The following is a 72089-nucleotide window of genomic DNA, read 5'->3' as shown; positions in this document are numbered from 1 at the left end:
CCCTTAAATGGAATTCAAGAACCACGGCAAAAGCAAGAAGACGGGTTGATTGCGGCCTTAAAGAGAGAAGGTCAGACACTAGTTTAACAGCCTCCTCCATTCTGCCTGCCTGTAAGAGAACAGTCAAGCAAAGTACGGCCATTTGGTCAGACTGGAGTGAATCAACAAAACAACCTCGTCAGTCTCTCTAATTCGCTAAATTAATAATTATATAAAAATACATCGATAATCCTAATCACAGACTCGACTGAGCAAGATTGTGTCGAAACTACTCGTTCAATAATTTGTTTGTCAATATCTCTCAGTTCACATTTGTCTGACAACACAAAGTTGACTGCCTCACCCCACACACCAAGTTGGTCATCCACCAAACTCGCATTGAGTGCACCTACCATATCGACTTCATTAGATGGGTCAAATCTAAACTCTCACAACAAGTGCCAACCCCTCAGAAAACACTTGTCGATATACCTCAACTGCCTTATCCTCATCTCCCGTCAGCTGGAGGAGAAGAGCGTACTGCACTCTTTGAGAATCAGACACCAAAACCACCTCAACTTCCTATGGTCGCCTTTTAAAGATGTGTCCCCCACGAGTTGGCTGTCAATCAGAGCTGTCTTTGATATAAGGGGGATACCTAACGCCTTCCGACTGTACTCCAATGCCAACAGAAAGTCCCTGGTCTTGTAATAGAGCAAAGATAAATTAAAGTATGGCTCATATGACACGTGCTCGTCCCCGATATGAGTCTATATAAGGAAGGGAGGGTTACAAGACGACAATCCCCCCAATATTCACTGGCAATCACATTCGTCTGCCTCTCTATGCTTAACTCATCATCCTAAAATAGACAAATCCCACAACTTTGGATAGCTTGAGCGCATCAGAGGACTCCCTGAATCGTCCAAGCTTGTACAACTACTATTTATATCCAATTAAATCACAATTTGCGACTTTAGGTCGTTTCTACCCAACTGATTGGAAGGGATGTTGTCCACAAGTGAAAGGGCGGATATTTGGTCACCAATTTTGTGTTGAGCATATGCTCGGATCATGTTCACGTCGCCGGAAAGGTCTTTTAAGGATTCAAAAGCTTCTTTGGGGCGGTTTAAAAATATAAGAGAAAGAGCTTTTGATATAAAAACGGCTTCCGGAGGAGTGTTCTCACTTTTTATTACTTTTAATAATTTATATAACTAGTACTGCTATTAGATTTTGACAAAACATCGCTGTGATTCAAAGTTTTACATGAATTTTCCAAAGACAAATAAAGCTGTTGAGACATGATCACACAAAAATAACGTCTGACTATTCATAAAATAATTTACTTATATTAATAACTCAATTTTTTAAATAATATTTAATAAAATAATATTTATAAACACAATCAAGCGACCCAATAGTGGTCGTCAAATAAATGTGTAAATTTTCCTGAATCACGTGCAGCCTGCTTCCATACCCCACGAGTTAAAAGAACGCATTTAAACAAGTCGAGGGTTGCCAGAGCATCCTCAAAGGAACAGTGAGGACCATTCTGAATGTGTCGATTCAGTATATGCTTGGCCATCGACTTGAGGGACATTTTATTAATCCCCGCATTGTCCATCATTCTTCTCAAATCAGGAGACCACAAAGTGTCTCTTCTCATGTGTAAGGGCACAGAGAACCCCAGAGCCTGGAAATCGTTGTCTAATGCGTGTCCAACGACTACTTTCCCCTTTATGAGATTCCAGATTGTTTCTCTGGCATCTTTGTAGGGAATTGCCTCTTTCATGTGTATTTCTGAAATTCCACTGTAGGGAGTTCGATAGTCGGTTATTTGCTCTTCTGGTTTGATATATTGATCCAATAAAACGTTCCCTGAGAAATCTAGTACAGTACAGCGAGCTAAAATAAGATTAGAGCAATACCAAGTGCAGATTTGATGTGATTTACTTCAACAAACTCACAGTCCAGCGCCACGTGAGGAGGGAGGCACATGGTCATAATAAGCATTAATAGAATATTTAAAATAATTTATAAAATAATAAAAGGTAATAATATTAATAAATTTAATTTTCCTGACTACCAATTATGATACCATAGCTCTTACGGACTTACAAGACCGAAGTGTTGTCTGCAAAAGAAGCTTTTTGATTCTTCAGGCCGAAATGCTGGAAAAACTCATCTGGCCACTATTGAAGAATACTTGAATCATAAATATCTACTTGAAGAATCACTTTTATTTTTACTTAACAAAAAACTGTTGGTCGGTGCCCAGAACAAGTACCTTCTGGACCAGATTTTTTTAAAATTTTGTGAATGTCAAAAACTTTACTCACTAGCTGGCCAAATGGAATAACTCCCCACAAGGCTTATTCTGTCTCGTACAAGATATAAATTTATTCTTTGCAGAACATAACTCAATGTGTTCCCACTGCATGAGATGGAAGAAGACTGTCGATCACTGTGCCACTAGATGTGAGAAGATGTTACATGAGGATTATGTCAGGAGCCACGATGAAGTAGTGAGATGCATCCACTTTCATTTTTGTCAAGAATTTAGACTCAAGAATGATAAAAAACTCAAAACAGATTAAAAACTCAATCTGTATTGTCGAATGAGAATGTTGAAATCAGAGTTAACACATTTATAAAGACCTACATCGTCTTGAAACATAACAAACCAGATTTGTTTGTTTTCGACAATATAAGGAATCAAATTTTGTTGGTGGAAGTTAGGATGACATCTTTCAAAAACTGACAACAAGTGGAGATCGAAAAAATGAGAAAATATGATCGTCTATCTAAAGAGCTGGAATTAATCTATTAAGCGAAAGTGAAAATAGTACCTATTGTATTAACATGGGATGAACTGGTTACTCCAAAATTCCTACAATATGCATGTTCGCTTAACATCAGTGAGAAAACGCACGCATACATTCAATCACTCACTATAAAGAAAACCCTTGAGAACATGGTTGCTTGTCATAAAAACAGATTTGAACCTTAGGAAAGAATGCTCGAACTGGACAAAAAACTAAACGAGATTTATCACCAAATAAGTGTGTCTTCAACATCGCCCGTGCCTTCGATATCATCATAGGATCACGGGACCAAAATCTACTCACAGCAATCCAAAGACTTCAGGCAAATATTAACAACATATCTTCTTGGCTATGTACAAATCAGCTGAACTACTCTATTCACGACTAACAAAAAAAATCCAACTCCGAAATCAATGTTGTTTTGAACGTATTATTTTTATTAGACGAAATTTCGTGATTCCGCCAATCCAGATATTAGTCGTAAAAGTCTACAAAGAATGTTATGGTGACTTTCTACAGTAATCCATGGAAATTTGTCTGTTACCTCATCCTATTTTATTATCTACCTAAACCCTAAAAATTGGAAAACTACTCACAAGCATTTGTTTCCAAAGTTGATTATCTTTAATATTAGAACATACTTCGAATTAGAAAATGGCAATTTATTTTTTTAACTTCAAAATTTGTATTTTTGAGGATTTTTCTCTGATCGATCGTTTTTTCAGATAAGTTTATTAAATCATTCTGTCACTAAGGATATATCGCAAATTATAGTAATAACATCCATGACGTAGAGGGAACACAATCATATCAGAATATATGAAATAATACGCTATTTTCTTGGATTATAAAATATGTCAGCAGTAGACCAGAAAATACTCGATTTGGAGTCCAATTTCTTCAGTTTGTTCAAAAAAATGAAAGTTAAAATTGCAACTGAAGTTTAAGGGAATGTCCCCTTTTTGGGAAGAGTTTTCGGCCAAGTCAGCAAAGCTGTCATCTGCCATAAAGTATGGCCTATTTATGAGTTGTAGCTCAATTAAGCCTGCTCTTACTGCTTACATAAATACTCTGAAGGTAATCGGCTATTTTTTTTATGTGGCAAGCGGTATTTTCTGTTTGGAGTACTTTCAGATTGCAAAGACGTGGGAAACCTAATCCTCCAAATTACTTCTGACTTTAAAAAATTAGAAATGGAAATGACCCAAATTGCAAATGCTGTAAAAACTGACTCAGATGTCGTCTTCTCAGGTCTCTCCAACATGTGGAAAAACGACATCCTCGCGTCCGATCGTTGCTACAAACAACAGACGCGAAAAAAGATTTCAAATCTCAAAAAACTTTCTTCCACAGCCAGAAACTTGGAAAAAAAACTTACCTCGAGAAGTTCGTTTTTATTTTTATTTGAAAGAAAAACTTACAAATAACCATCACGTGTTGGAAATTGTCAAACGCGACCACATCGCGTGTCTCAAAAATGTGTACGATACTCAGGAAGCTTTCACGTTGTCATTGTGTCAGAAGCGCCGTCACATTGGGTGCATGTTTCTGGCCCACATGAGTCCTATTCTGGTAAAATGTGCTAACCAGAACTTCAGGCATCTAGCATTCGAATATTCTCGCCGAAAGTGGCCGAAGAAGTCGAAATTTTGGCTCACCAAAAGGAAGATTTGTCTGGCAAGTGGATTGACGTAGAAAAGCGCAGAATTAGAAAAAAGGTCCGATTTCAAACAAGTGCATTGAGTCTTGAAGTTATTTTTTCTAATTATGTTTATAGGATTTATCAGTAGCTGAAAGGAAGAGCCGAAAACAAGTTCTACATCATTTATAAACTTAGGGTCAACAAATAAGACCCATTTCTGTAGTCGATGCCGAAATTTTGAGAGAGAGTTTTGCGAAAGGCCGACCAAACAAAAAGTAATTAGTCACTCTAATGAAAGTAATTCCAAACAACTCATTCCCGAGTTCGAGTCCTCAAGGAAGTCATTAAATAGTAATTCTGTCGGTCAGTTCACGCCTGTTAAAAACAAAAATAAGGTTTTTTATTGTGGAATACTGCAGACTGATGGCATTTACGACATACTTCATCCAATCTCCAAAAACAGCAATTCAAAAATAAAAAAACACCAAGAATCCATCAAAAAAATAATTTCCGAAGAACCTCTTATTGCTGAACTAAACAAAACTTTGTGGAATGAGAAAGTTGGACTTCAATTAAATGATAACTAGTGGCATATAGGCATATATACTAAATAATCTTTTAAATGTTCTTTTTCTGATCAGTAGTATGCCACAATTGCATATATTACAACTAAAAAAACAAAAATAATTATTCAGTTGTAAAATCTTATAAATATTATATTGGGGGCGACCCTGGATCTCCAAGGCCAAAATCAAGGGGAAGCTCTCCTGGTGCACCCAAATTATATTTGTCTATCAATACGGCCACGTTCTTATCCTTAGAGGGAGACTTTTCGCGACAAATTCTGACAAAATCGGACTTCATTCCAAAGAACCCAAGTGCGAAGGAGATCCAAGTGTTTAGCAGGGGAATTCTGATTTCGAGATTATTCCGATTTATCTTAAAATTGAGTCAACAGTGTCAACTTTGGTATTTTTGAATCGCTCGATTTTTGTGGGACAAAACAAATCGGAATAGCCTATGAGGATCTCTCCATTAAGGGAACTAAACACAGTGACCAAACATTTCCACATAGTTTCCTGCACAGGTCCAAGAGAGGAAAAATGTGATTTGTACACACCTTCCATGTCTTGTGTATAAGGCGAGACTATCAGAGAGGCATCAAATGGGACGAATCTGGAGAGAAGGTCAGTCACGACTGTCTCAAGACGAGAAGGGACGAGTTCATCCACAACAATCTCAATGATAGCCCCTACAGGTCTATGGTGGTGAATGATTAAATACACCGATGGTCTGATGTGACCAGTTCTGCTCGGCCATAGTAGACGAGTCGACTTATCCTAGAAGGGTCAGAAACTATAATGATGGGAATAGAGGGGACAACTCTTCCACAACACACGATCAGTCCAAGCCGGCACTCTACACTTGTCGCTCGAGTCGTACTCTTCCACATACAAATCATATTTATATGTTGGAGGGAAGCAAACAGGCCCCTCGATAAAGTCTTTGAATACCTGCCGACTCAGCACAATTAAAGACCTGTCCTAAAGTCCTCTGCACATGCAACTGATCATGAGGCAACAGACTGGCCCAACTCTGAAGGGATATTTCTCGGAGAACAGTTTCCCTGTCAAGGTCGATTCGATAATTGAGGTCTCCACACCAAAAAATGTAGTCGTGGTCGGAGATGCTAATCTGGATATGACGGAAAAAAGACAACTCCGGAGAATGTCATTTTCCGCAATATTTCAAGTTGGTTGCCGTTTCGTTCACCGACGTTGGACTGTCCAGCAGCAAAATGTGAACAAACAAAGCAAATGGTTGTATTGTAGACCACCATTCGGATTCCCACCGCCCCCTTGTTGCCCGCAGTGCCCTCCATTCCCGTCATGACACTCGCAGTCATCACATCCCTGCCAGTCCGACCGGGAAATACCTGATGTGCCACAACAACGATTTTCGAGCAAAAATAAACAAGCACACTCCCACCAACTGGATACATGTCACCAAACAGTACTTCTCATTCACTGACAGTTTTTTCTCAATTTCATCAGCCCAGTAGAGACGTTTTGAGTTGCTTCATTTGAGGACATGCCACTAACCCTCCGCCGGTGATTATATTAGTTGCAGTCAAGTCCACCATCTCCTGAAAACCAATTCCATAAATGTCGTTTGGCGTGGAGATATCTCCCTGAGAGCAGTACCCCATTCCACTAGGATAATTCACAGCCAGTACGTCTTGCGAGTAATCTCAGGCCCATTCAGGAGCCACATGCCAATATTCCCCTTCCGGACTATGCTCTGGTAGTTTTTCATTCCATTAACGTTCCAAGTCCCTGCAAACACCCGCAGTGTCCGTTCATGACAAAACTGACGCCTTAGTCTGTACAAGGACTCGACAAAATTTGGAGGAGCTGCCGATCCAAACAAGTAGATAACCTTTCAGGATTTGTGCTCCCAGCAGAGCTCCAAGCCGACTGTCGTAGCCCCTGACAGTGGCCGTAGTGTTTTTGACCAGAAAAGAAATGGCAGTGTTTTTGCGAGAGTCGAACATGCTGCTTTGGATAGCTCGCTCGGCATTTCGGAAGACATTAGTATACTACCACTGACTTTGTGGTCATACTCGACTTTTGTTGAACTCCAAAGAGTCCGTCCCTGCATATATTCTGCTGATGGCGTGTCCATTGGCAACCCACATGGCAGTACAGGCCTCAGAAAATTTTGCAAACGTTGAATCGGTTGTGTTGACTCCGAGGGCGGTCAACTGCTGACGGAGTACTTGCAGAGATATCTCCCGCTGCATTGAGTTAGTCCGGTCAAGGCAGTCAATGCAGTTCACTCGCACAATCCCCGTCTGCTTTCTACGGATGTGACCGTGTTGATACTTCTCGACGACTCCGCGATCGTTCGTCACCAAATGACCAATCGCAGACACAAACGGCATCACTTGAGCCATCAGAGTTTGGGAGAGTCTATCTCGCTCAGTCGCACTCTTAGCGCCAGTCAGTGAATGATAGTCGAATGTCACGTACTTTGTGACTTTGCTTCCAATTATCTGCTGCTCCATGTTGTAGGAAAGGCAGAACTCTCCAGGTGATAATCCAAGCAGATTTAATATGAAAATATCTCCATAACTGTCTCGCATCTTATCCACGTGTCTATCAGATTAGTCCACCACTCACAACCTATGAAAAGCTGGACACGTCGCGTCAAAACCGCGAGAAAGTGTGACTTTGTGTGCCCCAACTTGAAGTCCCGACTGTTCCCAGAAAAGTGGGACTGACCCCCTCAAAATTAAAAAGGACGCTGTCATCGAATCCGAGTGGCAGATGAACTGTTCTGTCTCCACGTAGTTGGCCACACACCCGCTGTCGTCCACTCCTCGCACGGAAAACCGAGTCCCAGCACGTTCACGACTTTTTCGAGAGATGAGACAAACACGGGCACTGAGTGCTCCGAAATATATTTTTTTGGAACTAAAGAACCCCCCGATGACATCAACGGTCCAACTGGGCACATCAATTCCTGCAAAATAGAGGAGACCCATCATTTCTCCGTTCCTATAGTATGACTACTCTCTCAGCCAACCAGAGAAAGTTTGAATCCGTTGGGTCGTTCTGCGCAAAAGCTGCCTGGTTAAGTGTAATGTTGAATGTCCTCCGAGTATCGCTGGAGCAGAAATAGAACGACCCACAGCTAAAGAATTTCTGAAGTTCCCCAATTTCCGGACTTTCTGAACCTCCCTCATAGTTCAATGGGTGGAAGGTGACTCCTCCGAGGGTAAAAATATTGACTTGGTTGACAGTGCCTGCCAGGGAGGAGTTTTGAACAAAACAGAGATATCGGTCGTCTGTGGAGATGATTCCGTTTATTACTTGGTGAGTTGTGAACTCCAAGAAACCCTACGGAGTCGAGGATCCGGGTGAGAATCAGTTTTTCCATTTGAGATTTGGCTGCTAATAACGATGGGAATGTACTCGTGGATATTATTCTGTGCGGAGTGAAGTAAATCCCGTCCGAACGATTTCTCTGGGTGAGGACGTAGTGTCCAGGCCGAGAGTTAACTCCACTGAGTCTCAACAGATTTGGCATAATAGAATATTATTCTTAACTCAATTAGTATGTATTATTTAATTTTCAAAATTTTTAATAAATTTTTTAAATGTAATTTTATTTAAAAAAACTTTATAAAGATTGTTAATAAAATATTCATGCAAGCTTCGACATATATCACAACAAATAGCATTAAGTATTAGGAAATCATTTTTTTAGTAAATCCATCACCTCCACGTCACTAGTAGAATTAATTAACATATTAATTGCCCTATTCGATACACAAAATAACATTTAACAAATAGCCAACCCGCAGTCTACGTCATCCATTATTTCAGAACCATTTTACCGAGTGGATAATTTGCCTATTAATTAGCTGTTTCCCACTTCGACAATTGAGTAAATTTATTCCGAGAAAGCACAAATACTAACATATTCTCTCTAAAATTGTTAATAGTGTCTATTCCATTTTTATATTGGTCTGTGAATAACATCAACAGAAACTACAAAATATTCTTGTTTTCCCAACCTCAGGGAAATAAATTATTAGGCAATATCACATAAATAGGTAGACTTTAATTCTTCCAAACATGGCATAGGGCAATGCTTCCCAACACAAAACACAAATGACTCAACATCCTGTCTAATCTGTTCCCGCATTTTGTGCTCGTCACTCAATGTTCCCTCAGTTACACTCTCCCCTCTCAACTTCCGCAATGACCTTTCTGTGCGCTCAATGTCAACACCCACCCCCTCGACCCTCTTTCCATACAACTTGACAGTCGATACGAGTCTCTCCTCCAAAACAGCCATGGGAACATCTCCACTCTCCCCGACCACAAATAAATCCTCAAGTTGTTCCACTGCCTTCTTCATATAAGCCAACGGTACGACCGGACTCTCCAGATTAGCCAAAAATCTTACAGGTCGGTTGGTGTATTTGTATAGTCTTGGAATGTCACCAACCTGTCCCAACATCTCGTCAACTCGACACAAACTCGAATGAAACACAGTCTCATATACACGCCTCTCGATTCTCCTCAATGTGTCAAAAATAGTACGGAATGACGACCCTACCCCAAACTCACTTAACAGAGGCAGAACTGAGTGTTCGACTAGATCACCCATCTAGCATTGTTACTGGACAACTTACTAATCGTGACAACTGTGCCGTGTCCTTTGCCACCAAAATATCTTCCATCCTCGGCTCGACTGATTCCACAAACTTGGCTACGACTTGCCACGACAGTTTAAAAAATCGGTGAGCCAGTGAGAATATAAACACTGAGTCACTCCAACATGTTTTGAATGCAATCCAAGTAGCCTCAGAAATGGAGTAGACAAACTCCTTCCCCGGCGAAAAAGGGTCACATCTCTCCAAACCACCGCCTATTTCATGAAACCTGACTGACTATCCATATCCTTACCTTATCTGGAAATACACAGAGAGATTCCACAAGTCCATAAATTTCCTGAAAGACGCGGAATCACGGAATTTAAGTACATCTTTAACGAATCGGACCTGGAAGCGACACAAAAAATCCATTCCCTCCTCGTAGTTCTAAAAATGTCACCAAAATGGCCCACTCGGCGAAATATGTCGGGATTCCCGGCAGAGAAACTCGTTTTAAGAGACGACAAGTACTCCACAGAAGCAGACAGGAGTGAATTGGCAGGAAAATCAAATCCGTCATAAGATTCCACGACTTGTTCGAATGGCACAAAAATGGACTCCAATACTCCAAAAACGTGACCAAACAAGTCTCCGCGATGATCCACAAACAGTCTTTCGATTGTTAAGGTCCTCAGTTCATCCTCCACGACGGCCTGTTTCCCCGTCAAACGGGCCAGACGTAGAACTCCGCCCAAGTCTGTGCCACTGAGCAGAGATCGAATATTCCTCTCAAACTGTGCCTGGTGAACAGTAAATTGCTTCGAATATGAAATTTGTAAAAACTTGTCGGTATTTGACAGAAATGGCAGAGTCTGGCCAGCAGGAGAGGAAGGCAGCAGTTCTAAGGAGAGACAACCCAGACAATTGGATAAGAGACATCCTCTCACTCGAATATACAAATGTCAATACCTCGAAACAAATGTTTGTTCGAGTCGACAAAAATATGAATCCAGTCTTTGAAGATCACTTTCGACCACTCGACAGTCTCTGATAAACACCTGCCGATTAGAACAGCCAATACACGAATGGTAGCCAATTTTTGATGTTGTTGTTTTAATAATGTATATTTCCGAAGGATATTTCCCACATCATCGAACATAGTCTGATTATAGCATTAATATACTTGTGCAGTTTCCTTGATACTTATAAATTGGTTGTTTAAGTGCCCCGTTTTTTCCTTCAATTGTGACTATTTTTAATAATTTGAAAATTTTTGACCAAATTTGTTTTTATTGATAATATTGAAGGAAAATTGTTTGTCGTTATTTGAAAAATTTGTGAATTTAATGATTCTAGCTGCTGCTCTAGTTTTTGACATAATTTTTGGTTGATTGGAGTGTTAAATAGATATTGAATCACATCAAAGTCGTCCTAAATCGTTTTAAAATCCTACTTGAGGCACATAAGTGTGACAAATATCAGAACCACAGGCATCGGACATTAAATATAAAAGTCGTATCACTATGTCTTCAAAATAAACAATTAATTTATAAATTTATTTAGCTAGTTATTTAGATTTATTCAACAATTTTAAAAAGAAACTATCGGAGTCTTAGAGGCACTATTCTAATTCTTTAACGAACAGGTAGTCATTTTATTCGGTTTTTTTTCGTCATAAATATAGATAGTTGCAGGCTTTCTGATTCAGATGGTTTGCTTTGATCGTCATATTTTGATTGAACTCGCGGTTTTAGTTAGATGTTATTATTTATTACTACGTTGGCAGCTCGCTTCCTTTAGGCTCTGCTAGTCGTTTCCACCATCCCCTGTTTTGTGCAAGATTTCTCAGATCGTCCAGGTCATCTGCCGATTTCAGTTTTCTTCCGCAGCCGAAATAATCTAGTTGAATAATCTAATGTCTGAAAGCACGGCCAGCACTACTCCTGCATGAAAGGGGGTGTAATCCTTTGGTATCAACTTTACTAAAAATGTGGTGTAATCCTTTGGCATTGACCCCGAATAAACATTAAGTTCCAAACGCATTGTTACGCCAATTTTTACACAGTCATTATTGAGAGTGGGGGCAAAGGAGGGTATTAAGTCACGCACCACTTTCAGGCCTAGCAGGGGCACAGAAAGAAGCAAGGCGGTGCTGATCCAATGTAGGTCTGATTGCGTTCATTTTAGCTTTGCTGGAGTTAGATCCCATTCCCATAGGATGTTAGATGGAATGGCCAATCTGGATCCCTTCCAGAGTTCACAAGCTTCAGAGAAAACCCGGTCCTCTTCCAATCCCCAAATGTTACGTAGGATTTGGGTGATGAAGACGTGGGAGCTGGCGCGTGAGGAGAGAAAGTCAGGAAGGGCCATGTCCAGTGGCAAACGTGGTCCAAGTCCATTAAGGCGTAGAAATAATTTGCAACAAGTCCATCCAGCGTCATCAAATCAAATGTTTAGAATTTTTTCAGCGGCCAACTTCAGAGAAGTATCGAGCGATTGAAGTATGTCAGATTGTATTAAGCAGTTGATGTTAGAAGTCTTGACAGCATAAGATTTACTCTGAGCATAAAAATCCGTACTGATTATCAAGCAGCATGAATTTATTTGTAAAATCAGTGACCCATTTGGAGTTCTCAGATAGCGACTTCTTGAGTTGGCTTTGGCCCATGAGCACACCGAGGAAAAGAAATCATCAATTGGTATGGTTGTCAGCCCCGGCAGGCGATGCTGCAGTTTGTTTGATGCAAAACCGAATTTTTCGGGCGAACAAAAAATATTTATAAGCTCACACTTTCTGACGTTAATAACTTCCATATCCGAGAATAAAAGTCACCAGGCACACTATCGAGACATCCATCAACCTCTTGCCGTCTAATCCACCTCCCTTTCTTGTGGACACACTCACTTTTATTTTCAAATTTGTAGATATTCCATTGGTGAAAAAATAGTGGACTTTCTTCAATGACTAACCCTTTCCATTATCACATACTTGAATGAATTAAAGAAAAATAATCAATACCCCAAAATGAATGAGTTTTATTTACCGTATTTTCTCAATTTTCACGCGTACTTGAAAATAACACGCAGGTAAATTTTAGGTCAAACAAATCTGGAAAAGCGCAGTAATCGAATATAGTGCGCATGTAAAATTTCCCGCTGACAAAAATTGGAAATCTAATCCTTCAAATAGACAAAAGACAAGTCCTCCAAAAAAGTGACTTAGTCAGTCAAACGATTGAGAAGATAAAGTAAACTCGATTGGGGCTGGGAGTGAAACCAGTCTCACCTCTACGACCACTTTCTCTCGGAAATTGAGGGGACTGCGGGAGAATGAGAACTGGGAATAAGAAGGACCCTCACTTTGTATGACTTGGACACGTACTGTGTGTTGGTGGAAGTGATTTGAACATATCCAGTGGGTTCGATCGTGTTCTGCAAATTGAGTGAGCTCACGTACATTGCCATTCTTCCTGAAGATTATCTTTTCGTACAACTCTATCAGTTCTGGGAATAATTATAAAAAAATTAGTCTCAATCGATTAAACATGTTGGCTTAAGCACTACTCACACAGTAAGAGACACTTCGGTGCTTCGTTTTTTTATCTCGCCGTTAATAATTTTTCCTTGTTTTTTGGTTTTTTGGTTATTCTTGATAAAAACCCGATTACTTACGACTCTCAAGTTACACCTCCAGCCTGCAAATAAGGAGAGGTTGTATTTGGACCGCAAGACCCTTGGAAGAGAACTTGCCTCAATTTCGTTCAAAAGCGAATTAATACTCTTCCAGTTTCTTAAAAGTTTGGAAAAACAGTCGAATACCTGTCTGCGGAGGTCGGGTATTCTGCGAGTAATAAAAAGAAAAAAATGGCACTTAGCCACAATCGCAGAATTTCTTGTCTCCAAGTATGCAGTTGTCGGCAGGGAAAATCTGACCATTGAGTTACTGAAGGACGCACAAAGGAAACTCTTGCTTAACCGAATCAACCGTAAATCACTACACTCGGTGATGTTCAAATGTATGGAGGAATATCTACATATCTACTTCTTCGCAATGGCTATCGAAAGGGAACAATGGTCCACGAAGCGAAGCATTGTACTGTCTTTTGCAAGATAGGAATTTGTTCTTTGCATACACGGGATCACTATGCGTCCACTGCAAAAAAGCAGGCAGACTGTTGACCATCTAGCCACGCGGTGTGGTAGGATGCTAAACAGTGATTATCTCCGAAGACACAACGAAGTGGTAAAGTGTATTCATCTCCACTTTTGTCGAATGTATGGAATTAAACGAAGCAGGAAATTGAAAGGACATTCGGTTGTGTCAATAATGTCGACCCAAAATGTCGAAATCAGAGTTGACACGTCAATTATGACTGAAACGAAAGTTAAATTCAATAAACCTGATATTTTCGTTTATGACAAGAGGAAAAGAGAAATTCATTTAATCGAAGTGGAAGTTACCTCGCAAGACCGTTTAAAGCAAGTTGAAGTGGATAAATTTCACAAATACGACCTGCTTGCAAACAAACTGTCGGTTCTCTATGAAGCAAAAGTGAAGATTATTTCAATTGTCTTGACATGGGATGGAGTTGTCTCAAAGTTCTAAAAAGTCATATGGACAAGTTATCCATTGAAGAAGGAACGAGGACATACATCCAGTCTGTTGTGCTGAAGAGGACTCTAGAGAGTATGCTTATCGAGCACAGACATGGGATAAAGGTAGACAACGAGGAGTACGCCTCTGCCGCCAATCAACTTGCGGAGCTAGCATGTCGTGAGGATACTCAGCTAAACAATTACTTTGACGCAGAAATGAGAAATGATGAGAATTTTGTTGCAAACTCTTCTTCCAAGCGAAGAAGAGAAACCACTGACGATCTGGATTCTTAAATAATTTAAGATAGAATTTACATAATTATTATTAACTTTCATTGTTTGGTGTAAATAAACATAATGGTATACGTGTAATGTATACATTTGAGTGCAGGTTCGTCAAACTGGCTAACCACACAGAATGCCTTACGACATGCTAACGGGAATAGTAATGTCGATAGTCCTCTCGCTCATTGGGTCGTATATGCTTAATAAACTAATCTGCGAAATGAAGGAATATTTCATTTCTGCCCAACTATTCGGTTTGGACGTGCACAAACTAAACAGACCTAAGCTGTTGATTTCATAAAACAATCCAACTAGTCCTGAAGCTCAGGGAGTGCTCGTGGGAGCAGTCTATCTTATAGTCGTCCTTCTTCTGATTCCCTCCACCTTCTATCCTGTCGTTCTCACTGATCAGGTTTCTCAATTTCCCCTCATTGAGGTACACATTGGCCACCTATCAATAGTTCTCGGGCTTCATGGTTACTTTGTTGTGCACGTGTTGTATGATACTTCTGGGTTTTGTCGACGACGTGCTGAATATCAAATGGCGATATAAACTGGTGATTCCCACCCTGTCCTCTCTACCACTCCTCGTGATCTATTTCCTGACTTCCCACCATACTATCGTGGTGGTCCCCCGTCCTTTCTCCCCTCTGCTTGGACATTCTCTCGACTTGGGTAGTTCTGTCCACTAAGAGTAGGGGGACTGTACTACGTGTACATGGCACTACTCGCTGTGTTCTGCACGAATGCCATCAACATTTACGCCGGCATCAACGGATTGGAGGTCGGACAAAGCATCGTGATTGCCTCTTCCATCCTCCTGCACTGTCTTATCGGGTGGCTGACATGGCCAATAAGTGTTTGGTTTGGACACAGTACTTTTCGATCATAAATCTCGTCCCTTTTTTACTTCTGAGCGGGGTTCTTTTGAAGCACAATTGGTTTCCTGCCAAAGTCTTTGTGGGGGACTGCTATTTTGCAGGAATGTTTTTTTCCACAATTTCAATTCATGGACATTTTTCTAAGACCATGCTTCTGTTTTTTGGTCCGCAAATCATCAATTTTGTGTATTCCCCAACTGTTCTGGCTGATTCCATGCCCTCGTCATCAGATGCCTCTGTACCCCTAATCCTACACGTTCGTAGCTTTGATAAACAAACTGGCAACATCAAGACTATAGTGTTGTTACGTTTAAACCAGACAGTCTTTCTTGGACGGTTATTTGGTGGATTCTCTCTACTGGCAGACTTGTCAGTTATTCAATATCTGAAGACGGAGTCACTTGCAACAATTTGACATTGTTGAATGCCGTGTTGTGTGCCTGTGGCCCGATGAGTGAGCAGAAACTCACAGTTTTGTTGATTGGCTTCCAGGTGTGGTTATGTTTCATTCTGTAGATCGGTTGGTCTGCCATGTCCTTTATTATGCGGTACTATTTAATTCATCTTCTTTTTTAGTCAATAAAGTGGATTTTTATTTTGATTTAAGGTTATTATTTGGTTGGACAAAACTGGCACTTCTTAAAAAATGACTAAAAATCCCCGTCGTATTTTGGCATCTTCTTTGATTGGTTTGCGAGTCACCACCGAATTCGTGTCTGAATAGTTTTGGAAATAAAAGAGAATTTTACCGAATGCGAGAATTATTATTAATAGCACGTACACAGAACAAAGGAAATGTTAAATTAGCTAAGGTCCCGTTTGTGCCGCACGTTCAGAAATCTTGTTCACCAGGCGTCTTTATCGGGGTCTGCTTTGAGCATATACTCGTAGGTCTTCAAGGTCGTTAGCACAACCAAGTTTTCTTCCAATTCCATAGAGATCTTTGTTTAGTGCAACACGAAGAGCGACCCTGGGCCTTCCTCTGAACGGTGTTTTGTTGTTATTGTTAAAGTAATCATCCATTATCGTGTTTGCTGGTGTGTTTATGTCCGTGTCCAAACAGCCTCCACCTTGATTCTATAATATCGATGCTTATTGGCACCGATCGTGTCATAGCGTATAATTTTCTGTTAGGAATATTTTTTGGCCATCCTAGGCCCAGTCGATTGCGTAGTTGTTTTCTGTGAAACGTGTCAATTTTATGTAACTCTGTTTCCATGACACCCCAGGTACCCGAGTTGTACATGAGTACTGGTTTTATATATGCGTTGTACAGCTTTAGCTTGAGGTTTGTTTTTTGAAGTTTTTTATGATTCCATATCTTTTGCATTTTCTTGTACATTCCAGAGCCTAAAACTCTCCGGTACATCATGTCCTCACTATCACCAAGTAATGATCCCAATTTTTTTTTTCTTCCAACTTTCATATCAATATATTTCGATTCCCTTGCGATTCTTACGTGTTCAATCTTTTCTCGATTAACGTGCAAACACCATCTCTCAAATTCTTCCGGAATTTTCTCAAAAATAGATGCAAGTTCCTGATCATTTTCTGACACAAAGTTTATGTCGTCTGCATATATAATTTCATCGGCATCGATTTTTCGCACTTTGTTTTGAGATCTCTCAGTGCTGCCTCAATGCGAGAATACGAAAATAATATGTGATTTATAGAAACAAAGTTATTAAACACAGATTAAGATTGTTCTGGATTAGCACGGAAATGTTTGCCCGTTACAAATTATGCTATTAACTACGGCAATTGAAATTGAATAAATCTATAGATCTGCGTACGAATTAAAGAATGGCCACAGACAGAGGAGTAAAGAGGGGAATCAGTGATTTGGTTTTACTAGAGAAAATTACTGCGACAAACGTGATGAAGGCTCTCCAGTTGCGTTTCTCGAATGATGAAATATATGTACCAGTCTCTAGTCATATGGCCAGACTTATATCGGCCCTGTGCTCATTGCTATCAACCCATACAAGAAATTAAATATTTTTACGACGGCCAAAATGGAAACATATATGGGGGCTGTAGGGCAATTCAGTTCTATTTAGGCAATCTATGAAAACAGTCCCCACTTGTATGCCATTGCCGACTCAATGCTGACCAACATTTGCTCTTATCAGGAAAACCAGTGCTGCATAATCAGGTCATGTGTTCTTGAATATTATTTCAGTGGAGAGTCAGGAGCGGGAAAGACCTTCAGTTGTGTGTCCATCATGAACTATTTGATTAAATCTTCCGGAGGGGGACCCAATTCGGAAGTTTTTTAGTTTCCAGTATTCGTAGAAAACAAAAAACATAATTCTCCAGACCAACCCTCTTCTTGAATCCTTCGGAAACGCAAAAACATTGAGGAACAACAACTCGAGTCGATTTGTAAGAACATCCTGTTCTATGTGTAGGGCAAGTACGTGCAGATCTATTTCAGCGGAGGAGTCCCCGACGGAACCGTGATCTCAACCTTCTTGTTAGAGAAAGTAACCCCGACTAAAGTATGTAGTCACGTGTTGTCACGGCGTTCAAAGGCGAGAGAAGTTTTCATATTTTCTACCAAATTTTGTCTGGTTTTGACAACAGCAAACTGAGTGAATATTTTCCAAACTATTGCAGGATCATTGTGTTTGACAAAATGCGAGGACTACGCTTATATAAACAAAACAGGGACTTATGATAACGATGATATGGACGATAAAGAGGAATTCAGAAGTACCAAGGCAAGGAGAGAGGGTACTCATGTCCGTAGAATGCCATGGACGTGATTGGACTCGATTCGGAGACTCAAAACGAAGTTTTCTCTCTCGTTGCGGCGGTGCTGAATTTGGGAAATGTGACGTTCGCAGAAGATGGAAACAAATCAAAAATCACCAACCCCAATCGTTTCACGAATTAATGAGTGTTTCCAGTTGTGGAAGCCCCTGCGCGTTTGCTCCAAATTGAGAAGGACTTGCTTTTAAAGAATCTGATTTCGAGAACCATGGAGAGCAAGTGGGGCAAAACGAGCGAAGTCATTGATGTCTTGTTGAACACAGAACAAGCCAATTTTGTTCGCGATGCTCTTGCCAAAGCTCTTTACGCCAGAAACTTTGATTTTTTGATTGAGGGAAGCTGGTAGTTGCGATTTTAGAAAGTTAACAAAGTTTTGGAAATTAAGTCAAAACTCTGTTATGTGGGAATCTTGGACATTTACGGGTTCGAAGTTTTCGATAAAAATGGATTTGAACAATTCTGCATAAATTATGTAAACGAGAAACTCCAGCAAATATTCATCGAGTTGACACTCAAGTCTGAGCAGGTACGCATATGCCACTATCTCCAAACAGGAGGAATATAACCGGGAAGGTATCCAATGGACAGAAATAAAATATTTCAACAACAAAGTCATATGTGACCTCATTGAGAACAAATCACCTCCAGGGATTTTCTCAATTGCCGACGACATTTGCAAAACTGTGCACGCCTCTAGTGAAGGGGTGGATCAGAAATTAGTCGAGGTGGTTTCATCCGGTTATTAGGAAATAGAAACTGTCTTCACATTCCTCGAACCCCCGAATCAGGTTTGGCGGAAAGGGATTTAGCATTGAACATTACGCGGGAAACGTCAATTACAACGTCGACGGATTTTGCGAACGGAACCGGGACGTTCTCAATGCAGACATTGTTCAGGTTCTCCAAGGCAGTAAAAGGTTTTTTGCTTACTGTATTCTCGTCAGCAAATTCATAAAGGGATTATTTACTGACGACGTAACCGAGTTGAGACGCGGCAAAATCACCACTACGGGCTCAAAAATCAGGTCTCAGGCAGCAGAATTGATGACCAAGTTGATGGAGTGCAACCCTCATTACATTCGCTGCATCAAACCAAACGACCTCAAAAAACCATCAGAGTTTGACGAGTCGAGGTATTTCCAACTGGTTTCACCACAGAGTTCAACATCAAGTAAAGTACCTTGGACTAGAAGAAAACATTCGTGTCCGTAGAGCCGGATTTGCTTACAGAAGTACATTTGAAAATTTTCTCAGTCGGTATTACACTAACTGACATTCCGTAGGTACAGCGTCCTTTCTTCGAAAACGTGGCCAATGTATAAAGGAGACCCCAAGGAGGGCGTTTTGATAATTCTGGAGAATATGAGCATCCCGAGTGACGAATACGCTGTCGGCAAGACAAAAATCTTTATCAAAAAACCCGAAACTGTCATTCTACTAATTAATTTCTAGTTTTTTCTTATCGAAGATGGAATCGGAGTTAAGAGAAATATGGCAGGAAAAATACTGCAAAATTACTTAACGAAAATAGCGGGATGTTCACACGAATACACTCCCTGTATTGAGGGTAATACCCAGTTGGACTGACTTCTCAGCCTCGAAGCTTTTGATGCATAAAAAGGAGCGGAGAAAGAACAGTATCGTCAGGAAATACCGCGGTGACTATATCGGGCTTGGCAACATGCCGGAAAAGGCTGTCCTTATTCCAAAACGAGAAAAAGTACTATTTTCAGAGACCGTTATCAAGTACAGCAGAATTTTCAAGGTGATTTGCTTTTGATATATTCCCAAGGCGGTTTTTCGAGACCTCGTTGTCACAAATCGGAATACAGTCCGACCCCAAAATGGGGCAGACCCCAGGGGTGGGGCACCCTCGGATTTTGGGGCACCCCCGCAATTTGGGGCACTTTATTCCAAAAGTACATTTTGGCAGAAAAAAAATAAAAATCGATAAAAAATTATGGAATTTTTGGGGCACCATAAAATCATTTATAAGGAATTAAAAATAAAATAAAATTATAATAAATTAATTATTTTTTGTTTTATTTTCAATTTATATTTTTATTGTTGTGGTTATGGATTACGAAACTAAATTGAAGATTGCTAAAGAAATTTTGAAGAAAAATTTATCTGAGAGGCAACTAATGAAAAAGTACAACACAAGTAAAGGAACAATATCAAGAATAAAACGAAATATTGTACCTTTCTTGCAACACGGCAATACTATTTCTGAGGAATATGACACATTTAAAGCCGATAAAGATAAATTTGATGATCAAGTCTTTGAAATATTTCAAAGACTACGCGTAGATAAAATTCCGATTTCAGGCCCTATTTTGAAAAAAATTGCCTTAGTTACAGCTTCAAAAATTGGATTTACTTCTTTTAAAGCTTCCAATGGGTGGCTTGATAGATTTAAATTGCGGCATGAACTTCAATTCAAGTCAATATGTGGTGAAAAAGCTTCATGTGATTTATCTTATGTGAAAAATTATTTTGAAAAATATGACCAGAAAGTATTATCTTATGTGAAAACGATTTTACACATTCTATTGGTAAATTAAATTTGCGTCAGGTTATGATGCTAATTTCAAAAGGATGGGAGAAAATAGATGCTAAAAGTATTGTTAATTGTTGGAAGAAAATCGACAGGACCGTGATTCTTATGCAACAAAAAACTGTCTAACAGATGAACATTTAGATCAAGATGTTAACGAAACAATTGATGGAGAATGCGAAGACATGAACAATAATGTTTATGATACATATTCAGAAACCGAAAATAGTGAAAATGTCGTAGCAAAAACAAAAGATCTGCTTAACAATTTAGAAGAAAAAATTTCTAATGTTGCACCAAGTATGCTCCGAGATTTTTTGATTTTCGGCTGAAATTGACGAACAATATCAGACAAAACTCTACAAATAAAAAGAAAATAACTGAATATTTTAGTAAAAATGTTTTTTGATGTTTATTAATGGTTTAATTTTTAAAAAAATAACAAACCCCTGTTTTTGGGGCACCCCCGCATTTTGGGGCACTTGGTGCCCCATTTGGGGGTCGGACTGTATATATATAATTGGAGCAGAACAAGTTGCATTTGCCATTTGTTATGTCCAGGTAGCCAAAGGCCCCGACAAGGGCAAAATAAACCAAGTCATCATGCATAATGATGTCCACTCGACACTCACCAAAGTGTCCTTGAGGTAAGTCATATCTTGTCATCGTTAGTACTTGTCAGGACGACTTTCTCTGCCTCCATTTCACGTCAAGGTCATTTCTCATAAAGTGCCTTTTTAAAACAGAACTGCTGTATTTCCTCAATAAATGCCGCATCGAAACAGGAAACGAGCCCCTCAACATTGTTTATGTGGACAAGTAAAGCGTGTCTTTATCCTTAGATATACAATTGAAGTTCAGAAAAAGGGGTTCATGGGAGGCTCAAAGTCCACTGTACAAGTTAAGAAAGAAGGTCAAGCAGATATGGAAATTTTATCCACAAGTTTGAAGTCCTTGGTCATCAAAATTGGAGAAGGGTTATCCAATTCGACCAGTTCAGCTCATTAATTTTTTATTTTAGTTCCGAATGTTCCAAATACGAGAGTAAATCCCATCAGTAATCAAACTTTGATTAATTTTAGACACAAACAAAGCTGGGAGCTACGCCCGGGGGTATTTGCTATTTTATTTATAAAATAGTGCTCCACCAAGTCCCCCTTTACCCAGTATTAGAAACAAGTACAAGGGAATATACAAATTTGAGCCTCAGAGCGATAATGAGCTAAGCATGAATAAAAATGATCTGGTCGATTTGATTGAAAATTGTAATTTTCATGTTCGTGGTCACTATTGCAGGTGGTGACGGCTGGTCTAAAGTGATATTGAACGGGGTTGCAGGATTTGTTCCCACTAATTATCTGGAAAAATTATAAATTTTTTCGTAATTTAATAGGATTATTAACTGACAAAGTTGTTTAGAACTATTTCTTGAACTTGTTTAAAAACCAAAGTCTATAAAACTTATTTCAGTCATTCAAATCTAATAGTAAATAAGAATAACTGCAAAGACACAAATTAAGAAGCTTAAAATTTTCAGAGATAGAAAGCCTAAAATATTTATTAACAGAGTTAAAAAAAGTGACATTTAGTTTTTTAGCCTTCTCATTTTCACCAAGAAGGGAAGTATTATTAAGAGCCTTTACAGCCTGTTCTGCAGAGCCAAAATCTCTATAGGTAACGAAAGCAAATCCTCGATTGCTCTTTGAAGTTTTCACAATCTGGGAATAAAAAGTTCTGATACTAAAAAATGAGTAAGCATGAAAATTAAGCAACTTAAAAGTCTCATAGATATAGAAAGTCTATCATATTTATTAACAGAGTTTAAAAAAAGTGACATTTAGTTTTTTGGCACGTTCATTTTCTCCAAGAAAGGCAGTATTATTTAGAGCGTTCACAGCATGTTCTGCAGAATCAAAATCTCTAAAGGTAACGAAGGCAAATCCTCGATTGTTCTTTGGAGTTTTGTCAATCTGGGAATGAAATGTTGGGATAACCTTGTACTTGACGATCTCGCCAAAAGATTCAAAAAGATTAATGAAGGTACTTTCGGGGATTGTCAAATCAAAGTTTTTGACGACGAGTGTTGTGCCTTTGTCCACTTCAGTCGTCTTTTTCTCAGATTTAGATGTCAACAGTCGCGTTACAGTCAACACGGAGTCATTCTCCAGATACCCGTCCATCTTATCAATGGCCTGAAAGTAATGAAGGGAATCTCACTTTCTCTGCTAGTGCTCTCGTGTCGAATGAGACTAATCCATAAACTGGTTTGTCTTGTTCAACAACCTGCAAATATTTGTGTTAGACATACCATGCGAGTTTTGACTGCTCCGAATTTAGAAAACAGTTTCCACAACATTTTTTCGTTACATTTCTTGAAGCCTGTCACTTTGAGGTCGACATTTTCATTTCCCGAAAATGGGAAATAAAGATTGCACAGCCTGGCAATAGATCCCATAATTTACAGTTTTTTTCCGTCTGTGACAAACCCGTCGAGAGTTTCACAGCATTTGATTGCATCTTCCTCCTCATAAAACTCGGCGTAACACATCTGCTCATTATTCACCGAGGGAAATAGCTGTGGATACAAACATCAGAATTACGTCGAAAGTCGCGACTTTTCCTGAGTAATTGAGAATGAGCGTCACGTCATCGCGACTGTAATCGGAGGGAATTCCCTTGACACAAACATGTTTGCTTTTCTCCCTGCTCGCTCTCATCACTCGTAGAGGCAATCCTTTGAACAAACTATAGTCGAATTGTTCTATTGCCCTGACGGCTGATAGCATGTGATCAAATACTCAAACCTGCCCTGTCTGTCGAATAATCTGCAAAGGCCTGTTTCGAATCGAAACCAGTGGAATAGTCCGCCATTCTGACTGCCACGAGTCCCGGAACTGTGGAAAACAGTTCCGACAAATCTCGTTCTTCTGTATTAGGATGTATTCCAGAAATGTAAAGAGTTGTGGGCTCAACGTTTGCCATTTCCTTAATTTGACGCAAATCCTATTTAAAAGACTGGCATTGAAATCGAGTTTATCAACAGCAGACTACTCAATAATTCGCACGTAATTTATTTGTGGTTTTGACGTGTCCGACATAATTTAATCATATTGATAATTAGAGTCCGTACTGTAATAGCTACACAATGTAACCAATTTATTAAATTAAGAAAATTAGAATGTAAAGATGATAATGGGATTTTTAGATCTATTTCTAACTAACTGGACTTCAATTCCTCACAAAAACTGCTCCCCGCCCATCTCGCACTTGTGTTGGGTCCAGAGTCCAACATCGGGAAAAACTGAGAAAGATCTTGATGATTGCTGTAATCACCTAATTAATTACCTTAATTAACTGTTGGTGATTCTTGGGTTAAATAAAAAAATAAAAACTATCTGGACTAAAACGTGGGGACTAAACACTGAAACCACGAGTTCCTCGCCTGAGATGTTAAATCCACCGACACCTTTTCAAAATTTTCTCCGCCCGTCGGCAGGAACTGGTGATCAGACCTGTTTTCTAAACGAAGCTTGAAAAGATCGAAGTATGCCTCTTTGAACAGTGTGGAATTCATTCTACGAGACGGGTGGTAGCCTCGATGAGAAAGTAAAGGCACTTTTAAATGACCTCGGTAAAATAATTTTGATACCAATCTTTGGATTTCTCAGAGGATATTAGTGGCGATCCTGAAAAGGAATTACATGGAAATCCGAAGAACAACTAATTCTACACTTTCTGAGTTAAGAAATTTCATTCTAATAAATTATTAAACATGCAATCGATAACTTATTTTGGTACTTATGTTGTACTCCACAGCCACTTTTTAGCGAGTTTCAAAATAATAGTATTTTTTACAGTGATAATATATGTGTTTTATAATTAATTACTATAAAATAAAATAATAATCCAACGTGTTATAAATTTAAATGAGACGTGAACTCAACCTGTTCAATTTACCAAAAGACACTACCGAAGCCACAAAATTCCTGCAAACTAATGGAATAGTGCCTATCGTCAAGTTATGCAGCCGCGGCCACTCGATGTCCCTCAGAATGTGCAATTTACCGGTATGGTATTGTCACAAAAGAGAGTGCAGAACTAGTTCTGGATTGAAAGCCGGTATAAAATACGTTGTAAAAATGTACAGGAACTTGGCTAGAGGGAGCCAGAGTACCTTTGGAGGATATCATAAGATTTATTTTCTTGTGGGCCAATAACATATCATCGGTCAAAGTGTGTTCAGACAATTTGGGGTGGGCTGGGCATACGACTGTGGATTGGTCGATGTACCTTCGTGATATTTGCATACAATCACTCACAACTCGTCGAAGAAGGAAAATAGGTTAGTGTATATTTAAATAGTATTAGGAGGTGAAGGAATGGTAGTCGAGATAGATGAGAGTCATTTTTCAAAACGCAAATTTAACAAAGGCCGAGTATTGCCCCAGCAATGGGTATTTGGAGGGATATGTCGAGAGACAAAAAGCTGTCTCCTTGAGATGATCCCAGAAACTCGCTAAAAAGTGGCTGTAGACTACTACAAAAGTACCCTTATTTTTAATATATAGCTTATTGATTTTGAAAATTTGAAATTAGTTTAAAAATGTTTTTGTTTATAGACATTTGCAACAAATTTATAAAACACCTAAACAAGTATTTCACGAAATACACTTAAACCTCTCTATATTGCCACGAAAAAAACCAAATATTTCATGGCTATTTTGCAGGGTAGCATTATAATGCGACCCTACTAAAATTAATTAAACACAAAATATTCAATATTTATTAAAAACTCCATAATCGTTGACCGTCTATAACTATTTTTAGACAATCCCGATATTCCCTTTTAATATGTTTAATATATTGTAAGCTTTTTTCCGACATCCCTGAGTAAACTCGAACGCATTAGCCATATCATTTTTAGAAGGTCTTTTTTTAGTAAAGTCTTCTTTTATGTCTTCTTCATCACTGTCATTGATTCTTCGAAGTGTACACAATATTTGGTCTTTTTCAATATGACACTGTTTTTTAGCATTACTGTCCGCATTTCCATTATATTTGGCACAAATTTCGTTTGATTTTCAATCCCATCATAAACTGTTTTAGGATCCACGCTTGAACTCTCTCCTGACAATAAATGGATTCAAATATTATGTCTTTGCTTAAACCCCTGCATTCATCCATTTGAATATTTGAAATCCATGATTCCTAAATCATCATTCAAAACAATATTTTGAGACCTTTTGTTTACAAATTAAATCCAAAGAGCTTCCTTCAAATCCAAATGCTTCGTAGATTTAATGCGCCTAGCTTTTGAGTTAAAAGTTTTCTAATTTGACTCTGTGTCGTAGTATTTCACAAACAGTCCTTCTTTTGACAGATAGTCTCCGTATTCTGAGTTGGCAAATTCAAAGAACCAAAACATGACGTGGCAATAAGCGGGGTGGCATTATAAAGGGATGGCACTATAGAGAGGTTTAAGTGTACTTCTAAGTTACTTGAAAAACTGTTAAAATAAATTAAATGTATTCAAGATTCCAGAAAATTATCAGCTATCCTGAGAAAAATTTTGGAGAGAACCAGCTACTATAATTTCTTGATTGCAAAATTGGTTTTCCCAGTCGCAAAATTCATTTACTATTTGCAAAAATGATTTTCCTAACCGCAAACCGGATTTCTTACATGCAAAATTGCCATTCTTGACTGCAAATTTAATTTCCAGATTGCAAAAATGATGTCCTCAGCTGCAAAATTGACTTGTAAATGGTATAGAAGGCTCGATTAGTATTTCGCCCCTATACCCAACTTTGAAAATCGATTTTCATTGCATGTTAATCATCAAAAGGCTAATCCTTAGTACTCGCCAACAAACTGCTAGAATCATTACCATAACAATAAACAGGATACACAGTCATCAAAAGGGCACATTAAAACTAGAGACCAGTTAGAACAATCTTCTAGCTGCTTTGCGTGCTAAATGCAACGAAAAACATCAAGGCTCTATTTACGCACTTTAAACCATTTTCTCAAAGTTCTTTTTAACTTCTTTTCACGGTATTTGTTCCCAATCGAGCTCGTGCATTTATTTAGTCTTAGGTGAAGCTTTTCACCCACTTTAGCTAGAATTTCGAAACAAGCAAGTCGACTCTAACGATGTTTGCAGGAATACGTACACAGTTACTACAGACTTTTCACTTTCTCTGAAAGTCCCGTTTGATAGAACTTTGTACTGTATAGATTTCCTAATAACACCGCAAACGCCACAGTTCGTAGTTGAACTATGATTCAGCGATAAACTATTCCTAATTCATTCCCCATTACTACGTGAATCTCGGTCGGTTTTTTTCTTCCGCTTAACGATATGCTTAAGTTCAGCGTGTATTCAGCTTAACGACATTCTTAAGTTGAGCTGGTTTAAATTCACTACTCTTTTATTTCACGACCAAACACAACGAAATTGGCAGTCACTCCATAAATACCACTAACATTAGTGTAATGAATACAACCAGTCAATACACACACTAGTCATCTCTAAATACACAGCTCGGAACACAACACTTGTTATGCCACTATAGGTACACGCTCAACCAGACACAATCCACGTTACATAGACTGCAAGTTGCATTCAGGATTTTGATGTTTGAAGGTATCGCAATGGGACTACACCCGCTATCCTTCCGTCGTAGTGCTGGCCGTTTCCTTCGCTACTCTGGGCTTAATGATGAGCCGCGCCCTAGCATCTGCGGGATTCCATAATGTGCTCAAATTATTCGGGTTGGATTGCGGAGATGGAAAGCACCCAGATGGCATGAAAACATTTCCCTTCGATGACGGGAAATGCCTCATCTGGAACGCGACATGCTCCAAAACATTCTTTTCCCATATCTGATCTCGTTAGTTTCTGAGCTCGGCTCGACGGCAAGACACGCTGAGCTCGCAAAGACAAAGAAATACTCGTAGAAAACACATATTTGCACCAATAGTCGTTGAGACATCCGGGGTCATCTGCCCGGAATCGCCTTCTTTCCTTCGTCGGCTGAAAACAAAGATTGCAAAGCAAAATAAGGATCTTATGCGCCGGCAGTTAATCTTTTTTGAAACAATTAAAAAAAAAGAAACTTTCTTGAATATTGAGTTCTTATTTCCAAATAGAGATTTTGATCACAATTTGGTATTGTAAGATAATGATGGAAATTTCAAAGTTGTACTGTAATATAACATACAAAAGTTTCATTGTTTATTTATTCAAGGTATGATATTAAATGCTAAACCGCACATTAATTTCAGTTTCGGAATTTCGAAACAAATAAATTTTTATTTAATTTTTAAAATGAATAATTAGTTAATAAATAGGTTAGATGTTAGCTAGAATAGGTGGCTGGAAAAGTAGCCGAGATCCTAAGGGTCAGTTCACGGTAGCTTTCGCAGAACACGGCAACCGAGATTTTCTGAAAGAGCTAACTCGTCTTCCTTTGATTATAGAATTAAAAAATTTCCGGAAGGTTTTTATGACATGGATCGCTTAGCGCCATTCTTAAGATTCTTTAGATATATAATCAGGACGCGTTTCTTCAAGGACGGTCTCTATATATTGCAGTCATATCAAAATTCCCATCCCTATTTGATTGTAAAGGCACATTTTTATGGGTGTCGTAGATGTTTGAAATGCTATCATCAATTTATGAAAGTGTGGTTTATTAAATATATTATAGTCCTCTTGTATTGTAAAATAGTCCTCTCAATATATGCAACACGTATTTCCCTTCTACAAATCGTGAGATTAGTATAACCTGGGTGGCTCGTTTGTGGAGATATTTGGCAAGTTTCTGGCCAGGAAAGGTGGACACTTCATCAGTAATGAGCGAGTGGATCTCCACCAGACACGTTTCGGCATTGGATCTATCACTACAGAACTGAGTGAGTGCGATTACTCTGGATTGACTGAAAGCATAATGGAAAGCACGTGGTCTGAAGGGATTTTACATGTGAGAGTGGGGGACTGTGCGTAGAGGAGAGTGTAGAGAACAGCTCCGGCAGACCTGTGAGTAAAGAGAGAGGAGGACCAAATATCAGTGTTGTAGTGTGATTGTCGAACGGCGAGTTCTGGAGGAGAGAATTGGTGATCAGGGACAAAGTATGAGGGGAGAGTTGAGTGGTCTGTCATGTAGTGGAGTCCTCCAAGTTTGAGAAATGTGTGACTGCTCTTCCTGAGGACGTGGAGTGATTCAGGCTGAAGTGATTGGGAGGACTACTTTGATATTGCAGTGACGAATATTGTTTTTTTGTAGGAAGTGGATTGCCCGGATGAGTTGTGCAACAAAGAATATGACAGTGTGTTGAGGGTAGTCCTTGTTCCTGGACAAGTAGAGAAGTAGATTGTCGTCGAGCACACTAGATATGCATGTGGACTATATACTCCTCGTAAATGAGAGTGATAGTATTTTTGGGTGTTGTGAATATATCGAATATGGCCAGAATGTGTTCATTTCTGTATTTTTTTATTAATTCAAATGAGTAAGCGACCCCTGCCAATTCGTGGAGGTGCCGTGTCTCTGCCAAGTGTCTTTCGTGGTTACGTTCTACCCTCAATTGGACCAATCTGAATTTATGTTTTTGTGGAAATGTATAATATTGTAGTATATCCCATCGAGCAATGTAATTGGTGTTATACTGGTCGTGTTTAATGGGATGCAAGGGAGGAGTCTGTGCTGATGGAGGGTGACACACATAGTTCACCACTGGCACGATCCTGAAGGAGTAGGATTCTTCCGAGTTGAGCGCATTCACGTGGTAGGATGAGCACTCCAAGTTGAGAGCAATAGTAACCCACTCTCCACTGTCTACAATCACTTTGTCCAATACCTCCACACATTTCCAAATCATACAACACATTTATTTGTTTCTTTATATATGTGTCTGTCCAATCCACCGTGATTGTTCCCGCCCAAAGAGACTGCACTTTCGGAGTCTCCTGTGGAGTTAAATCCTCTAATCGTTTTTCCCCCAGTCCTCTACCTTTGCTCACTGTTACCACAGCACTCTCCTCCACTGTCCCATGCTGGTTCGTTACTTCCAACGTGTACTCCCCCTCGTCTTCCTCCACCAAACATAAGATCTAGGACTAGTCGACTCACCGCACCTCGAGGTATGTGCAGTAAGGAGTTATAGGACATGACTCCTCAAGGTCCTTTCCATCCTTTTTCCACTTTATTGTCGGATAAGGACGACCAAAAAACTCTGCCCGAAGCACCACGGGGTGGCCCACATACCCAATGACTGATTCGATCAGACTGATTGTGGGGGGATCACATGCGGTATTATGAGACATGAAGAAGGTCATGATCGGAGATCTCTCATATGTGGAGTACTGGACAGGGACTGTCTCCGTGGATGGGTCAGCCAATACTGCCAATCACGGGAGATTCTTACTACTCAAAAAATTGCATCGACGTAGGACCATCGACTCGATTTTGGCTAACCACTTCTCGAATGTGGAAGTTTCCTCGAATCTGAGAACAAATCGGTGATGGTTGGTGGTGTTGATAATCATAAATTGGTCCTCCTTCTCTCGTTCCGTTATTTTTATGTCCAACAAATTGATCTAGCCTTACAGAATGTGTGAAACCGGGACACTTGTCACATATTCATAGTTCGGAAGATCGAATCTCTTGGTGGGCAAAGACAGAGTGGTGATGAGCAGTCCCTGTTCAAAGAGAAAGGCCTGTCTGTTGACAAATTCTCCTCCATCCGACACATGGACTGCACTCTGGAGGAAAAGAGGACCCTGGGCGGTCAGTTTGCCCTGAAAGTAGTAAAATTTGGAGACAACAGGAAATTTTCGTATCCTGGTGACACTCATCATGTCATTGGCGTTGGCGGGGATGGCGGAAATGGATTTGATGGCCGCTTGGATGGAGGAGACGTCGAATTCGTCCTTGAGAAGTCCTTTTAGGACGATCTGGAGTAGGATTATGGGGCTACATCAAGCAGAAGTTGATATTTCATAATTCGTTGTACTGGGCGGATGATGAGGTCTTTGATGTGGAGAGTGATTCGAGGGTTGTTTTTCATCATAGTCTACAGTCACAGACCCCACACACCAGGAAATACTGCTCGTTCTCCCCCGCCACCAAATTGGCCCGATTGGAGTTCTCACAGTATCGCACGTACATGTGAAAGTCCCTCGCCTACATCAAACTCAGGACAGTACGTAATGAATGAATTTTTGGGCCACTTCGAAAGGGTCATCCGGACATTCCATCAGCTCTTTGTAGAAAACACTTGATAGTCAGAAGGCCATACTTGTCGTGCCATTCGTGGATTTGCACAATGTTGGCGAAGATAAGTCGTACCTTGTCCTCCGCAATCGGATGCTCCTTCATGTACGGAAGATATTCCTTCCACTCGTTAACCTCACGTGCACTTGCTTGACGACTCCTATTGTCCTGATGTAGTCTCCCTCAGTCTTGATCAGTTCTTCCAGTGTCAGTTTCACCTTCTCGTCGTACACCATACTATCGTGCGCTCTGTAGCGTACTATTATAATCTATCCAATCTCAATTCGTAGAAACCACAGCGCTCACTTCCGCCTTGAATGGCTAATTAGATATTCATCCTAATGACCTTATTTACTCTTCCTTGCACTAGATTAATAACCAAATTCCACGAATGTCTAATCAATATTGCCGGGAAGGCATCAAACTGGCAAAAACATTACACTCAACGTTAACCACAATACAAAAATTGAACAAACAAGTTCGAATCGAATTTAATTAAACATAGGATACAGAACTAACCCGTCACATTCAGCACAGTGAAGAGACCAACAGAGGCTAGTCTCAGCTGAAACATGTTCTCAAGGAGAATACTTAAGAACAAAAATGCCACTGGAAAATTAAAAAATTGGAAGGATTAACAAAAAATTAATTAGGTTCCTTGAGACTTTCTTTTTTTTAGTTTTAATTAATCCCCCGAAATGTGGTCCTTTGTTTGCTAGTCAATTCCGGAATTATTTTTTATATATAGTAAAGATGCAAATTCAGATTCAAAAAGCCATTTGTTGAAAATGAAACCAGAACTTTTTTAACCGCACTAAAAAGTTTAACCAGGTAATCAACTTGCAAGAAAATTATCAAATCGACTCAACTCTTTACTTCTCATAGTTGGAGACTTTCATTAAAGGCCGCATCCATAACAGCCATTTCCAGTTATGGCCCTTTATATCACGAATACCCATTTTCTTTAGATAAAACCCTAGCGCTTATTCTGCAAGTGGTACAAGATTATGCTCCTCTGGATTCAAAGTTGTTTCCCCCATTTCAACAACTCTACATTCTACATGAACTGTTATTACTCTAGGATCAAGAACTCTATATACAAACAACCTATTGGATCAAACCGATTGAGTTTAAGTTAGGATTCATCTTGGATGTAGAAACGGCGACATCTTTATTCACCTATCATCTGAACTTTAACCAGGAGGAATTCAAAAAAACTTTCAAATCGCTTCCTTTATTGATCCCTAAACTGTCACGTGCACTGTAAGCAACCAAACGCGTTTTAATCAATATCACAATAGTAGCGCAACACGCAACGCCGTAAAATCTATAGTATTTTCGGGATCAGTGTTGAAATTTTCAAGCTTATTTCTCCAACGAAACCCTACTCCATCCTAAACGTTAACAAGCCTTCGGTCATGAGCTTGAATTATCCATCTCTAAAAGCATTTTTTATATATTCCCCTATTGTGTTGTTGGAAGAGACTTTATGATACAGATTTTACCAAAAATTAAATTACATTAATGAAAATTTATAACATCAAAATTAATCTATTGGGTAAAAACAAATAGATTTTTTTTCTCCATTTTCCTCGGTAGTAAAACAAACCTAAAAATACCGGAATTATATAGCAAAAATCTGCGTGTTATAATTCAGAAAATACAGTATTTTACATATACTAACTTCTAAACAATTGTTTGATAATAAATTTGAAATTCCTACTTTATCGCTATATGGGCTCTCAATTTTGTCAAGCCTTAAAGAAGAATTAGTTCCATAGTTTTTTAAAACTTAGATCTACATTTAATTAAATAATGAAATCTTGTTTTATTGAAAAAGTGTATTTTCCATAATGCACATTCATCTTTTTATAATATGGTGAATTTAAATTAGGTTTAATGAAATTAAATTCAAGGTTTGGTTTTCTAGTTTTAAAAATTTGCAGATATTGCATTCTTTAACAACTTGCAAATAATCTGTCTTTTCACTATAAAAAATCTTCGCCTACATTTCGGCTTCCAAAGCATTATGTTTACAATGTTTCGCCTCATGAATCTCACGTGTGTTTGTAGTGCATTGTTGCTCACATTCCGGGTGACATAAACTGATTCAGATCGCGAGCAATTTTATTTGGAATCAAAAATTCATAAACGATTTGCTTTCTGGAGAAAGTCGTTTAGATTTTTAGAAAAATATCTGCATTGCCACGCTTGCTCAGTCTTTTCATTTACTAAAGTTTTACCAAGGTGTCAAAACTATCAACATGGGCCAGTGACAAAAGATCGCAACTTTGCTTCCAATAGCCCTCAGGTTTACAATGCTACCAAAGTCATAACTATCTCATTTTTCAAACCTGGCTGCAATTAGACAGAACCAACCAATCGCAAGCAAAGGAATTGGTTCAACATCACATGTCAATGAATCTGTAAAAAGGTGAACTTGTTAAATGAACAGTTTATCATTTGTATCTTCCTTAGCCTGATACACTATGCATATCGCGATGATCAAAGAATTACCATGATGAAAAAGTGACAACATCGGTTAATTATAAAATAGTACGACACTGCTTGTTCCCAGGCGGTCACCCAGCCAAGTACTAGAACAGCCTGTAATCGCTTAACTGCCGTGTTCGAATGGGAACGGGTATTTACGACTAAGTATGATCGTATTGCTTTTTTCTAAGGTCCTTCATATCGTTTTGAAGGTGAGTAGTTTTTAAAATTGTTCCAAAATCATCAAAAAGATGTCAATCATTGCTAAATTGTTCTAAGCACGATTAAAAGAGCAAGAAACAGTTTTCAGGCTATGCTCTAAAGAGGAAGCAAAATACTATATCTTGTAGTTTAATGAAATGCTCGAGAAATCAATGGGATTTAACAATTTTTCAAAATTTCGTCTCACAATTTAAAACCCACTATGGAAAACAGAAAATTAATATGCGAATTCTCAACGTGTGCACAACCAATCGATATTATTTTTTCATGAAAATCGTCCTCCGTGATTGTCGACTATATTAACTTGTTTTATTTCCACTAGACCCTTTTTTTATCTCATACTAAGGATTCAAAATACGTAGTCTCAAGATATGAAACGAGTTCTCCACGTGTTTCCAACCGTTCTCCTCAAGATTTGAAACGAGTTCTCCTCGAATAGACTTGATTTTCTTAAGGAAACCCGTCTTCAGTGATTGTAGACTATATCAACTTGTTCTACCTCCTCTAAACCCTTCCTGGCATTTCAAACTGAAGATTCTCAGGATTTGAAGAATTTTCAGCACATTACTAAGTAAAACAACTGAGATATCACTCTTTGTCAAAAACAAAAATCTATTTTGTTACAATATTTAAATACAAATCAAAAATAGATCAAAGAGAATCTTTCCCGGGAATGAACAAATATCAAGAAGGAAATAAAAATGTGCGTTTCCTCTATGTCAAGAAACGGGACTGAGATACAGATCTTAACAATGGAAATTCTGAAGCACCATAGTAGGTATTAGGCAATCAGAGCACTACGAGGACGTAAACACGAACAACGTCCAATCATAAAAGATGAAAATGGAAGACAAATCGCAGATTCTGTGAAAGCAGCCGAATTAATTGCCAGCCACTTCAAGAAACTTTACATCAGCAAACAAAGGAATTGCAGCATTTACTGGCCATCCCAGAAAATTCGTGTTGGAAATAACTCCTGAAAAAGTTCAAAGAGCATGTGGTAAGCTCAAAAACAATAAACCAGGTAGGATAGGATTAGAACTACATAAATATGGAAGTGAAAACCTAGATGTACTCATTGCGGACCTCATCCACGCAATGTTTAAAACAATCGAGTATCTACCCTGGGACGAGAGATACTGGTCCTGTCCAAAAGCAGAACAAAGGTAAAGAAAAAGAGGAGAACCTCAAGCAAGTAATCCTTATGAATAGCATACGGAAGGTGCTGGCAATTATTACTCTATAAAGAATAAAGCCTCGTGCGGAATTATTTATATACTCTTTCTATAGGGGATTTTGTTAAGGAAGATTGACTTCTGAGGTTGTTTGGAGCATAGATGGCGACGTTCCATTATTCAAAGGTTTCAAAAATGAGACAAACATTCATGGAATCGATATGTCACGAGCTTTTATACTCGATCAATCGTAAGAAATTTATGGATGTCTTTACAAAATTCCTTGGAGAATCTTCTATCAGGATAATCAGGGCACTCTTCTCAGAAACAAGAACTCTAAGCCATTTGAAGCAACATTGGGAACACTTCAAGGGGATATGTTATTTTTTATGCTGTTTGTCGTATATATGGAAACTGCATTGAGAGACTTAAAACCATACTATAAAGCAGTGGTTCCCAACCTTAAGGTGCTCGCGGAACCCTTTTGGGCTAATTTATTTTTTGCGGAACCCCTCCAATTCAATTATTATAATTTCACTTAAAACATAATAGTAATAACCAAAAACAATTTTAATGTGAACATTGAGGCGATTTTTTATCATAGCATAGTTGTGTAACGTTAGGAGTTATTGTTGACAACTGTATCCTCATATCTGCGGAAGCATTAAGTTTATTTCTATATTTTGTTTCGGTGGATGTATATATTGAAAACCCAGACTCGCATAAGTAAGTCGTTGGAAAAGGTAATAGTTTACGTATAGCCTTTTCCGAGATATCTGGATATTTTGAAATGTATCCCCTCCAAAAATTAAAAAGGGATTCATTTTTATATAACTGATATGACGCTGATTCTGATGTCAAATCAATAAGATGTTCATATTCAATTGATGTTAGATCTGCTGGTATTACTTTAACTTTGAATGGGTTTTGAACCCAATCGTCATCAAATTTACCCGGAAAATATTTCGCAATGTTATCGTCCAAAATCATCAAATGATCTTTGATGTCCTGAAGAACTGTATTGTCCAATGATGATTTTGATTCTTCGAGATACTCTTGTAAAACTGCAAAGCATGCAATATTATTATCTACAGATGATCGCCAAAATTCGATTTTCCGTTTTAAGGCCATTACTTTTTCATTCAAAATAAAAATTGTCTGATATTTTCCTTGTAGTGATAATGTAAATTTATTCAGTTTTTCATAAATTGAAACCAAATATGCAAGTCTCTGTAACCAAATATTGTTTTCCAAATTTGTGTAAATCAAAAAATTTCGTTTCTTGAGAAACACAATAAGCTCGTTTCGTAATTCAAACAAACGTTGCAGTACCCTTCCACGTGACAACCATCTTACTTCTGAATGGAAAAGTAATGATGTATGATTGTATCCCATTTCATCACACAATATTTTAAATAGACGAGATTGGAGAGGTCTTTTTTTAACATAATTAATAATTTGGATAGCATCTTCCAAAACTTCACTCAATGAAAAGGAAATATTCTTCGACACCAGAGCATGACGGTGAAGAATGCAATGACTACTAGTACAATTAGGAGCCATTTGTTTTATTCTTCAGAAATTTTTCCGATCATACATTTAGCTCCATCGCTACAAACATCCACACATTTATTCCAATTTATGTTTTTTGCAAAAAATAATTTTTAATAAATTTCGCGGAACCCCAAAACTGGCTCCACGGAACCCCAGGGTTCCGCGGACCCCAGGTTGGGAACCACTGCTATAAAGGAAAGATCAATGTGGTGGCATACACAGATCACGTGGGTTTTATTTCCTCCGATAGGAATGCTCTAGAAAGCGTAGTGGTTCATCATTGTAGATGTGGAAAAAATGAATTTATTGAACTTGTGAGCCAAATATTTAAGCTGGATTAACACTGGAGAAAAGCTAAGAAACTTGAAACTCTATTTGGAGATAAACAAGATATAATTATGCGGAAAACACACGCAAACAGCGCATTACGTGGCCTAATAGAAAATGGGCTAAAACGCAAAGGACTCAGTACACAAATACAAATACGCTTATACAATTCACTAGTGAAAACGATCCTGTCTATAATGCTGGAACATAGGGACTTTATGATACGGAAAATCACAATCTAGACTCGTTCCATAGAGAGCAACTTCGGCGTACTCTAGCCTCCAAATGGCATTCGAAGTTCAGTAGTAAAATAGTTTATTCCAGCCCGTCAAGCAAACCAATCTCTCTCGAAATTATAGAATGCAGGTGAAGGCTATTCGAATACATCATGGATTTGGAGGCACCGGCAAACACCGCCATGGAGGACTATTTCGAAGCAGATAGCCTACGTTTCCGTAGACGTGCAAGAAATATTCTCCTGGTTACACTGTACAGAAACCTCCAGAGGATGGGAAAAAATCTAAAGGACGGAAACGACCATGCATTGCGGGACGTCGTCAAGACAGAGGGAAATGGATTAGACTTATTATTGTTTCCTGTGCTCCACAAGTTTTGTTAAAATCTATGGCATCGCGAAAGTGCATAAATAATAATAATTGTCATTCCATTAACAAAGTGGTTCATTGAATGCACGGTACAAATTTTTAAACTTAAAATCGGAGAAAATAACAGTAACGCTGATTTTGATAATATCAGGTTAAATAACCTGAATATTATTATTTAAAACAAACAAAAAAATAAAAATTAACTAGGGGATCGGTGATTGGTGCTTTTATGAGACATTCGATTGTCTCTTCGTAATTTTTACCGTACCCTAATTATTCTACTTTAAGTAAGAAGTTTATTTTCAGATCCTCAATTAAATTATTGAAGCAATCCACCGAATTTTTTTGACTCAATCAATGGTGTGCTAACTCTTTTAGTGAAATCTAACTTCAATGCACATTTCATTTTTTGTCAAGCAAGTTGAAAATCCCTTTGCTTTTATCTGAGAATACCCAGCTTTTGCATCCATATAATAATATTGACTTCACCACAGACTTGTAGGCAAAAATGAAAGTTTTCGCATCCATGTTATTTTGAAATCCAATTATTTTGGCATACAACTCCAAGATAATTACTTTCCAATTTTTGTTTGAATGTAGATAATATACTATTAGTTTTTATATAATTTTTCTTTCTAAAAATATGCTTCACTGTCGATTTGTCTGATGCCACAAATAAGGCTTTTGATGAACATCAGTATTTTATTTTATCAACTTGTTTGATCAATCGCCAAGGCTAGCTGATTTATTCTGTATTAGAATATCATTAGCCTAGATCAGTGATTCTTAAGCTTCTTTAATCAGGGGCCGTAAATAATTTTTAACAATTATTTATTAACTAAATAATCAAAATTAGATTTAATTCATTAGTTGAAGTACGTAACAAATCACTTAGATGACTATCAGTCAATCTGCTGCGAAACTTTGTTTTAATTTGAACAAGTTTGCTAAATGTCGATTCGCATACATATGTTGATCCAAACATCGCTAAATTTTACTTTGCATTATAGATTCGGAAATCGGTTCTCTGGAATTTAGCTTATTTTCCCCCTGTAGTTCGACATTTAGGGTAGAGAGATTTACCGATAGATCCACATAAAATGTTAAATATGCTACCCATCCATTCTCTTTCAATAATGCATTGTCCACTTTATTTTCAGTGATTAAAATGATTTTAGGAAGAAGTTGATAAAATCTACATATAAAAATAAAAGAAATTAAGCTTTTGAGACAAGAGTAACAGTATCGTTACTTGAAGGTAACTTTTGTGCAATATAGAAAACAGGGGGCAAACAACATTCCGATGTAAATATTTGCCGTTTTGAAAAAATAAAATATTTATAGAAACATAAGCCTAATTAAATCCTAGGGGCAGCACTTGAGAATCACTGGCCTAGATAAAGACTCGGTTAAACTCTTTTATAAGTTAAAGTTAAGTTAAGCCATATTCAGCCGATTCCGGCCATTGGCGATTCTGTAAGACAAGTCCCTCCACGAAACTCTATCCCTCACCAGCTCTGCTATTTCCGACAAATGATGTCCGGTAAGTTTCACTACTTCCGATGTCCAGTTTAGTTTCGGTCTACCTGCTTCTTTTTCCAGCGAACGAAGACAGCAGATTTCTTTTCCTATACCATTCACCCGAACAAGCCGTGCCCCAAATATGATAATTGTTGCTTTTAAACTTTCGCCACAAGCGATAGTGTAGGTTTAATCCTCGAGAAACAACGACATTTGACACTTTGTCCGTACCAATTTATGTTCAAAAGTTTGCGCCAGCACCATAATTCCAGTGAGTCCACTCTTTTGCTGTGAGCTTTGGACAGTGTCCAAGATTCACAGCCATAGAGAAAAACGGGAAACACAATCGTGTTGACTAGTCTTATCTTTGTCTTGAGAGAAACATCCGGTTCTTTTCTATTTCATGAATCACGAAAATAGGCACTAAATTAATTAATGAAAATTTATTTGAATATTAGAGGAAAAATTAAAAAAAATGAACAATGCCGATTTTGTAAATATTATTATAAATTTTTTTAAATAAAATTTTGAATTTTTTAATCGGTTGTGTGGATGGACGGTCACGTTGGGATGAGAAAATACGCAAAATTGAAGGACTACGAACTCCCTCGCTCTGAGATGAAGTTCGTAGCCTTCCTTCAGGAGGTTGGAATCATTCCAACCGAAAAGAAATGCGCCAAAAGACATCTGATGACCCTAAAGCGACATGGTACAACTTGGGTGTGCGATAAAAGCGAGTGTCGAATTTTCAAGTTCTGTCCGAAACGGTGTAATAAGAGAGTACTTTAGAGTACTAACCCTAACCCCGACCCTAACCCCAACCCTAACAAAGAGGAACCGCACGCCACTATATGGTGAATACTTTGCAGGGTAGGTACATATGTAGTAGTTGGCGGCCACTTTTTAGCGAATTTTAAAAACTATATTTTTTTAGTTAAAAAAATATATAATTAAAAATAATACAATATAAAAAATAATAAAATCCCACGCTACTTAATTTAAATGAGAAGTGAGGTCAATATTCAATCTACCACAAATATGTCAGAAGCTATCAATTTCATGCAATCCAGAGGAATCATCCCAAAAAAAGTGTGTCGCACGGACACCAAATGACTTTAAACATTGGCAGCTCTCCGGCTTGGAATTGCTACAGAAGGGGCTGTCGAAGTAAATCGAGTCTAAAAACTGGTATTTATATCATTAAAACTCAACAGGAACGTGGTTAGCAGGAACCAAAGTACCATTCGAAGATATAATCCGGTTTGTCTACGTGGGGCAAAAAATATATCTCTATGGAGATATGCATGGAAAATCTTGGTTGGGCTTCACATACAACCGTGGACTGGTCAATGTACATGCGTGAAATTTGCATGCTATCATTGACATCTCGTCAGAGATCCAAAATAGGTGTGCGTAAATTTATAATATAATAGGGGTGAAGGAATGATGTGGAAATTGACGAAAGTCATTTTTCAAAAAGGAAATACAACAGAGGCAGAATGTTGCCTGAGCAATGGGTTTTCGGCGGAATCTGCAGAGAAACGAACCAATGCTTCTTAGAAGCAATACCTGACAGAACAATGAAGAACCTTACGAAGGCTATTCTTGAGAATGTTAGAAGAAGGCACCATTCTCATATCAGACTGCTGGAAGGGTTATTCAACAAAAGATCTTCTCGCTAAAAAGTGGCCGCCAACTACTACATATGTACCTGCAGATTAAATATTTAGATTAATTTGTAGAATTTTATGGAGAAGGCAAGTGAGCCATTTGGACAACGCATTCGACGAATTGTTGGACGCAATCGTGCAATTTTGCCAACCGAACGTTTCAATCCGTAGATCTAACTTACCTTTTTCCTAATAATATCTTATTTAGACTTTAGAATTCAAAATTTACACCACTAAGTCAAAAAATTTCAAAATTTTTTTAAAAAAAATTTATAATAATATTTACAAAATCGGCATAGTTTATTTTTTTAATTTTTCCTCTTATATTCAAATAAATTTTCATTAATTAATTTAGTGCCTATTTTCGTGATTCATGAAATAAAAAAGTACCAAACATTCTTGCTACTCCAGATCCGATTCAGTTTTATCATCGTACTCTTACACATAGCCATCCGTCCATTAATTTCTGAGACACAACCACCATCTCTGGTTATCAGACTTCCAAGAAAGATATAACTTTCAACACATTCTATTTCTTCGTCGTCGACGATGACACTAATTTTTCCAGACAGTGAAGTTGTCATTATTTTGGTTTTTTCACATTTAGGAATAGGCCAAAGAGGCACTGTTGTCTTTGACTCTCGTAATTAATTGCCTCAAGCCATCCTCTGTTTCAGGCAGCAAAGTAGTATCGTCTGCATAACGGAGATTATTTATGTTGAGGCCACCAATCTTGATTCCGATATCATTTTCGCAATTTAACTCCTCCATGACTTACTCCGTGTAAATATTAAACAGTAGCGGGGATAGAATACAGCCTTGTCGGACGCCCCTCCCAAAACTCTTTTATACAAAACAAAAAGAAAAATGCGTATTAGCAATACCAAATTTTGGGAAATTATAACCACCGTTTAAATTAAGACCTTAATCCCCTATAGAAAACAACTAACACCGAAAATCGTTAAGTTCCAGCGGCGAGGACGCAGTGTGCGTTGCCCCGAACAATGGCCAGGCCGATGCGCTGGCGCGAGTATTTTTGGAATTGAGAGATCAGAATTTTTACATTCCGCAACATAGATTTGATTAAAAAGAGCTCGTCTTATCATTAGAATGGGGAAGATAGAGTCGGGTCTTGGTAAACAGACTAATTTCTCTTTCAAGGACGTTAATCTGTATTTCTTAATCTCAAATCTACTTTCAAATCAAAAATTGCCTATCTAGATGATTTCTTTTATTACCGGAATAGAGCATCCAGATCATAAGTCTTCAAAAGACACTCTCCATTGTAAAAGTTGATTGGCTGTTGTTTATGTGAATTTCTTAGGTTAAATGAAGTTACATGTAATGGTTGTTTTTTCATTTCTTCTGTGTTGGGTTCTTAAAAAATAGTATGCAAGAACGACCTGTGGGAATTTTTTCCATCTTTCTTGTATCCGAGGAGGCGCTGAGACCGGGGTCCAGTTTGTTAACTCTTTCACCGATTCCCAACGAATTCTGGCCAAGATCGACTTAAAGAATGCATTTAATTATGTTAGAAGAGACTGTATCCTTGAAGCCTGGGCCAAAGTAATTCCGTGCATCCTATCGATTGTCAACTTGGCATACTCCAAGCCTTCCGCGCTTATATTCGGGACAACCATACTTGATTCTGCCAATGGAGTTCAACAAGGTAACCCTCTAGGTCCTCTCTTATTCTCCCTCGCAATCCACCAAACAACGAGATCGTGTAAAACTGACCTTAACATGTGGTATTTGGATGATGGAGTAATTGGAGGAACCCCCAAAAGCATCTTAAAAACGCTGAAGTCGCTTGTGTTTAATTTCGGAGCGCTGGGGCTTGAATTCAACTGCAGCAAATGTGAAATTGTGAATGTCAACACGGACGAACTTTCCTTTCGGAAATAGATGACCGAATTCGACAAACTGCTATCTGGATGTACCTTCCCCTTAATGATGAATCCGTAAGAATTGGAGCCTGTCTACGCCTCGGTCTATCAGTTTATGCACAACACCAATGCAAAACGCGTGTGAACCGACGAGTTTGGATATCACTCCCTCTCATGCCGAAACAAAATTGGACGTTCCTCACGACATTCCGAACTGAACCAGATCATCTGTCGATCTCTCCGAACTGCTGGATTCCACAATTGGAACCCGATGGGATGACCACCTTTCCTTTTTGAAAGGGAAAGTGTCTGGTTTGGGACGTCACGTGCGTTAACTCCTTTTCCAATCAGAATATCCAATTGAGTATCGAAAATCCGGGAGAAATCCCGTCTAAACGGGCTGAGAAAAGAAAGGGTGAGAAATACGCTGGAATTGGGAATGGCAGAGTGTTTGTCCCCCTGGCTGTTGAAACGTCAGGAATACTGGGGTCTTTTACTCGAAGCCTACTCCTGCGGATTGGCTCACTAATGGAAAGGGTTACCGGCGACCCCTCTGAGCACCGGTATTTAACAGAACGAATAGCCATAGTCAGAGGCAATACTCTGGCTATCTGCCAATGACCAGTTTTCTTAAGTTTTTTTTATTAATAAACTTACAAAAATTAAAAAAAACTCAAACTAACAACAAAATTTTTATAAATTTAGCGTCCAAATCGCTTCAAACGTGGGAATCCTTTTCTCCAATTGTCTCCAGGTGGACGTCGTAAGGCTATTAAATAGTGATCATAGATAAATTACGTGGCTCTTTTCTTAATGAGATTTCTTCATTAGTTATTGGATTATCCACAAAAATTCGAGTATCTTCAACTTTAGAACTAACAAATTAAATTATTAACAATTCTTGCTTTTCAGTATCGTGATTTGGTGATCGAAGAGAGCCTGCGATTGGTGTATTTAATGTTTCCGTATTTGACTACAGGATTTACACAATATAAATACGTTTTGTTCCTCGGTTGTTGCATTTTTATCCAAGTCCCACTATCTATTTATTTTAAATATTCAAACCGCATTGTCAATTAACAAGGTTTCCTCTGAACACGAAAGTTCTGATTTAATAAATTGAATAAATAAACCGCCTTCCGATGGCTCGTAGTCTAATTCATCTTCAACTCTTTGTCTTTTTGAATAAGAATCTGTATCTTCTCTAAAGTTTAACATCTATAAGTTAAAACATTTGAACATCCTCAGTATCGACTGAGGTCAAACCCCGCTTTCCAAATAATTCCGTAATTCGAGTAGAAGTTTTAGCTATGGATTAATAATTTTATAACAACATTGTTGTTCACAGTTAGGTACTCCCGAAAATGATTTATTTTCGAACATTTTGTAAGTTTTATCATCATTATTATCTTCTGTTTTTAATGTTCCATGGGACCGATTAGCAGCCAAATGTCGGTTAACCTAATATAAATTGATACAAAAATAACAGTTAGTTCAAGAATATTTATTCGGCAATTTTTGTCATCAAGTAATAATGTTAACTCGCTATTCTTATCTATGAAAATACAAAATAAAAATTACTAAAACCTTCTACAGTTTTATTAATTTCCTTAATCGTATCCAATTCCTTTTGTAAAACAACATTTTGTTCATTGATTGACGAGATTAGCTTAAAAGATTCGTTTTCACTTTCTTTTATTGCACTCTAATATAATAAAGACTTATATTTTACAGAAATTTTTTCGGAGGTATTTTTGATTAAAGAGGCATTTTCAGATTTCAAACTTTCACATTGATTTCTATAATCACGACCGAGTTTTCTCAACTATCGATTTTTAAATAATTCGTTACTTTTGAAATAGTTTCAGATAAAGTGGCATTCTTTGTGTTTAATTCTTTGACAGTGTCACTAGAATATAAAATTCGTTTTCGAATACATTTCAGAAGATCGTAATTTCTCTAAATCAGAAAGTTGAACCTCAAGATTTTCGATTTTATCAATAAAGTCGTCACGTTCAGAACTAATAGGAATGGTTAATTTCAATTTAAACCTTAAAGTAGAAAATGCTGATTTAACAGTCTCAAGCTCACATTCTAAAAGTTCGCACTGAGACCTATAATAGATTAAAAATCCAAAAACAGATGAATACATTTTATCTCTTAATTTAATATATTCTAAATCTTCTTTTTCGCCAATCAAATTTGACACACGATTCCTCCAATGCGCATTTTCGGATACAATATTCTGGTTTGTATTTTTGAGTGCTTCCACTAATGCCAAAGTCTGATGATAGAGTAATTCTTTTTCATGTAAATTTGCTTGTAACTTTTCAATCTAAAGCGAAATTCTGTAAAATTTGAGAAATACTTCTTTTTTGTTATTAGAAATTATATCCTCAGTTATTTTCTTTTCACCAATTAAGATATCGTTACGACTACGAAGATTTTTGAACTCTTCGGTCTCGTTCTTTTGTTTTAGAAATTCAGAAATATATAGAGAATTTGACTATAAAGTTTATTACACAAAAGAGAAAACCTCAACTTCTGATGTCAATTCACCTATTCTTTTATATGCTAATTCAATTTCTTTATTAGCAATAGAGAGGTTTGTGACATTTCGATTGTTCTCGGAAGATAATAATTCATACTGTGCGGTTAAGAGATCTTTCCTCCTCCTCAAATATCTAGAAAATTAAATAAATATTTAATTTTATAAAAAATAAAACTGAATTACTTACTTGATCACTTCCATTAATTTATCAGGTGAAGAACTGACATCTGTGTTAAACAATTCGTCACTCTGAACTCCATCATAAGTTTTTACGGTATTAGTCTTCGAATAGTGATTAGCAGCCTAAACATTTCGCTATTATGTAAACTTCTTCCAATTGTAACAATAAAGAAGTATTAATATCAGTTAATTCAGAATTTCTATTTTCTAAATCACCAATTGTGGACTTGAAATTATTTTCCGAATTTTGAAATTTAGTCTAGAATTTAATTAATAATAAAAAAACATTAATAACTGTGAAATCGAATCTAGTTGCATTCAGCTGGGATATGATATCTGCACATATTGATAATGTAGTTTCCAGCTATAAAAATAATTAAAATCAAAATAACTTCATTTTTTAACAAATCTAATTCATTTACGTGCTCTGCGTGTCTTTTTATTTCTTCTTGATATCTTTCTTGTTTTTGTGCAATTATTTCATCACGTGATTGAAGTAGTTTGACCATTTCAAATTCTTGAAGGGTTAATTTTTCTTTTAATTGTTGAATACTAGAGTATTCAGTCTTTATTTCGTCGAGTTTATTTTTCTATATATTTTGTTTATTGTGATAAAGCAAACATATTTGAGTATTTCATCATCTTTCTGTAGTTTCTCAAATTGTGATTTCTCAAGTTCGTTTGAAACAGTCTTAAGATCTTTTTTGGCATCGGTTAAATCTTAAACAATTATTAAATAAAACCAACCAGCAACAAGGGTATTCATTTTAACTTCATATTTTTCTTCCATCATTTTGGTAGCCTAAAATAACACAAATAGCAACATTTCAAAAAATTAATAATTGTAATTTAACAAACTTTAAGTTGCTCGTGTAATGCACATTCATATTTATTTGATAAATCTTTGAACTCTTGTAATGATTGTTCTGATAGGTTCAACATAGATCTAACCCCTAATCAATTAAAAATAAATAATGCAAACCGTCAAGTTCAATATTCATTTCTTTCAATTCTTTAGTCATCTGTAGTTTCTCATTTCTCATCTGCTCCTCGACTTCACCTATTTTGCAATTAATTCACAAAAATAAACCAATGTCGCATTCAGTACCAAATCGAATACGGAGAGCGGAAATCTAAATATATTTTTAAGTTACAAAACCTCAGATTGATATTTGACAATGTCAGATTTCGCTATTTCTAATTCACTACAGATTTTTATAAGTTCTTTGTCTGATTCTTCAACACGATTCTAAAAAGATAAATATTATAAAAATACTGTCAGATCAAATTTTTCAATTGCACTTTGTTTTTCAAGTTTTGATAAAGAATTTCGTAATTCAAGAAGCTCGCAGGATAGATCATTCGATCGTTTCTCGTAAAATTTACGGTCATTATCATCGTTTCTAAGGATAATACCCATAAATGTAATACTTATTGACTGCAGATTTTATATGCAAAATATCATCTGCAATAGTATTATAAGCTCTTTGCTGAGCCCTCAGAGATGTGTTCTCAGATGATAGTCTATTATTACTGTTACATAATCCCTCATTCACGTTATTAACAGAAATAACAGTTAATTTTTCTTTATCAAGTTCTTTTTTTAAAATACAAATATCCTATTAATGAATAAATTATCATTATTGATATGAACCTCGTTTAGTTTACATATTTTTTCCTCGAGAATGATATTCTCCGACCTTTTCTCGTTATATTGTTGTCTTAAAACATTTATATCATCCTGATAAGATTTAATTTCAGTCTGCACGGTAGAAAAGCGCATCATTTGAAATTCGATCTGATATATATAACATAAAATCCTCAACCTGTGACGCTAATTCACTGTTACTCTGTTTAAGAATCAAATTTTCATCACGCAAGCTAGTAGACTCGTTAAAAAGAACTCTAAAATTTAAAAAATTAAAATATACATGTCATTATCCTTTTTGTTTTGCTTATAGAGCTTGAATTTTTCTGATAAATTATCTAGTTGATTTTGTAAATCTGCAATTGTTGCATCTTTACTTATCAGAAGGGATGAATTCGTATTTTCATCTTGAATGTTGCTAACTTCGGATATTTTTGATCTTGATAGAGGGATGTTTATAGTGTCAGATATCTAAATCCCAATTTTAATTTCAATTAAACCGTTGAATTTTTAATATTTTCTGATTTCAAAAGCATTGAATGATATAGATCGCGCTGTTTTGTAATAACGTCGATCTAAAGAAATATTAAATTTTAATCAACCAAATCGTGGTCTCGAGCTCTGAAAAGTGTCAGCTCTTCGTTAGTTTTTATTAATTTTGAATTTTGCTCGATGTAGTCATTTATTTTATCTTTATTTTGAATATTTTCAGCCTTTTCATTTTCAGTCGACATAAATCTGACAACTGATAATAGCTGCAGATTTCTTTTTTGCAATTCCTCAATTGTTCTAAAAAATATAATTTATAACATTTACTTGAATTTAACGAGATTAGATGTGATTACGGTGCCAGAGTCAACGCTATCCAACGACTTGTTGTCATCAATATCATCAACCACCTCGCCTCCTCGATATTCGTGAATTTGTTTGAGAAGAATACGAACCTTTATTATACAAAATATGAAAAACTTGTAATGAAAGATCGCTGTTTTCGGCTCTTAAAAGTTCAAATTCAGATTTCATTTTATTGCACTTTAATGAAATATTGTTTGACTTAATTTTCTCTTGCTCAATTTGCTATATTTAAATATGCTACTCATACACTAATGTAATTTTCGAGATTCATCTGAGTGGTATTTACCATTTCTACAAGTTTTGTATTTTCTCTTTTAACTTCTTTATATTGAAGAGTACGTTCCTCGACTTCCTTTAATTAATAAAATATATTCAAGCAAACATTCATTAGGGTAGAAACACGATCCTTTAATTTAATATTATCATTTCTTTCTTTAATAAATATCTCATTCAAATTATTGTGCTCAGAATAAATCTAGAAAATAAATCAAGAAATTTTACATCAGTTAAGGTTACGGACGACCCGATCGTGTTCAGACTTGAAAATGCAGTTGGATAATGACTTTCCATAACTTCTTCCGAGACAACTATTAAAAACTAAATAATATATGCGTTACTTAATTTTTTAGATAGTTCGTTAGCTGTATTTAGTTTTTCATTAAGTCGAGATATTTCAAAGGCTAAGATTAACAGTAAAAACATAATATAATGAAGGAAAATATATAAAATTGGTACGAAAAATAAATATTATGTAAAAAATAGTTACCCATCTTTTCTTCATTTTGTAAAAGATTCTTTATCTGATTGCTAGACTCGTTTTCCAGTATGTTGTATTCTACATAAATTAAAAAAACTTGAGATGACTTACTTTCTATTTGAGAATTGAGGTTCGCCTCTTGCTGAGTTATTTTTGCAAACAATTGTATATTTTTTTGTTCAGAATCGTAAGCAGATGATTGATATGTTTGAGTTAATTTTTTCTGAGCACTAAGTTCTTCGTGAAAATTTTTTTCAAGTTGATTTTGTAAATTCTGTGATTCAGAAATCCGCTTCACACACTCCTGATAGGCTTTATCAAGAACTTGATATTTTGAAGTCGCAGCATCCAAATTGTGTTTAAGCAAGGTGTTCTAATTGATTTAAATTTTATTTAACAAAATGATACTTGATTCTTTTGATCATCCAATTCAATTCTGAGGTTCATAGAATCAGAATTCTGTTCAAAAACATTATAAAAATATATAATACCTGCTGTTGTCGAAATTTCAGCAATTCTGAGCTCATTTCACATAACTTTTGCTGGAAAAAGTCAACTTGTGAGCGAAGATTCGATTTCTCAGACTCGTATCGTTCAATTTGGTACTAAAATAAAACGGATGATATTACTTTGGCCGACGTGCATTCGCTCTCTAATACTTCAAGTTTGGTAAGCAATTCAAATTTTTCGGAAGTAATTTTTTGTACAGCTTCATGATTGTGGTAATTTTTTTCTAAAAATAAGTAATGAGATTACTATCAAAATTTTCTTCCATTGTCAAGAAGATGTCGGATTGATTTGAAAATTTGTTCCTTATGGAAATGGGTAATAAATTATATTCTTCAAGAGTCAATGATATTTTTGTTTCATTAAGAGTCAAATTAGGCATTCAATGAACTCTCTTAATATATTATTGCTATTAATATTTACAGATATAACAAGAACAACAAAGAACAGTGTATCAATACTTCCAATAAAATAAATATTTTGAAAATAAAAAAAATATATTTTTTTAATATACATAAATATTAATAAAATGCCCAAACAAATGTTGTAAAAACTTAAAAATAGTTTTTCTATCTTGCTAGATCGGCGCTCAACGTTCGTTTTTTATGAAAAAAGGACTTCATTAGGAATTTTTATTAACAATTCATCAAGGTTTGAATTTTGCATTACATGCTGGTTTTAAAATACGTAACTCGTTAAGGATCGCCCTACAATCAACAAGTCATAATTTACTTTAGGCAAAGACTTTCAATAAAAAACTAACTCTTTTGACGACTGTATTATTCACCTTATCCAGCCTCAACCATCTCCTCCTTTTGGTCATGGAAACTTGTTAAACATGTTATTTATTCGGATTTTTTACATTTTAACGGAATCGAGACCAACCAACATAAATTTGGAACTTATTTAATTTAATAAGCTTTCATTGACATAATGTTTTAGTAGGTCGATATTGAACGCTTTCCTTATCTTGTCCCATATAAGTATGTGATCACTAGGGCAACCAAAAGTCATATAAGTCATATTATTTTTTATTGGTCATATTGATGTTATTTATTATTATTATTATTATTTGCAACATACGTAGAATCATATTAGTTATAATTTTACTCGTGCAGCATTAAAAACAATCCTTTGAACCAGCCTCCTCCAACCTCCTCTGTCGTGAGCGAGTTTCCTCAGCTCGTCCAGATCCTCACCACTCCTTAGCCTTTTCTTCACACATTTCAGGTCTCCGTCAAGTGTTTCCGGAAGCGTAACACGTGGACGTCCACGGAAGCTCGATCCCTCTTTCAGGAAGTAGCCCTCCATTGCTATGTTAGCTGGGGCAAGCATGTCCATTCGTAGAATATGGCCAAATAACCTCCACCGCATATTGACGATTTCCACACTCAGAGGGCCAGTTCTGCATCTATTGTATAGCGATTCCTGGTTGATTCTTATAGGCCAGTTCAATCCCAGTAGGGATCTAAGTTGCCTGCGGTGAAAAGAATCGAGTCCACGTTGTTCAGTACTAGACATTCCCCAGGTCGCCGAATTATATGTCAGGATTGGTTTGACAAAGGCTTCATACATCTTCAGACGAAGTGACGTACAGAGTCGTCGTTTGCCGATCCACTCTTTCTTTATCTTGTTCATCGTGGCCCAAGCGAGAGCCTTTCTTCTGACAATATCATGGCCGTCCCCAAGTAGAGACCGAGTTTGTTCGTTTTGCGCCAGGCTTCACTTGAGCTGCTCTCCATCCTCATGATTTCAACGATGTCGGTTTTTCCAACGTTCATTTTAAGGAACCATCTGTTCAGCTCAGCAGGTGCCACTTCAAGGAGTCGAAGTAAGGCCGATTTGTCGTCTGACACGAAGTCGACGTCATCTGCATATACAATTTCGACGATATTGCCAGCATAGAATTTTCGAAGGTCTCGTAGTGCCGTCTCCAGATAGATCACGAATAGCAACGGCGAGAGGGCGTCTCCCTGAGGGGTACCGACGTTGCACGTGAATTCACGGGAAAACGCCGTGCCGACCCGCACCTTGAGCTTTGTGTTCGATAGTAGTACTCTTATCATATTGACAGAGTCAGGGTCCAGGAATTGTTCCAGTATTTTGAGGAGTAGACCACGGCGTACCGTGTCAAAGGCCCTAGACAGGTCTATTCCCAGGACTGTTGTTGCACTTTTGTATCTCTGGGTGAAAGCGCAGTACCACTTGTGGGCCCAGACAGCATCGGCGGTGGATCTTCCTGTCCTAAATCCACTATGACTCGGGGATAGATAGTTGTCCACTTGTTCTCTTATTCGGTCAGTGTAACTAATCCCAAAAGTTTCCGTAAGGTGTTTAGCAAGATTATAGGGCGTAGATTTATTTCTATTTCTATAATTAATAAACTATTATTATATTTTTTAATAGTTTTATTAATTTTTTTAGGTCTTATAGGTCATATTTTATGCCGTTAGGTCATATTATTTTTTTAGGTCATATTTTTTTTGTTAGGTCATATTTATATTTATTAAATCATATATTTTTATTAATCTTTGTTTAAATTTTGACAATAACACGTTTTCACACGTTTTGGTAGTTGGCCGCTTAAATATTATAGATTTTTACATGCCGAAACAAAAGCAATCCAACAATCAAAAGTTAAATAAAATAATTAAACGATACCCGTCTGAATTTCAGATTGATTCAGCTGACGTTTATTTTGTTTGAAATGCTCAGTTTTTGTTAATTTTACGAAAACGTTTAATGTGGTGTAGCACAGGGAAGCTACCCGGCATAAAAAGGAACAGACAAAATTTCAAACGCAACTCAACACTCTTCAGAAACTTGAAGCAAAGAAAAATTTCGGAATTTGCTTAGTCTAAATGATGACGAAGGCGAATATACCTCTTTACAAAATAAGAAATGAACACTTTATTAATTTTAATTCGCCACGCTCCCAGTTAATTCGCCACGAAGTCTTATTTATGGAACTTTTCCATTTCGATCTGCTTAAGACAATTTTGTGAAGTGATCCCCACCTCGATAAGAGTAATTGTGTTGCTCGATTTGTCATGAACAAATACGTCTGACTTGTTATTCGGGATAGCATTATCAGTCGAAAAGTTTGTATTGACTCGGATTTCCACAAATTCATTGGTGGTAACAGATTGGACTGAATGGGTTTTTAATTTTGTCGACTTTTGAATTCCATATTGGCGACATAGATGTAAATGAAAGCATTTAACCACTTCGTTATGGTAGGAGCCGTTAAGCATTCGTCTACATCTGGTAGCAAGGTGATCGAAGGTCTTCTTGGATGAGTTGCAGTAGCTGCGTTTATTCTTTCTGTTGCTGAAAAACAAGTTTCGATCTTGCAACAGGCACAAATTTGCCTCAGTTCGGGGAAAATTGTTTCCATGAATTAACCACCCGCAAGCCTCATACACATCAACTTCATCAACCTCGCCAAGAATCTAATTGTCTCCGCTGCGGAACCGGGCTCAGTTGCAAAGCAGGCGGAACTAACAAAACAGAAGAAGTACCGGGTCCTGGCAAAGAATCACCAATTCACTGCAGTCGCGGTGGAAACCTCTGGAGTCATCGGCCCGCAGACGCTATCGTTTCTCCGCCGCCTTGGATCTAAGCTCGTGGTTGCCACGAAAGATCCCAACGAGTCCGTAAAAAATATGACTAAATATGACCGTAAAAAATATGACTTTATGACTTTAAAATTCTAAAATATAACTTAAAAATATTAAAATATGACCTAAAAAATCAAAATATGATCTATCGAATTTTGATTTTTAGATATTCTGAATTTGAAAATATGAAAAAATTAAACATTTCAATCAATGAATTTATTATAATATTGCATCATATAATATTTAATATTTTCTGGCTTGAAGTTTCTATCCTTTTCGAGCAATTTATTCAGCATAGAAAAGCTTCTTTCTGCAGATATTGATGTTGAAGGACATTTCCATAAGTAAATAAATGTTTCTGGAGAAATACTAGAAATTCTAGCATTTTTAATATTCGTCCATGGTAACATACTTATCCGCTTTAAAAAATACTTGTTAATGTCACAATTATCCTCACCAAAATTAACGGAATCAATGAATTCAATTACATCTTTAATTGTGTAAAATTTTTCTTGACATTTTCTGATTTCATCAATAATAGAGCTAACAGCATTTTTCTGATTTCTCCAAATTTTCAGAGCTAACAGCATTATGAGCAAAACAAGTTATATGAATCATTTTAATATATTCAATGTACTCGCTGCTAAAGTCATATAACGGGCAGCATCAGAAATAAATAATAAAAAATTTTCCCTTTTTATATCATAAATTCGAATTGTGTCATCCACAATTCTACAAATTGCAGATGCATCACAAATTTCAATTTCCAAACAATTTAATAAATAAATTTTTTCAGAACTTCATAGTCCCACAAGAACGTTAACAAATTTCTGTTTATTGATTTCCGTTTCATCAACAAGTATGAATATATCTTTTCCAGAAATAATTGTTTTAAGCATTTCAATCAATTGATATTGCAAATCTGGAACTATATTTCTGCACCAACTTTCGCTGGGAACAGTAAATCCGAGATTATTAAAAAAATTAATAAAGTGTTCATTTCTTATTTTGTAAAGAGGTATATTCGCCTTCGTCATCATTTAGACTAAGCAAATTCCGAAATTTTTCTTTGCTTCAAGTTTCTGAAGAGTGTTGAGTTGCGTTTGAAATTTTGTCTGTTCCTTTTTATGCCGGGTAGCTTCCCTGTGCTACACCACATTAAACGTTTTCGTAAAATTAACAAAAACTGAGCATTTCAAACAAAATAAACGTCCAGCTGAATCAATCTGAAATTCAGACGGGTATCGTTTAATTATTTTATTTAACTTTTGATTGTTGGATTGCTTTTGTTTCGGCATGTAAAAATCTATAATATTTAAGCGGCCAATACCAAAACGGTGAAAACGTGTTATTGTCAAAATTTAAACAAAGATTAATAAAAATATATGATTAATAAAATAAATATGACCTAACAAAAAAATATGACCTAAAAAAAATAATATGACCTAACGGCATAAAATATGACCTATAAGACCTAAAAAAAATAATAAAACTACAGTGCTGGTAGAAAAAAAACCGGTTTTGCAGTTACTAACTTTTTTTTGGCGGATAGCATTTATTTTTTTTAACTTTTTTTTTTTTTTTTTTTTTTTTTTTTTTTTTTAATATTGAAATAAGTTAGTCAATGATTAAAAGGCACTTGCGGTTGCACGCATGATGGAGTGTGCATTGCCGCGAACGACAGCTATTCCAATTTGTTGGAATAACCATGACACTTCTCGAGGCTCCCACGTCGCCTAGCAACTTTTCCTCCGACTTCTCTGATGAAAGAAGTCGTAAGAGGGCCGGTTACCCCAGAAGTCTCCACAGCGATAGGTACGAAGCGGTACCGTTGTCCAAGATTTGCGTATTTTTAACTGAATTGAACTCTTTTAGTTGATTAGATTTATAATTTTTTTTATTTATAAAAAATTCCATTAATCGTTTTAAATTCTGAAGATTTAAATTTTAGAGTGTGTATAAAAAACCGGTTTCATTATTGAGTGATATTTTAGTAGTTGAATTTTTAGTTTTATAAGCAAATGTTAAATAAAATAATTAAAGGGAAGATTTTTGCTCTTTATGAGTTAAATTGGACGATAAAAGATATCGCAGATCATCTAAATACTCCAAAATCGACAATCGGAGATTTTCTTCGAAATTCAAAAAATATGGAACTATTGATAGGATTCCTGGTTCTGGACGTCCTAAAAAGCTTCAAAAAACAGACGTTGAAATTTTATTGCATCTTGTTGAGTGCGATCCAAAAAATCTTCTAACACGCTGAGGAATGAAATAAATTATTTAACCGGTAAGAGTGTCTGTAGAAAGAAAATTGGAACTTATTTAAATTCCAATTTTCTCTTCGGAAGAGATGTCAATGTAAACCGTTGATTTCGAAGAACAACATAATAAAAAGATATGAATTGTCAAAAATTTTTATTCGGATGAACAATGACGCATGGAAAACTATTATTTACTCTGATGAAGCATCTTTGAGATTTTTCATACTAAAAAAGGCAATACAGTTATCGAAAAAAAAGTTCACGTTATGAATTGAGCCATATTACGCCGACAGTAAAATTTGGTGGAGGGCAGGTGTTATGGTTGGGGCTGTATCTCCTATCAAGGAGTGGGCAATTAGTTTTTGTTAATGGAACGCTCAATTCCGCTAAATATATAAATGTAATAACGAATAATTTGTTCGTTTCGGCGCGAAAAATGGGACTAAATCAGTTCACTTTCCAACAAGATTTGGCTCCCTGTCATCAATCTGCATTGACAACCAAGTTTTTTGAAGAAAATAAAGTTCCAATTTTTGATTGGGCTCCGCAATCTCCAGACTGAACCCAATGGAACATGTTTGGGGAAAGATGAAGCAGAAGTATTCTAGATCCTACAAAAATAAACTGGATCTGGAAGTCAAATTAACAAAAATTTGGAACGAATTGCCGTCTGAAAGTATTCAGAAGTTAATTGATAGTATGCCTAACAGGTCATACGAGCTATTTATTAATCGAGGATACCACACAACATATTAACTGTTGATTTTGTTAACTCTTTTTGTTAAACCGGTTTTTTATTCACAAGCAAAAATTTAAATTTTTAAAATTTCCGCCGATTATTGAAATTTTTTAAAAGTAAAAAAGATTGTACATATAATCAACTTCAAACTCTTTATTTCATTAGAAAATTAATAGCTATCCGCCAAAAAAAGTAGTAACTGCCAAACCGGTTTTTTTCTACCAGCACTGTATTAAAAAATATAATAATATGTCACATGGGCGACTATGTCGCTATGGGCAGCCAGTCCTTTTACGTGTTTCTATGGAAACCGCAGAAAAGGTATTAAATATTGAATATAGCAATTTATATATGGAAGAGTGTAGATTAATCAATTATTTTAATTTAAAATTACATTTGAATTATCTTTTAAAAATGGCTTACCCAAAAGTATATTAATTTTAACAGCGTGGTTACTCACACTTTGTGATGTCTGGGTTTATGGTTACGTCAGAAATATTAACGAATACATTCAAATTAAGGAAGCGTTAATCGGGATATTCCCGGAGGATATGAATGTTCGAAGCAAACACCGGTTGGCCAAAAAGGCTTCCAATTTTTGTCAAAAACGACTGTAGAATCGTCAGCAGAAACATCATTTAATTTCGAGTTAGGGTTACGTTTGGGTTAGGGTTAGATTTTGAATATTTATGTTGTCACTTACCAACGTTAGGGTTTGGGTTAAGGTTAGGGTTAGATTTTGAATATATTTATGTTGTCACTTGCCAACGTTAGGGTTTGGGTTTAGGTTAGAGTTAAAGTTGTTACAAACTTTGCAAAAAATTTGATGTAAATTATAATTTGCTAATGTTGTAAATAATTTTACTATTTTAAAGCAAGCATGGTTCAAATATAAAACATCATTTTCTCAAAAATTTAAAGTTCAATCATTAGTTCGTATCGTTTGCCTTTATTTTAGTTGGTTTTTTAGTAAATATTTGCTATGTAGTTGCCATGGAAACACGTAAAGGCCAGGTTGCCCATAGGGGTCTGATCACCCATGTGACATAATAGTTTATTAATTATAGAAATAACATCAATATGACCAATAAAAAATAATATGACTTATATGACTTTTGGTTGCCCTAATGATAACAAATACAACGTGTGATTGAATAAATACTTTTTGTAGAAGAAGATATTAGATCGAATAGATTGTAAAAATTATTGCTGTTTTTTCTTCAATTTGATATCAGGCTTGAGAAACAAAAAAATACTTATAAAAATAATTTTTTGGCGAGAAGGTTTTAAAAACTTCTCCATCAAAAATATTCTTGATATGTTAGATTTTTATGTGGAAGGTTCTTGGAGACTTCATCATTTTAGAGTCATGGTTGCCTCTACAGCCGGGTGTCTGAAATGATATTAATTCAGAGAACTTGGCATTAATGCGTCAGTAATCATTTTCTTGTAGAACCAAGATCCAGTGTTGTACAGCTTGAGCTGCATCACTTGCCGTCTTTTCCGAACTACACTCAAAGAGAGGGTTGGGCTTGGTGTATGATTGTGGCTGAGAATAAAGATTTTCCGCCCTTATCGCTGCCGTTATGGGGCGGTAGTTTTGGCGTACGGTACCTACGGCCGCTTATGTGTGCCGGAAGAATTCTTTGTCCCCAAACCACGTTGTCCATAGGCCTTTCTGATTTGCTTTTTTTCGTTGATACTGCAACCCATTGGAGTCAACAGGTACGACGGAAAACTCCTAGTTGAAATAAGTACCTATATTTTGAGTAAAGGCAAGTCTCTCGTCTGGGACTTTGCTCATAAACCTTTTAAAATGCTATTTGCTTTCGTCGGTAATAGGAGCGGGAACGGAAGCTTTGTGTTTTTCTAAAAACCTCACAGCTACTTGAGGACTTATTTAAATCGAATATGCTTTGTATATTTTATTAGTTTAGACAAAATAATAATTTTAGACTGGCTGGCCTATAATATTGAATGATATAAATTTATGTAAATTATTCGTCAGTTATGTTATTTGTGTTATATTTGTCCGTGTTGTCGAACTGTGCTGATCTACACAGTAATCTAGATGGAAAGCACACAAATAATATTGAATTCTATTTTCCAGGTCATCCAAATTCAGACGCTCTCTTCCGTGAAATGAAAATTTTATTAATTCAAAAATCTATAGTAAGTCAGTTTTATTTTATTTTGAAAGTTGGGACACGTATTCGAATTGTCTTTTGATGATTTTGTGAACTATGTTCAACCAGACATTATGATTTGGGTTATCTATTTCTGGGACAGGAATTCAGGACAAAATTGCACCTACATTAAAGACACATTGGAAAGTGTGGGCGAACAAGTTGATCAAAAAATTGGAACAGTCGATATTTCCAAGAATATTACGTATTTTAGTCAATTTGAAGTTGACTTGTTACAACTATCCTGCGTTTAGATAACTGAATTCCCAAAAATATTTTTATTCAAATACGGCAAATACACAAAATATAGCAATCAACTCATTAAGGACAGGCCGGACGATTTGGTCAAATGGATAAAACATGAGATAAAATAATGATAAACTAACATTCGCTAATATTGGGGATTTAATTCTTTGGTTAATAAATCGAGATTAACATTAAAGTTATTTTTTACTTGAATGGCAACTGCAAATAGCACAATCTTTAACATAAGATCGTGACGAAGTTTTCCTTCCTTTTTGGAAATGTCAAGGTTGGGGCTATCTTTACTCATTTTCATTTCCTACTAAAAAACATTATTTGTTTTTTGAGTTTCAACAGAGTTCCATTATAAATTTCCAAATCGATGAAATTTTAGAGAAACAAAGTCGAATTGTTTTCATAACTATAGTTCTATCTATTTAACCAAAAATAATTATTCTTTTCCGAAGGGACATTGATTTTCTGTGAAAACAGTCCTAGACGTTTAATCCTCGAACTATCCTACGTTTCGATAAAAGTGTAGCCAGCAATTGAGTTTTTGTTGGCATCTAGAGAATTCGCTCATAAGCGATAAAACACAAGACAATATTTACGCGTAAGTCTTGACTTGTCGGAGAGATAAAATTTGAGGTTAATAAACAGGTTTATATGACCGGACATGAAATAAGTCAGGAAATTGAATTTATTCAGTTTAATCAGCTTCTTTTCATAATTAATGTGTCGATATTGAATAAAAGTATATTAAAAGAAACCGACGATTAGAATGACAACTCACAAGAGATGTTATTAAGAAGTGATAGTTCAAATAGTTAGGTCACATTACCCACACATTGGGAGGCGTAGAGTAGTTAGTCGAGATGATTGACCTACCCAGTTAAAACCACGCTGACTTGTTTATGTTCTGACTAAAAAAAGACGGGATTCGGACAGACTTGGACCCCAAGTTATGGAAGAATACATTACTATTCCGTACGGGTTTGTTCCCGGTTTTGACAGGATCTGGAATTGTCAACAAGAATTGGGAGTTATCTCGCTGTAATTACGAGCACGCAAGCAATTCGAACATTTGCATTGTTTCGGCCAGTAATATGCACGGAACGCTTCAATATTACCAAGCTTGCCGAAGAGATTGTCAATGTTGAAATCTCAGGCTTGGCTAGGGATCTTTTTTTCAGTTCACACCTTATTGCTTTCCGAAAAAATGATGGAGGAGTCCGTCCTATCGCAGTCGGTAATGTCTTCTGGAGGCTCACATGCAAAATTGCATCCATGTCCCCAAACTATTATACTTGCCCTTCTATATTCAAGATGAAATACTGCATTCTATCGATGAGTTTAGATTGTGTGCCGAGTCGACCCTAAAAATTCAGTTCGATAATGATGGGTGGACTCAATGTAAACCACCACTTAATTCTGGCGGAGCTGGCCTAAGATCTGCCTCGGACCTTGCCCTTTCGGCCTTACTGTCCTCTCGCTCATCCTGCCGAAGGTTAGCCTTTTGAAGATGGATGTATGCTGTGGAAGGATTTAGGATTAAAATTTATACGTAGCTGGAACAATTTACGCTGCAAATCCACCTCAGACAACCTTGCAATGAGGCTCAACCAACATCGGCTTGCCTGTTTACGCTCTGCAGCTGTGCCACACAGCGAGTCATATCTGAATGTCAATTGCTGGCCTCGGAACATTATTAGACCTCGGTTGACGTCAAAGGTGTCTACCTACTTTCTTGCAAAGTGCTGGGCGACTCCGCTCTCAACAATGTTATCTTACGAGCTCTTGAGTCAGTTGGCTTCCCTTCGGTGCTAAAGCCAGTGGATCTAGATCGTGTAGATGGGATAAGACCCGATGGGGTGACCACCTTTCCTTACTGGTTTGAGATTCAACGTGTGTTGACATTCATTCCAAAACAAACATTGTCCTTTCGGCTGTTTCTCCGGGTTCTGCAGCAAATGCTGAGGAACAAAGAAAAATCGTGAAATACGCAAATCTTGGACAATCGTGTCGTTTCATTCCTGTCTCTATGAAAACATCTGGGGCACCTGGCCCTCTAACGACTTCTTTTAAAAAAGATGTCATTGGAAAAGTCGCTATGCGACGTGGGGAGCCTCGGGAAGTGTCATGGTTGTTCCAACAAATCGGAATAGTTGTCTTTTGCGGCAATGCACACTCCATCATGCATGCAAATGCAAGTGCTTTTTAACCGTGCCCTTTTTTCCTCAATAAATTAAATTAAAAAAATTACTACTGTTAAAGTGTTTTCCGAAATCTGTTATTTGCACACTCTGATTAAGGTCGTTTTTTATTTAACTCAAAATCACTAACAGTTAATTAAATAAATTAATTAGGTGATCCCAAAAACCCGAAAAAAGGTCATCAGCTTTTCTATTTGTTGAACTTCTGAGCTAACAAACTTTCTTACTGGGCGCGGAGCCGTTTTTCTTAGGTATTCTTCAAGCGTAATGTGGTTTCCTCTTCTGGGCTTGTGTCTGGAATGCTCATCATTCAGCGGGAATAACTGAAACGACAAAGGGAGATGAACCCCTGTAATTTTTAGGGGTTTAGAATTTTTTTAACTAATTACATCTCAATCACTGGTCGATAATGTAAAATTGCATTAATTGAACTATTTTTTTGCAAAAATACTTGAATTAATAAACAAAGAAACAAAAGGCAATCAGGGACTTCCCGCAGAGAGAATTGAAAACCTGAAAGTGAGAAATTGAAATAATTGTGTCATTAATGTTCGAAAAAATTAATATCTTTTAATTTAACTACACAAAGATCAACTCTCATTATAGTACATGTTACTCTTATATTACAATAAACATACGATTTGATTTGAGATTATTTTGTGGTCTATGCGTATTTAATTAGTTTATTTACGTGCTTACGTTGACACAACAAATGTTATTTCCAACACTTAGAAAATTCATCTTACAAAATAACCAATTGTTTGAAAGAAATACAATCGGAAATTGTGCGGGAATAAATGTTAAATTTAATCGAAAATCCCACAAAGTACATTCAAGTCAAGAATGGTACTCCCCGGAAGAACGAGTGACAAAGAAAAGTCACATATCTGGAATAGAAGAGTACCAAAAAATGTACACAGAATCCATATCTCATCCAGGAATTTTTTGGGGGCGGATTGCAGAGCAATTCTATTGGAAGTCCCTGGAAGAGAATAAAAAAGTTAAATGGAATTTCGACGTAAAGAAGGGGCCGATTTTTACTGAATGGTTCAAAGGGGCACAAACAAACATATCTTTCAATTGTTTGGATAAGCATATTATGGAAGGACATGGCAACCAAATTGCATATTATTGGTTATATCTAATGCGTATTGTTCAGGGAAGGGAACGACGTAAATGACACATCTAGTCTTACGTATTTTGAACTCCATCAAAAAGTCTGCCAGCTTGCAAATGTGCTCAAGAATAATGGTAAGCAATATAAAATTTTCAATTTGTGGTTTTCTGTGCAATATTGCCACACCTTGAATATATTTAGATGTCAAACAAAATGACACGGTTTCAATTTATATGCCTGTGATTCCTGAACTGATCATCGCAATGATGGCTTGTGCCAGGCTGGGAGTTACACATTCGATCATTGTGATTAATGATTTCTTTAGTTTTAGTTTGCTGGATTTTCTTCCAAATCACTTTCCGTTCGCTTTCTTACAGCGAAACCCAAACTTGTCATAACAGCGGGTTAAAAATATTTTAAATATTTAAATTAGATGGATTCTGGAGAGGAAACAAACTCATCAACCTTAAAAATATATGCGACGAAGGAATCGACATCTGTAAAGAACAGTAGTTACAAAAATTATATTTTAGGGGATATTTAATTTCAAAAGTAATATGGAAACAACATTTATCATCAACCGCCAATAATAAGGCCAAAAAAGAGATTGGGAGTAGACCATTTCCAATTGACGTATAAAATCTGGATTCTGTGAATATTAGTATAGAATCCACCCAGAAAGAGATATTTCGTGGGACGAAGTAATGGAAAGCGCAAGTACAAGCTGTGAGCCGGTTTGGATGGATTCTGAAGACCCTCTATTTATGCTTCACACTAGGCATCTCTGAATATTTATGAATTAGTGGTTCAACTGGCATTCCTAAAGCAATTCTGCACACCGTTGGTGGTTATATGCTCTATGCATCCACTACTTTTAAATTTTGTTTTGATTACAGACCGGAAGACATTTTTTGGTGTACTGCCGACCTTGGATGGATCACGGGACATAGCTTCGTTTGTTATGGCCCTCTTCTAAACCGCGCTACGAGTGTGCTGGTAAATAACTATGGTCTTACCTCGTAGTATGAAGGGACCATGACTTTTCCCGACGTAAGCAGATATTGGAGAATAATTGACAAATATAAAGTTACTCAATTTTACACTGCCCCCACTGCTATACGATCACTAATGGGATACGACGAAAAATACATCACAGAGTTAATGGCTCTTACTATGAGTAGAACAAGCACAAGAGAGTCCTTGAGAGTAATCGGTACAGCTGGAGAACCAATAAATCCCATTGTTTGGGAGTGGTATCATCGAGTTGTTGGTAAATCAAGATGTGCTTTAGTGGACACATATTGGCAGACCGAAACTGTGAGTGATTAAAAGTAATTTTCGTAGTCCGGCCCAGTTTTGACTCCACTTCCATCTTTCAAAACCAAGCCAGGATCCGCTGTAGATATTTTTCGGAAATATTTACAGGCATTTCCGTTTTTTGGAATCGTCCCAGCAGTTTTGGACAAAAACGGAAACGAGATTATAGGCAAAGCGGATGGATATTTGGTAACATTACAACTTAATTTCATTTAGGCTATCAAACAAGCCTGGCCGGGCGTTTGTCGCAATATTTACGAAGACTATGATCGATTTAGAGAGACATATTTCGACAGAATTCCTGGCTATTATATAACGGGAGATGGTTATGTTTAATCTGAATATTCCCAGGAGTTTTTCGGGATGAAGACGGGCATTACTGGATTACAGGACGAATCGACGATATGCTCAACGTCTCAGGACATCTCTTAAGTACAATAGAAATCGAATCGGTACTTTTGTCGAAGTGGTCGCAGTTTTTTTAGGCCTTTTAAAAAATCTAATAATTTTTGAGGTGGAATATATTATATTTTATTTAAGTCGCTCTATCAATAATTTAAAATATTATTAACAGAAATGCACTGCATCCTCCTTACTTATTGGGAGCTGTCGGAATTTGATGTTGCATAAGTCCACAACAGAATTTTCCATGTGACCTATAGTGCCTGTTTATATCAATATTAGGTACATGCTCGCCATAATATTAAACAAAATTAGAAAATAATTAGTAAAAAATTTAATAATATTTTAAATTATTGATAGAGCGACTTAAATAAAATATAATATATTCCACCTCAAAAATTATTAGATTTTTTAAAAGGCCTAAAAAAACTGCGACCACTTCGACAAAAGTACCGGTTTTTTTAGTTAGTTATTTTTTCAGAATTTATGTGGCGAAAACAAATACAGAACTATAAGGAATCTTTTGCACAGATTGTAAAAGACATAAATTCCTTCTACAGTCCTGGAATTTGGATGCCGCGTACTAAAATGACTAAATTGGTTAAATAAATTTTTAAATAATTTTAATAACCATTTAAATTATTGATAGAGGGTTATAAATTAAATAATCTATTTTTCACTAAAAAATTAATTAATTTTAATTATCTCAAAAAAAACTGCGACCACTTCGACAAAAGTACCATCGAATCTGCCATTGTACAACATCCCAGTGTCGTCGAAGCTGCAGCAATCATTGCTCCTCATGAAGTAAAAGGAAGTTGTGTTTACTGCTTTGTTTCACTACATCAGGTTGTTTCATTTGGAAGACATTTTAGGGCGCTCAATTTACTCATCAACTCGAGAAAGAAATCAAACAAGAAGGTTGTATTTTTACTCGATTCTGTAGTTAGAAATACGATTGGTCCATTTGCTACTCCGGAACATGTTCAGCTTGCTCCCAATATGCCCAAGACTCGTTCGGGTAAAATCATAAGACGGATACTCCGTCAAATCGTGCGTGGGAGTAACGAATTTGGAGACCTTTCTTCTCTCAACGACCATTCTGTGATTGAAGAGTTACAGCAAGGATGGAAAATAACCGTAGACTTTAAACTTTAGACAGAAACCTTATTTAAATTTATTCATTCATTTACTTTTTTGAGTTAATAAAAATCAATTTAATAAGACTAATTTTGGAGCAGACAATATTACTTATCCCACCGAAGTCCAATAGTTTGATAAAAGATTTGTGGTGTCAAATGGCTGCACTTTGAGAGAGACGATAGATATGCCAGGTACGCGACCTCCAGCGCCAATCTTAGACCGATATTCCCAAATCCAGAGGGAAGTCTACATTGCTTATAACCAAGTTTGTCCAAAAGGACGTTAATTAGTGACTCAACAGTTTGTTTGAGAGATTTGTTTATCGAAAGTAAACTGTCGTATTGTTCTTAGCAGGATAAACATCGGAGTAAATATAAGAAGTCCAATGCTGTTTCTCATCAGAAAGAATGATCTGTAAGGGTCGAAACATATCAATCTTTTCACGGGGCGTGTTAATTTCTCATTTTTGGAAAGTAGATGGTTCTTAAGTTCTTTTTCGCCTAGTGGACATCCGAGGAAATATAATTTATTGACTGAAGCGGTTCGTTAAAGGACTGAATGCATTCTTTATCTCCAACTTAATTCAAATGCATTCGAATGCACTTTTCATAATGAGTCGGTGCATCTGAGTGCTTCAGTATTAAGGTATTCTGGAATTCAGGAGTACTAGACAGTACTGTGTCATTGGACGCGATAAGCCGTAAGGCTGCCCGTTCGTCGCCCTCCAAAAGATTCCGGTTTACTCTCTCCTTCAGTTTGTTGAAGCCGTAATTGGTGTATTCTCCTCATTGACATTAAGTGGCTGCTCAAGTATTCCGTTTATGTTATGACTGCTAAAATTCATTATGCTTCCTTTCAGTTTCCCGGTTAGATTGAGCCGAGAGTTTGTTTCTTTATTATTGTTATCAGATTCCGTCGTGGGTATTCAGAGTACGTATAAGTATAGCCAGGATTCCCAACTCTCAGAAAACAGTGGGTGATCAATGCGGCAATTCTTACTCATTTAGGAATTTTTACTGGGATCTTCTTGGCTTTCCAGAGGTTCAAAATCTTAAAAAGAATATGGTCAATATGTGGCAGTGTAAATGGCCATACGAAAGCATGTGGTGGCCTTTCTGGACAGATTTGCTTCTAAAAAACATATGAAATCCCAGGGATCTTGCGCGAAGAGAACCGAAACTAGACTATCTGAGCTAGTCAGAGACAAAGCGCGACTGGAAAGCAAAAGAAGAAGGTGTTTCGAATCTGAGGACTCTGGAAGTCTAAAGGCCCGAATCAACACCCTGAAGAGTCGGATCGACGAGCTGACTAAAGCTAACACAGATGAGGCATGGAAGAGAGAATGCTTAAAACTCAACAAGAAAAATCCTAAATTCTGGAAACTATACAAAATAATGAACGGGACGGAGGCGAAAGGTGAAGAAATCATTCTTAAATCGGTGGATGGAGGCTTTGTTCCTACTGAGGAAGTCCCGGAGGTCTTCCGCCAGCAGCTAGCAGGGATTCAGGAGGTGGACCCTTCGTCAATCCTGCCTCTGAAAATATTCGAGGAGTCGACCCGAAATTCCCGCTCAAAATTTGTTTTGGATGGACCCTTGTGCAGGGAAATAACCACGGAAGAGACGTTCGAAGCAATCAGAGGTTGCAAGAACAACGCTCCTGGATTTGACTTCATCCCTATGGAGGTGTTCAAGAAGGCACCCGGATGCTTGCTTCGTATTCTGGTAAAACTATTCAATGCCAGTTGGGACAATGGTCACGTCCCATCTAGCTGGAAACGAACAATCGTCCGAATGATCCCAAAACCTGGAAAACCAAATACGCAGGCAGGAAGTTATAAGCCAATTAGCCTTATCTGCACAACGTCGAAGATAATAAAAAGAATTATTTTCAATCGTTTATCGGCTTACGTGGAACAAAATAATATACTCGCGGAAGAACAGTGGGGTTTTAGACCTGGTCGATCAACCGGTCACTGTTTCTCGCTTCTTGAGGAAGAACTGTCTCGGGCCAAACTCCATAAAGCCTGCCTAACGGCGGTCTGCTTGGACGTCTGCAATGTCTTTGACAGTGTCTGGCACTTGGGGTTGTTAGATAAAGTAGCGGAGTTGGGTGCTGGGCGAAAAACTGTCAGATGGCTAAAGGGCTTCTTGTGCGAGAGAAAATCGTTCATTCGTTGTGGAAATTTGTTATCGAAGGCCGTGAATCTGAGGAGAGGTGTTCCTCAGGGATCGGTTCTCAGCCCCTTGCTCTTCAATATATTTCTGGCCGACGTCCCGAAACCACATTTTCCTACGAGCAGACTAATTATCTACGCGGATGATATCTTGATTACGGATGTCTCGATGTGGGGACCCCGACACAGAAGAAGGTTGTCCTGGAGCAGACTATACCATTTCCTATACTAAATGGGATTAACGTCAAACAAAGTGGGATTAACGTCAAACAAAGTGGGATTAAGGTCAAACTATGTGGGATTAAGGTCAAACAAAGTGGGATTAACGTCAAACAAAGTGGGATTAAGGTCAAACTATGTGGGATTAACGTCAAACTAAATGGGATTAAGGTCAAACTATGTGGGATTAACGTCAAACTAAGTGGATTACGTTTATTATAAATATTATATTTCGACGCAGCAAATAAAAATGCCACGTAAATCATTGGAAGAGAAAAATCAAATGCATAGAAATAAATACATTTAATTTCAGCTGCAGAATCAGGTGGAGATTGGAAAAAAACAGCACTTGAACTCAATATCCCGAGAACAACGAGAACAATATAATTGGATGCATCTCAAATCTAGGACTCATTTACTGTAAAATCCGAAGGGGAGCTTTTAAAAAAGAGCAGATATGGTTAACATAAAATTTTAAAAAAAGAATTTTTGGTGTTAATCCCATTTAGTTTGACGTTAATCCCACATAGTTTGACCTTAATCCCATTTAGTTTGACGTTAATCCCACATAGTTTGACCTTAATCCCACTTTGTTTGACGTTAATCCCACATAGTTTGACCTTAATCCCACTTTGTTTGACGTTAATCCCACATAGTTTGACCTTAATCCCACTTTGTTTGATGTTAATCCCACATAGTTTGACCTTAATCCCACTTTGTTTGACGTTAATCCCACATAGTTTGACCTTAATTTCACTTTGTTTGACGTTAATCCCATTTAGTATAGGAAATGGTATAGAACGGTACTTGGAGGAACTTGAAATCTGGTGCAATGGTAAAGGCTTGAATCTCGCTCGGGACAAAAGTACCATTTGTTGGATTTCAATGGGTCGTGACAAAAAACCGACTTTCGAGGATTATGGGAACCTGATTATATCAAAGAACCTACGTTACCTGGGAGTAACTATAGACCCCACCGGGTCATACAAACCCCATGTGCATGCAAAGCGGAAACAAGGAGCGAAAATCCTAAAAGGACTGAGGCGTTTTTGTCTAAGCGCAGAAACGTTTCTACACATCTACCAGACTTGTGTTCAGCCACTAATAATCTATGGTTCGGAGGGCTGGTACCAAACTGATGAAAGGGACCTTCTAATCGCCAAACTCGAAAAAACCAGACGATTTGCCATCAAACTGGCATTCGGCCTGGAGCTCAGCAGTCCGCTGGAGGACCTGCATGAGCGGAGTGTTGACACGATAGACGCGATCCTGGCAAAAACTCGAATTCGCTGAGGGAGATAAGACAGTCTCCCGGGGCAAAACCGAAGTTGAGACCTTCGTGGCTCTCGTTATCAAGCCCCCTAAGCTCTAATTCCTCGGCCACTTTTCTTTTGGAGCTATTGTATTAAATAAACCATATTCTTCTTCTTCTATGTGGCAGTGTAAAATTTGGATGGGCGATTTTTTTCCACCTGGAGATCTTCTTTCCACTACAAGGGGGGCACAGTCAACTCGACAGCATCTCAGCGCAAGGTTTACTCATTTTATGCAGCCCAAATGGACGAATGATTTACATTTGCGTGCAGTTAATTCAAAATTTCCCGATTTTTGATTGTCCATATATGTGAAATGCCTGAATTGTCCTTACTGGCTTTGTTCCTCGCACTTCGTCTTCTTTTCGTTCTTTATTTTCCATCTGGCATTTTCATTGATCACAGCAGATTACACGTGATATTTTATTCTACCGTCAGATTACATAAGACGATGTAAAAGTCATTGATTAGATTACATAAAAGTAATTGAGGTTAGATTTCGGCCAAGGGCCGGGCACGATTGTAAGCGAAATCCTCTGTTGGCACCTGTAAAATTACCTGTCATCCCTCGCAACATAATAATCACCAATTTTGAATAAACTTTGTTTGAAGCAATAAAATTTTTTTAACCAACTTGGAGCAATGTCTAAAACTGATTATTTCAATTCACTAATCTTCATCTTTTTATTTTGAACACCGTCAGAAGAATTTCTACATTCTTCCATGCTTTCTAAAACTTGTTCTGTTAAATCTGTCAGATTATTATCAGATACAACAGTGATGTACAACATAATCGTTTTTTATTCAAACTATCGTGCCAATGCTGCGAGCATTTGGTCTATGTGAATGATTTTTTAGAAGTAGTCAAGAAATTTCATCTTTTTTCACCTAACTAAAAGTCTAATGACTTGGTATTGATAATTTAGGGAATGTTTAAAAAAAGACGGTCTCCAGTAATCGGAAAGTGCAGGACAGAGCGAATTATGACGCCTGGTGGACGGCATATTTAAGTAATTCACAATTTCAGGTATTTCGAGGGTTTCAGTTAACGCTATTTTTGATGAAGTAGATCATGGTGGTGGGGACAGGGTGATTGTGGAAGGTGTATTCTCAATTTCCGCGAAAAAAAGCATTTGGGTTGTGAAACTCTGCTTGGTTGGACCGGGGGAAATTATTTGTGATTTAACTAATTTCGTCATAATAAATCTTATTAAGTTAATAAACTTTATTAATAGATTATATGAAATAAATTTTATTTAAATAATAATTTAATCAAGTGCGGGTTTGTTTGGTTGATTTTATATATCATTAGATTGGGTCTTCAAATCGAATGAGCAGCAATTCTGAATTAATTTTATCTGAAAAAGTACCTCAAAGCTAAACATTCCAGGAAAATATCTCTTCAGTAAACGAATCGAAAAAGATTCGAAAATGTGTTAACAATAAACGTGCAATAGCCATCCCCAATGATGCAACTCCTGACGTTATCTTGGAAGATAATTCTCCCAAACAGTTACAGATCGAAGATATCACAGAAAATAAGCAGAAAGACCTGACCTATTGGCGAGAATTGGCAGAAGAGAGACGACTAGCTCTGGAAGAAGCACTCATCGAGAATGAGGAGGTGAGTGGTCTTGTGGCCAATTGCAGTTTATCGCTGAAATCAGGGAACTGAGAGGAGTTGTAAGCAGTTTGGCAGAACGGATTATCGAATTGGAACAACAATTGTCCGATTAATCGTGTTTATTGGTTTTATACTTAATAGTTTTGAATACACACTTTCATTAATAGAGAGCCAGTCAATTAGCATTAGAAATTTTTAGTTCTGATTCACGCATATTGATTTAAATGTCTTGTTTATCATTCAGGGTGTCTGTCGTTGAGTCTAACAATTTGTTGCTGACAGCTATCTAATTTCTGAATGGCAATATTTTAAAAAAAGCGGTTAGCCTAATTAAATTCAGCCTGTCCATCTTCAGAAGTATTTGAAGAGACAATTTCCTCTGAGGATCACAACATTTATCTCTTCCTTGATACTATCGCCTGTCTTTATTAGTTATATAGTCTTTTACAACTACAATATTCTCAAAGGGTAAAGAAGCGAACAAGAAAGTGAAGAATTTAGATTTTTTTCGCCGTCAGACAAATTGTGAATTAATAAAGAGAAAATATCCTGGAAGACACGTCATCAATAATCCAGTCCATTCCCTCGACTAAATTGAGTCCCGTATAAGCAGAAGATGGGAGGATACTCCAGTTATGTGATTGCATGTTTGCGAGATTGAGGACCCCTTCCACTTCCTTGCACGACATAGACCCCTCAATATCCTGTTTATTGGCAAAAACCAAAAGGGAGGCCCCCAACAATCTTTCTTCCAAGAGCAAAGAGCTTAGTTCGGTCGCACAATCCACCATTCGGGCTCTGTCGGCTGAGTCTACCACCCAAATGACAACATCAGTTTTTTCAAAATAGTTTCGCCAGTAAGAACGAAGAGACTTTTGTCCTCCGACATCCCATATGTTCAACTTGTAGCCTTTGTAGTCAATCGTGACAATATTAAAGCCCAAAGTAGGTGCGACAGTGTCCAGAGATTCGTCACACAACTTTCTCATTATCGTTGTTTTTCCAGCATTGTCCAGTCCTAGCACCAAGACCCTCAATTGCTTCTCCTTTCTCCTTATTTTGCGAAGCACAGTACTAAGTCCTATCATTGCCACATCGAGTTAACTTGGTAATATTTCAAAGTAATTTGTTAATCTTACTGAAAATAAATCCTTTGTTTTAGAAATCATGAAAAATAAAAATTGTATTAATTAGTTCAGTGGCCCCTTTCATGGCCTTTATCTACAATTAGTAATCGTTTTTTACTACAACAGGTTCACTAATCCGCTAAGAGTAATCTAAAGCTGTAAATATCCTTAAAGCTTTAAATTAAAAACCTTTTATAGGTACATAAATATTTCGTCGTGTGTTAATAAATACACATTTAATTAAGCATTTACAAATAGTTAATTATCCCCCGCAATTATAGAACGTCTGATAATTTCCGATCAGCATACTTTAACCAATTTAAACAGTAATCGCTGTTTAACATTTTACCACTCTGAGTGGCCAAATAATCAACATTTTTTTTGCTTTTTAAATAATGATTGCATAACGACCCGATTGATGCGGAAAACGAATTTCTATTAACAAAAAACAGTACAATGCTTTGCTTGTGGGCCATAATGTCTTTAGATTATCACTAGGGCAACCAATTGCAATTTTTGCAATTAAATATAATTTAATTAAAATTCGATAAATAATAAAGTAATGAATAGACATTATTTTAATTATATTTTATTCGATTTAAATTTGCAATTTTTGCAATTTTTGTAGTCATTTTACATTTTTTGCAATTTTTTTTAATTAAAAAAAAATTTTTTTATTAAAAATAATATAATTATAAGTAAAAGATTATTAAAACGTGGTTTAGTTGTTTGTTGTAATGGGTAAAGGACAGTGTCACAGAAAATTTCATTTTATGCAAAGAAATTCCCCGAGTTTGTTATGACAGTGAAGGGAATTTATTTTGCTCCAATTGCTCACTGTTGTACGGGGTGACACAAATTTTTTGTTGATGCGCACCGTTCTTCAAAAAAACATTTAAAAGCACACAGTATTTCTTTGAATTAAATTTATAGAATGGACAAATTCATCTCAGAGTTCACAAACATTCTTTCGGCGATAACGGATACTCGAAAGGATTGGGGGATCAAGTAACACAAGCGTTTTTGGAGGCAAACATACCAATTTATAAAATCAGACATCCTTCCCTCATACGGCTTTTGAGCAGGAAACATATCCTTTGCCATCTGAATCATCTTGCAGGTTAAATGTTAAAGAATATCAAAATATAAAATTAATACCATTCAGACTCATTTACTGTTGTTTTTTTAAGTTATTCAATAGTGGGGAATGTGTTTTTGGAGATGTTTGGAGATTTTTACGAATCGGAAATCCACCCGAAGTTGTGGTTACAGATGGGGAAGCTGGCTAAAAGCAGCAAAATATTACTCCCAGAATTTCTTCAGAAATTATTAAAATCGTATCTGAATTTGAAGGAGATGGAGTTTTAATACCAAATGTTTAGTTTTTAATTATTTTAGGCAAAAAAAAATCAGTGAATAATCCTACGTTGTTTCCAAGCTTAACCAAA

General features: G+C 37.0%; 3 protein-coding genes, 2 long non-coding RNA genes and 1 pseudogene across 5 annotated transcripts; all 6 read right to left on the bottom strand.

Moving 5' to 3' along the window:
• Window positions 1-1387: 1387 nt before the first annotated feature.
• Window positions 1388-2898, bottom strand: LOC115227365 (apoptosis-enhancing nuclease-like). The gene is made up of 2 exons (XM_029798228.1): window positions 2832-2898; window positions 1388-1887 (listed from the first exon to the last, which is right to left on the bottom strand). The coding sequence occupies exons 1-2, from the start codon at window positions 2896-2898 to the stop codon at window positions 1388-1390; spliced, it is 567 nt and encodes a 188-aa protein (XP_029654088.1).
• Window positions 2899-6913: 4015 nt separating this feature from the next.
• On the bottom strand, window positions 6914-7999 carry LOC115227364 (synaptojanin-1-like). The gene is made up of 2 exons (XM_029798227.2): window positions 7734-7999; window positions 6914-7607 (listed from the first exon to the last, which is right to left on the bottom strand). The coding sequence occupies exons 1-2, from the start codon at window positions 7997-7999 to the stop codon at window positions 7067-7069; spliced, it is 807 nt and encodes a 268-aa protein (XP_029654087.1). The 3' UTR covers window positions 6914-7066.
• Window positions 8000-33540: 25541 nt separating this feature from the next.
• On the bottom strand, window positions 33541-33659 carry LOC115227384 (annotated as a pseudogene).
• A 924-nt stretch (window positions 33660-34583) lies between these two features.
• Window positions 34584-45258, bottom strand: LOC115227363. The gene is made up of 9 exons (XM_029798226.1): window positions 45179-45258; window positions 44977-45124; window positions 44809-44946; window positions 44591-44775; window positions 44492-44554; window positions 44378-44461; window positions 38447-38558; window positions 35831-36107; window positions 34584-34678 (listed from the first exon to the last, which is right to left on the bottom strand). The coding sequence occupies exons 1-9, from the start codon at window positions 45190-45192 to the stop codon at window positions 34584-34586; spliced, it is 1116 nt and encodes a 371-aa protein (XP_029654086.1). The 5' UTR covers window positions 45193-45258.
• Window positions 45259-48175: 2917 nt separating this feature from the next.
• LOC115227383 lies at window positions 48176-48497 on the bottom strand. Its single transcript, XR_003883111.1, has 3 exons — window positions 48441-48497; window positions 48292-48354; window positions 48176-48261 (listed from the first exon to the last, which is right to left on the bottom strand). It is a non-coding gene; the product is annotated as an uncharacterized LOC115227383 (long non-coding RNA).
• Window positions 48498-48678: 181 nt separating this feature from the next.
• On the bottom strand, window positions 48679-49036 carry LOC115227380. The gene is made up of 3 exons (XR_003883108.1): window positions 48923-49036; window positions 48840-48890; window positions 48679-48804 (listed from the first exon to the last, which is right to left on the bottom strand). It is a non-coding gene; the product is annotated as an uncharacterized LOC115227380 (long non-coding RNA).
• Window positions 49037-72089: the final 23053 nt, after the last annotated feature.

This window comes from Octopus sinensis, unplaced genomic scaffold, assembly GCF_006345805.1.
Source record: "Octopus sinensis unplaced genomic scaffold, ASM634580v1 Contig02842, whole genome shotgun sequence".
In the NCBI taxonomy this organism is placed as follows: Eukaryota; Metazoa; Mollusca; class Cephalopoda; order Octopoda; family Octopodidae; genus Octopus; species Octopus sinensis.
Note: the sequence above shows the minus strand (reverse complement) of the source record. Positions and strands in the feature narration are given on the sequence as shown.

Excerpts from the sequence above, each read along its gene's own strand:
- LOC115227365 (XM_029798228.1), bottom strand. The coding sequence starts at position 2,898 with ATGTTAAGCGAACATGCATATTGTAGGAATTTTGGAGTAACCAGTTCA. Across the intron at positions 1,888-2,831 it reads ATCCCATGTTAATACAATAG|CTCGCTGTACTGTACTAGAT; the intron begins GTACTATTTTCA and ends ATCTTATTTTAG.
- LOC115227363 (XM_029798226.1), bottom strand. Across the intron at positions 44,776-44,808 it reads TTTCTAATAACAAAAAAGAA|ATTGAAAAGTTACAAGCAAA; the intron begins GTATTTCTCAAA and ends ATTTCGCTTTAG. Across the intron at positions 44,555-44,590 it reads ATTAAATTAAGAGATAAAAT|GTCTCAGTGCGAACTTTTAG; the intron begins GTATTCATCTGT and ends AATCTATTATAG.
- LOC115227364 (XM_029798227.2), bottom strand. The coding sequence starts at position 7,999 with ATGATGGGTCTCCTCTATTTTGCAGGAATTGATGTGCCCAGTTGGACC. Across the intron at positions 7,608-7,733 it reads TCCTTTTTAATTTTGAGGGG|ACACGTGGATAAGATGCGAG; the intron begins GTCAGTCCCACT and ends CTAATCTGATAG.